The sequence below is a fragment of the Chenopodium quinoa genome, unplaced genomic scaffold, assembly GCF_001683475.1.
Source record: "Chenopodium quinoa cultivar QQ74 unplaced genomic scaffold, ASM168347v1, whole genome shotgun sequence".
NCBI classification, from domain to species: domain Eukaryota; kingdom Viridiplantae; phylum Streptophyta; class Magnoliopsida; order Caryophyllales; family Amaranthaceae; genus Chenopodium; species Chenopodium quinoa.
The window spans coordinates 431938-504026 of record NW_018742817.1 but is presented as its reverse complement, the minus strand read 5'-3'; the positions used below and the strand labels follow the sequence as shown (position 1 = coordinate 504026).

The 72089-nt window shown below is 35.5% G+C and overlaps 2 protein-coding genes, 1 long non-coding RNA gene and 1 other non-coding gene across 4 annotated transcripts; 1 reads left to right on the top strand and 3 right to left on the bottom strand.

The window, feature by feature from the left end:
* Positions 1 to 16760: 16760 nt before the first annotated feature.
* Positions 16761 to 16832, bottom strand: TRNAN-GUU. The gene has a single exon. It is a non-coding gene; the product is annotated as a tRNA-Asn (tRNA).
* A 7715-nt stretch (positions 16833 to 24547) lies between these two features.
* On the bottom strand, positions 24548 to 28137 carry LOC110725902. The gene is made up of 3 exons (XR_002512250.1): positions 27630 to 28137; positions 27485 to 27536; positions 24548 to 25133 (listed from the first exon to the last, which is right to left on the bottom strand). It is a non-coding gene; the product is annotated as an uncharacterized LOC110725902 (long non-coding RNA).
* A 9850-nt stretch (positions 28138 to 37987) lies between these two features.
* LOC110725978 (ankyrin repeat, PH and SEC7 domain containing protein secG-like) lies at positions 37988 to 44326 on the top strand. Its single transcript, XM_021905455.1, has 6 exons — positions 37988 to 38102; positions 42060 to 42575; positions 42692 to 42841; positions 42926 to 43362; positions 43454 to 43501; positions 43589 to 44326. Exons 1-6 carry the CDS (start codon positions 37988 to 37990, stop codon positions 44270 to 44272), a joined length of 1950 nt encoding a protein of 649 aa, XP_021761147.1. The 3' UTR covers positions 44273 to 44326.
* Positions 44327 to 50058: 5732 nt separating this feature from the next.
* Positions 50059 to 53820, bottom strand: LOC110725915 (probable F-box protein At2g36090). The gene is made up of 2 exons (XM_021905380.1): positions 53228 to 53820; positions 50059 to 51320 (listed from the first exon to the last, which is right to left on the bottom strand). Exon 2 carries the CDS (start codon positions 51302 to 51304, stop codon positions 50195 to 50197), a length of 1110 nt encoding a protein of 369 aa, XP_021761072.1. The 5' UTR covers positions 51305 to 51320; positions 53228 to 53820; the 3' UTR covers positions 50059 to 50194.
* Positions 53821 to 72089: the final 18269 nt, after the last annotated feature.

Below are 72089 nucleotides of genomic sequence, written 5' to 3'. Positions count from 1 at the left end.
GGGTCATCTTAAAATTAGTGGCTTGAGCCTGGGTGCAAAAAAGGTTGTGCGTGACATGACAAAGTCCAAGGTTGCACCGTGTAACATCATGGCAACTATTGTAGAGAAATTTCCTGATGATCATCCCAACATTAGACACATTTACAGTTACCAGAATGACTTGAGAACAGAGATGTTTGAAGGCAGAGTAGTTGTTCTGCAATTTCTTCATTTGGCGAGACAGAGTCAATATATTTACTGGGTTATGGCCGATGACCTCGGCGTTCTACAACATGCATTTATGGTGCACCCAATCACGATAAACATACTACACACATACCCACATGTAATCGGTATGAATTCGACATACAAGACCAACCGATACGGTATGCCGTTCTTTGAGATAGTAGACACTGACAAATCAAAATTTCCTCATTAGTTATGTGTTCATACGCAACGAGTGCATGTCAAGCTATCAGTGGGTGTTACTGGAGAGATTAAGGGAGTTGATTGGGTATGATAAAGAACCATCTGTATTTTTGTCAGACCGTGAACTTGGCCTCTATGAAGCATTGAGAGAAGTGTTTTCAGGAACGTCGCATTTACTTTGTTAATGGCATATTAACAAAGATGTGGAGGTTAGGGTGACTGATATGTTCCAAAATAAGAAGATCGGTGCGAGTTTTTAAAGTGACAAATGGACACGTATCATGGATGCTACTATCGAGGCGGATTATGATGTTGATGTAGAGACAAATGGAAACGTATCATGGATGCTACAATCGAGGCGGATTATAATGTTGATGTAGATACAATGAAAACTAGGTGGGAAAGTTTTGTGGCAGTGATTACTTACGTTGAGAGAACATGATAACTTTGTCATAAAATCAAATTTGTGACATTTTGGACAAACCAAGTTCTTCACATTGGTAATACGAGTAATTGTAGAGTTGAGAGCCAACATTCGGCAGTGAAGACGTGGTATGAATCATTGATATGTTCGTTGTTATAATGTTGTAGTTGTTGTCTTTACTCCATTTTAGTAATTTTAATAAAAACTCATAATGGTTTTTTTTATAATCTAAATCGACGGCAGGTTCTTTAGACGCCGTACGGGCTCGAGTACATTGTCATATTGATAATCAGGTCATTGAAATTCGTAATGGTTTGGAGGCATCAAGATCGAAAATTGGTGAGAAGTACAGACAATTGACACTGTCACGTATAAATGGCAAAGCGTCTCAACATTGTTTGTAAATTCTCGATGATGAGGTGTGAAGGATGAGGGAGTTGAGTTACCAAGTGTACACACGGTGCATGTAATCCTCTGGAAATTCCGTTCTTTAAAAAAATACATTTTCTACTCTAAATAAAACTCTTTTAAGGAAATATCCAAAATATTACTGCCACTGTGATAACGACTAAGACTATTTTTCAAAGTCACACAGCGGAAGTCTAAATTAAAATCCAACTTTCAAAATAAAACTTGAGTCCACAACCTTAAAACAAATTAGAAATAAATAAAACACAAGTTGAAACCAATCCAAATATGACCCTTTTTTAAAAAAATGCAACTTAAAATAAACATAACAAAGTTAGTCCATAATTAATAATTCAAAATATAAAACATAAAACTAGGAAAGCATAACAAGTAACTCTCGGTACTCATTCTCATCATGCTCTTCATGCTTCAAGTACCCGTCACTTTCCTTTTATTTCAACCCTCTACTCACCATTGAAATGGGTCATAGTAGGGCCAACCAAAGAAAAACCAAACGGAAACACAAAAGTACGAATCAACAAAAGCTGAGTACAAATGCACCACACTAACATGAATATCATATCATCAATAAAATAATTAAAACATGCTCGACATACAATCACAATTCAACTCACCTTTGACTCATAACTAGAAATATTATTTATTAAATAATAACTTTTGATTATGCATCGAACGAGTTTCCTTCCTTAAAAATAGCTAATTAATAATGGAGCTTCCAATCAGGGAGCTACCCCAATTGGCACCTACTATGCCACACTTGGTGACTGAATTCCAGAGCATAAATAATAAAAGAAAGTACAGCTTCTTGTACCCCTGTAGAAGCTATATGGTTAAATATAAAACCCCATAACTCCCTCCATATGTTCATACTCAAGGTATATACGTTCCAAGAGTTTTGGTGCGTATCCTCTTACACTTTACGTGATTTACCAATTTAACATGTGATGACTCCAACCAATCAATCAAGAATAAACATAACAACATTCAATACATACTTCCAATTCATTCTTGAATTAATTAGTGAGCACATACTATTTATTTTAATTAAGGTTCCTTGCCTAATTTTGTGCACAAAATTGCACAATTACTATCTTGGTGCATAAATTGCACTAATAAACTTTCTTGACTCAATCTCAACTTACTTGAGTGAAAAAATAAATAAACTAACTTTTTGACTCAACACTAATAATAAATGGGTGAGAATTAAATTCATGAATCATGCTCAATAATTATAATTATAGCTCTATTAAACATACATAAGCCATGCTTACTAATTTCATGTTTCCTTGATACTTGAAAATAAAACATACTTCTATGATTCACATATATTCAAATTGTATCATGCTTCCAATATCATGTTCACATGCTTGCATAATAATTCATATTCAAGTAATTAACTTCAATTCCAAGCATATAATCAGCCAAACATACTACTAATTCACCAGTTAAATCATAATTCACAATCCAAATATGATACTACGCATACAAAAATATTCTTGTGCACATACGTACCTTGAATATCACCTAAAATCGGCCACACTCGCTAGAAATCACTTAGCTCGAAACTTCCTATAAATAAAATACATAACTACAATTAATCCGCTATTCTCACACATTTCCAGCAACTATAATACTCTTCAAACCTTACTAATCAACCCCTTTTAATGTCATAAAAGCCATAAAACCTTTTCTTTAAGTGGGTAATTCAAATCCTTTCAAAAAGACTTAGTTTTCATGACTTAAATTAAATTCCATCATACTTATTTAATACAAATCATCTCTTTTAGACTAGGAAATCATATACAAATCATTAAAACCTTTTTCCCTTTTATGGGTAATCAAACCCTAACTCAATTATAAAAGAGTAGTGTGTATAATTAAATTTCAGCATTAAATTGAGGGCTTTAAACTCATTAAAAACATGTTTAAACCATGAATTAATCAATAATAACAACCTTTACACAAAATCCCCAATATATAGGTTTCATAATTTAGGGTTCTTAATTAAATAAAAATTTAAAATTTATATCAATAATTTAACAACATCAAAATTCAAAAATCAATATAGAAATATAATTCAAATCATTCCTTTAAAACAATAAATCAATATAATTAATTTAGGAAGAGAAAGAGTTTTTTTCCCCTATATATATAACAAATCGAAAAAGAGAAAGGAAGAGGAGAGAGGGATGGTCGGTAGTGGTACGGTGGTGGTGCCAGTGGCTGCTGCCGGCGTGAAGGAGGAAAAAGAAGTGGAGAGAAAGTGTGGTGTGGGAAGGAGGAAAAAGAAGAAGAAAGAGAGAGAAAAAAGAAGAAGAAAAAGAGAAGAAAAATAAGGAGAAAAACAAGAAAGAAAATAAAGAAAAAACCTTTGAAATATTTTATGAAATCTGACAATTATAAATTTTGAGTGGGAAAATCTTGAGGCTTTAAGGTATTTATACTCTCTTTTAAACAAAAACTCATAATTAGAATATGGTTAATTTTTTAAATTATCACCCAAAAATGTAACCATTTTCGAACTAACCACCCATTTTATTTTTTATTTTAAATTACCACCCCTTAAATTAAATAAATTTTCATATTACCACGCACCCATTTCAAAAAGCCGGTGGATTTTCCGTCTGTAGGCCCCACCCAACACTTTCTTTGACCTTTTTGACTGATTTTTTCCCCGAATTTTCTTTTTAAAAACACTCTAAACTTTAATTCACATTTCCTTCACCAAATTCTACCAAATTTCAAAGAGAAAAATGTGAATTGAAGTTAGGAGATCATTTTTAAAGAGAAAAATCAGGGAAAAAAATAAGTCAGAAGGGTCAAAATAAGCGTTAGGTTAAGGGGTGGTAATATGAGCATTTATTTAAATTAAGGGGTGGTAATTTAAAATAAAAAATTAAACGGGTGGTTAATTCAATAATGGTTACATTTTTGGGTGGTAATTTAAAAAATTTCCTTAGAATATTGTCATTACTAATTCCTACTCCCCCTCAACTTTTCAGTTGGGGCTAACTTATTGGGCCTTTGAATTATCAATAAGTTGGTCCATTCATTTAAATAAAATTGACCCAATTGAAATATTTTTGTTGCCTCAATTTATGATTCATTTAATTTATACACACTTACAATTTATTTAAATAATAAATTTCTTTTTAAAATGAAACGAATCATTTTAATAACTAAAATTAAAAAAATAATTAATTTATATATATATATAATATAATATAATATAATTAAAATGCGGAGTATTACTCTTTCAAAAAAAAAATTTCGGAGTATTACAGTGCAACATGATCGTGATCTCTCCAAATGGCATATGAAATGTGTTCATATCTGGCTGAGCAGAAATTAACGCCCAGTCGAGATGCTTAAACATAATCCTGGGTAAGTGAGACAGACCACTGCCATCAATCAATTCGATGTGCTCATGTACAAGATGACCTCGCCAAATAACCAATTCTGAACACAACTGTGTCCTACTCAAACAGTGCAAAATATTCCCATATATATGACGCCACATGACCACAAAAATTAAGGATAACAGTCCCATCCTCAAGACCTCCTGGCATCGTCTCCTGCACTAATCATGTCTCTGCTTAGCTACTAGTAGGTTGACTCGCTTGACTACTAATAAATTTCCCATGCTGTCTCTTATATACCATATGATAATCCTGAGAGTTCGACTCTTCGTCTCGATCATCATGACTTGCCGGATCTTTGTCCTCATTGCTCGTCAGCTGTAGGTAGTCCACCTGACGAGTACATAGAGCGGCTCCCTCGTGACTGATGCTCTCCCGACCAACTACTAGGAGATCCATATTGCTGCTCATAATGAAGCGGTGCCCCCGTGATTATTGAACGAAATGACTACCTCCTAATCAACACATTCAAACTTCGTGATATTGCATGATGAGCACCCGAACCCTCAATATATACTAAATACATAAATCAAACAAATATAACTATTTGATTAAAGGTGAACAACAAATATTATTCAAAAAAAATAATTTCAGAACAACACCATCACCAACAACATTAATAATAATAATAATAAAATAATAATAATAATAATAATAATAATAATAATAATAATAATAATAATAATAATACAACATATTTTGCAACATACTAATAACAATAATACAAGACGACATCAACAACAACATTACCTTTAGTAGTAGTAGTAGTAGTAGTAGTAGTAGTAGTATTAATAATAATAATAATAATAATAATAATAATAATAATAATAATAACAATAATAATAATAATAATAATAATAATAATAATAATAATAATAATAATAATAATAATAATAACGTACTCAATACCTTATGGATTGTTTGAGTGGTGCTGCAGTTGCTATTTCAGATGAGTTTGTGGACTCTATTAAGCAGGTGGTTAATCTTTTTCTTGATGGGAAATGTCCTACTGTGTTGGGAGAGTATATTTCTAGTGCTATTCTCACACCGCTTGTAAAGCCTAAAGGTTGTATTCAGCCTATTGTTGTAAGTAACATTTGGAGTCATCTAGTTTCAACGGTTGAGGCTGATTTAATTATAATTGGTCCCCGTCTGGGAAGCTATCTAGGAGGTCTTCAGTTTGTTGTTGGGGTACCGACAGGTGGTGAGGCTATTCTTCATGCTGTTAATCGTTTGGTTGAGGCGCGTGGTGGTGATGTTGGCTCTCTCGCGATGGGTTGAATTCTGTTACTATACTCCAGCTAGGCTGTTTTACGGGGAGCATACCTTATGGTCATGTCAGAGATTGCAACAGGGTGATCCTCTAGGCCCTTTGCTTTTTTGCTTTGGTTCTTCATCTGTTAGTGCGCCCAATCAGGGATTTTTTTACTTATGTTTGCAAGCTTGGTATTTAGCTGACGTCACTATTATTGGTGAAACCTTAGTGGTAAGAAAGGTTCTGGAGTTTTAAGCGTCGTTCGAAGTGTGCCTACGTTAAAAGCATGTGGTGAATATGCTTGGCACTCATAGGAAGTAGGCATTGACATATACGATAGGGACAACGATTAGGGACAAGGAAAGTAGGGAGCCGGCAACAAGTTTTTAAGGAACTTGTAAACCGTTCACGGATCATAAAAGGCAACCACGAATTAAGGGAAAACGAAGGCAACAACGACTGACCCGTGAAGGTTATACCCCATTCGTAATCCATGAGATTACTAACTCCATATGGTTCAAAACCACGAAAGAAGGATCGGGGATGATGGTACGAAGTGAGTCATGGAGTCAATTCGCCCGTATTGGCCTCTACTCGATTCTTATTGTGAAAAGTGATTCCTACGATCTTAAAGGCATACAAACAAAATATTCAATTTTCTCCAAACTATTATTAAGCTAAATTGGTTGAATATTAATGCAACATATAATTCTAAAATAATTGTGATCACTTGATTTAATAACAAGATTAAAAAGGAACCTATACCGGTCGTCCAAATTATCTTATTAGTCGTGATTTTCAATTACATATTCCCTTTAAACATGCAATATGGTGATCATAAACAATAATAAAAGAAGAATTAATATTGGAATAAATTCAACAATAAATTCAACAATATAAAATCGTTAGAAAAATAATAGAAATAAAAGGAGCATAATTCTTACTTTGATTCTGTTTGCTTGCAACTATAAAATAGTAAACGAGTTAGTAACTTCAAGGAAAAATAATAAAGCAATGATAAAAACAAGCGATTGCTGTTGTTCATATGCTTTCTTTTGTTGTTTGGCTATAACAACATCGCTTGATTGAAGTTGATTTGGGGCCAAACCCTCAAACAGTTCTACCTTTCACGCCTTGTGTAGACACCTAAAAATGTCTCCCCAAAACCAAACCCGATGATGAACAACCTTTCACCGCCACTATTGGCCGGGTTCAGTATTTAATCCCGAGAGTGCTTAAAAAATCGTATTTGAATAAATTCGTATTTTTGAATAGTCCATGGATTAGTCTTGATGTTTGGTAAAAGCATAGTTTTAATTTCAGCCCAAACTTATAATTTAATTTCAGCCCAAACTTTTTTTTTATTTTTTTATAATTTATTTTTGGCCTAAACCTTTTATTTATTTTATTTACTTATTTTCTTATATTAGCCCAAATAACAACAAATCAGAAAAAGGCCCGAAATTATCAATCGTCACTTAAAATGCTGAACGAAATTAGGGTTAAAAAATGAATTTAGACGGAAAAGCGGACTGAAAATTCCCGCGCCACGGTAGGAGTCCATCGTGTCACGGGATTCCCTCCCATCTGACGGTGGGATTTCCCGTGACACAGGAAACCTGTTGTGACACGGGAATTTCCGTGTTCTTTCCGCGTAAACCCTTAACACGTTTTCTTCCCCGTTTACTAAATATTTCCCGCGTCACTCAAAAATTGCACCGTGTCACGGGAATGTTTCCCGTCGACGGTGAGACTTCCCATGTCACGGTACAGTTTGCTGTGTCACGGGATACTTTTTTAGGGTTTTCATCATTTTAGGGTTCCGTGTGTTACCTCAGCACATTTTCTCTATAAATACCCCCTCATTTCTGATGTACGGGGCATCAATTAATTCTCTATTTTTTTCTCTTTTCTATGCTCTAGCCTAAACTCTAGCCTACCCTTCTTATTTCAAAATTCCTTCTTCAAGTAATCTAAGGAGTCCATACTTTACTCGTGGTTCTGTCCTTAAGCCAAGGCGTGAAAGGTAGAACTGTTTGAGGGTTTGGCCCCAAATCAAACCTACTTAATTTAATTTAATTTAATTATTGTTTTATTATTATTTCCTTGAAGTTACTAACTCTTTTATTATTTTGTAGTTACAAACAAACAGAATCAAAGTAAGAATTATGTTCCTTTTATTTCTATTATTTTTCTAACGATTTTATATTGTTGGAATTATTGTTAAATTGCTTCCAATATTGATATTATTCTATTATATTTATTGATCACCATATTGCATGTTTAAAGGGAATATGTAATTGAAAATCACGCCTAATAAGATAATTTGGACAACCGGTTTAGGTTCCTTTTAATCTTGTTGTTTAATCAAGTGATCACAATATTTTAGAATAATATTTTGCATTAACATTTAACCAATTTAGCTAAATAATAGTTTGGAGCAAATTGAATATTTTGTTTGTATGGCATTGAGATCGTAGGAATCATTTTTCACTATAAGAATCGAGTAGAGGCCAATACGGGCGAATGTGACTCCATGACTCACTTTGTACTATCATCCCCAATCCTCCTTTCGTGGTTCCGAACCATATGGAGTTAGTAATTTCATGGATTATGAATGGGGTGTAACCTTCACGGGTCAATCGTTGTTGCCTTCGTTGTCCCTTTATTCGTGGTTGCCTTTTATGATCCGTGAATGGTTTACAAGTTCCTTAAAAACTTGTTGGCGGCTCCCTACTTTCCTTGTCCCTAATCGTATATGTCAATTCCCACTTCCTATGAGTGCCAAGCATATTCACAACATGCTTTAACATAGGCGCACTTCGAACGACGCTTACACCTTGGTTTAAGGACGGAACCTCGAGTAAAATATGGACTCCTTGGAGTGCTTGAAGAGGGTGTTTTGAAAGAAGAAGGGTAAGCTTAGTGTTTACGCTAGAGCATAGAAGAGAGAAAAAGAGCGCCCCGTAAAACAGAAATGAGGGGGTATTTATAGGGAAAATGAGTAGAAGGAACACACAAAACCCTAAAAAGATAAAAATCCTAAAAAATAACACCGTGACACGGCAGAGCACGCCACGACACGGTGTCTGGTACCGTCAGACCGGGGAAAATCCCATGACACGGGGGAAAACAGAGTGACACAGGAAATAATTAGGTCACGAGAGATAAAACGCGTGAAGGGTTTACGCGGAAAGGACACGGAGCTGCTCCGTGACACAGCACTGGCACCGTGACACGGGAATGCACATCGTGGCGCGGCATTCAGCCGAGTGAAACTGTGCGTCCATTTTTCCTTCTAAAAACAAATTTGCCCTAATTTCGTTCATCCTTTTTAAGTACCGATTGATAAATTCGGGCCATTTCTGATTTATTATTTATTAATTGGACCAAAATAATAAATAAAATAAATGAAAAAGGTTTGGGCCAAAATAATAAATAAAATAAAAAGGTTTAGGCCAAAATAATAAAATAAACTATGCTTTGACTAAACATCAAGACTGATCCATGGACTATTAAAAAATTGAATCTAACTAACTACGATTTTTTAAGCACTCTCGGGATTAAATACTGAACCCGACCAATAATGGCGGTGAAAGATTGTTCATCATCGGGTTTGGTTTTGGGGAGACATTTTTAGGTGTCTACAGGAGTTGATTTTGCCTGAAGGACCTCGTCTCGGACTCCATGTCAACCACTACTAGAAAACAGCTTAATTCCGACGGAAAAATTCTGTCGGAAACACCATGTTTTCCGTCAGAATTCCGTTTAAAGTGTCGTCATAATAGTGTTTGTCGTAAAATCGACCTTTTCTGACAGAATAATGTGTCCGTCGGAAGCAGTCCGTCGCTATTTCCCTGTTTTCTTGTTGTGAACGTTGAGAAAACAGAAGTCTTCTGGCCCTCAGAGGACCCTCGTATCTGTCTCATTGGTGTCTTTCCTCCATATATGTGCATGGTGTGAAAATGTTGGGTGGTCATGTCAGTTTTGATTTCTCTTTTTGTGGTGAGCTTGTTGCGCAGAGAGTGTCTTTCCCACGTCTAAATGTTTAACACTCGGGCGACGAATTAATTTCTTCCGAATTAATTCGTCGAGTTGGTTCGTATATTTTGCTTGGGTGTGACCCGAAGGGTTCAGTCAAGATTAAGCTGTAATATTAATTATATTAATATTACTGATCGGAAGCGGCCTCCACCCAGGCATTCCGATCACTTGACCTTACTGAATATATTAGCTTTCTAATAATTCTGAACCCGCTATCAGAATAATACACTTGTTCGAAGGACACCATTCATTTCAATCCCCCACTTGTCCTTCCGGACAAGTGTGCATTTAGTGTATAGCCCTTATCCTATGTCTCTTCATGTCTCTTCATGAACTACAGAGTAAGATTACTAGTCATCTCTGTTACGTCCAGAAGTGTTTCTCAAAATCCAAGTTTGACTGTTAATAAGCAGATGATTTCTAAAATCCATCTGAGCACAACCATGCATTTTTCAGTCTCGCTCTTCGAGAGGCCTTGTAAACAACAAGACATGTTCCCTATTGTTAGTAGGGGGACATTTCCAGTCTTGTAATGTAGCTTCTCTTACTAAGAGGACTCACCCGCTCAATATCTGTCTTTATAATCCCCAGTTACGGCAGACGTTTGGCGGATACCAAAGCGGACCAGTACTCAAACAAGAGATCTCCCACTACTCATGGTCAAAGGAAAAGAGTTCCGATAGTAATAATGAGAAAATACTTATGACGATTTTTAAATCTCTTAAATTATTCTCATAGGTCGATCCAGTATGGTTCTAAACCAATACCTGTGCAAATGATTTATATCCTCATAGCACAAGAAACGGTCCTACAAATCATACTACACACTAATCTCTGATGGTCATCAATCGTCCACAAAATATGACCTTGATTAGGGATAATTTTCGATTAAAATATTCAATGTTCACTTAATAGGTGTTTCTTTATCCAAGCCATTGACTTGATACCCTATTTTGAATATTTATTAAAATCGAATGGACTCATTATTTAATTCTAAACCACAATTAAATAGTTTTGTGGAATATTTAGAAATATTTTATTCCACTATGAAACTTCACAATGTTTCATATTATGATAAATGGTTTTTCCCAAATGTTTAAAGAGTAATACTCTTCATAAAACATTCATAGAAATCACACCCATATTTGATATGCTTGATTTCTTTCATGCAATTATGAATGTTGTCGTTCACTTATTGCAAAGGTTTAGTTAAAATTACTTTTCAAACCTTAGCATCTTCATTATCCACCATTTCCATAATAAGATGATAAAATTTTGAGAGTGTTAATGGATTACATGTGATTCAGGATTTATTGTCCAAGCAATGGCTCCCACTCATTTTCATGATTTGAGACCTTCTACTTGACAACCTACAATCATTAATGTTCAACAACGAACCTTTCCATTTAACATCTATCTTATTATTGCCTTTAAGGCAACAATATTCTCAACATATATTTTAGTAGACTCCCCGATGATGCCTTTCTTGGGTTTCACTCCATGCGACTCACAACGATTTGGGATACCCTAATCACTTGTGAGCATGGAAATTTTCCTTAAATTCCCGCACATTATACATGGATGCACATCCATTTTACCATTCTCAAGCCACGACACTTCTTGCCTCGTGCTTATAAATGGATTCCTTGCTAAGGATCTAATCCTTGTTAAGGTTTGTGCTTGCAACATCAAAACTCAAATTATATTTGTTTCCATGCGTCAAGAACTCATCCAACTACTTATCTAAGTTCTTTGGATGTTCTTGACTATAATCTAATGATCTAATACTTAGATTAATGTCGATTGGTATTATATACGTACTTCACATGCTCTAAGCATTTAAGTCATCTGACGATTCCATATCATAGCTTTACATGATGGATTTAATTCTAGAATTATTCTCAATTTTATTCCATCCATGTAACATTTAGCTCATACAGTTACACTGAGTCTTGCCAAATTGTTCGCTATATGATGTGGTTGAAAGTCTTCTACTAGGGTCTTTCTCGTTTGACTTAGTACTTAGCCTAGCTTATACATAGTTCAAACATTTACTTAGCTTCATACATATGGGTCGAAAGCCTTTCAAAGTCCTTTATGTTTAACATGGTAATTTCTTTTACTCATTTAAACATTTAATTAAGTCTATACCATAGAACTTAATTCCCAACATGTACTAAGTATCGTCTTTAGCTCAGTCCATTGTCGAAAATACTTTCAAATCTAAACATTTAGCATTTGATGGTTGTTTCACAATAGAGTTCGTAAACTTCTTGTTGGACCATTACTTTTGCTCCCACTAAACTTCTTATTCATCAGAATTTCTATGTTTCTCCATAAGTCAATCCTCTTATTAACTTTATGAGAAAACACGTTCCAATTCCTTCATGCAATGCTTCCTTTAATCCCATGACGGATTCCATGTGCTTGCTTTTAAATCTAGCATTATTTAGATTTTCAAAACCCTTAGACTATTCCATAGTCACTTCCAAAATCCTATTTTGGGTAGGCGGTTTTTGTATCTATTTTTCCATATTTCATATGTGCAATTTTGCTAGATCAATCACGAAAAGACTTGAGCATTCTGATTGGTGAATGGGATTTTATTAAAATCAACTCCTTGAAATTAATTATATCCTTTACAACCAATCTAGCTATGTATGCATATACATTTACACATTTGTTAGTTTTCTCCTTGAAAACTTATTTGCAATCGATGGGTCTTTCACCTTTCATGCAAATTAACCAAGTTTCAAACATGATTTTCAAACATGGAGTCTATTCCGGATTTTCATGGATTTTAACCATTATTCGGAATTTGGATTTGTCGTAGCTATCTTACAAGACATTATTCCTTTACTATCTAATAGTAAATAGTATGCTTGTAAGTCTTAGGTTTGTTTCTAACTTAATAGAAAATTTATAGGATTCAATCCAAGCCTTTGGTGAATTCTATACCTATACGGGGCATCAAACACTGAGTTTTAAGGCGCTTTCAAAGCCCTTTTATTATGTTGATCTTACTCCAACATCTTTAATGTTTTATGAGTAATGAATTCTCTTTTAAGGCACTTGTAAAGTCCTTTTGAGTATTCTTGATCAAGCATTATCACGAAGTCCTTTAAGGTCTTCCGAGATTCTCAGTTCTAGTTTGTTGCTAAGATCGATGGTCATCGAGTTCATTTTCCTCCCACTTGTCGTTTTGGAAACGTGTTACTTTCCAGAAAGACACTACTTAGAGCAACAAACAATTTTTGTTCTCAATTAGGATGTGGAGGTAATACCCGTAGTCTCACTTGAATGCTTACAAAGAGACATGTATATTGTCTTTGGGTAAAAGTTCGTTGTGAAACAAACAGTTAGCTCCTACTTGAGCTATCTTAGTCTTTATTGAGCCATTCAGCTCCCACTAAGTCACCTAGCTCCCACTGAGCCACTTTGCTCCCACTGAGCTAGTGAACTCCCACTGAGACTAAGAGCCTTAGACATATACTTGAAAAGACTTTTAGAAGTTATTTCTATCCATAACTGAATATGGCGTCCTTTCTTAGCTTCGACACATTGTTTAGTGTAACATTAGTCATTTGTGCAAATCTTTAAGAACTTTATAGGAAGGTTTGTGAACCATCATCGTTCGAGTCATTTTCAAATGACACCGAGGTCTCCGTGAAGACACACCATGTTCTTTGTGGAGTTATTTATGAAAATTTCCATTCATAACTTTGAGATAGTCACGCTTGGCTCAAGCAAACATCGCTCAATCTATCTAGACATTTTGATATCTTGCCAAGTCGATTCTGTACTTCACCGAACTCTTGAGCTACTCAAGTCAAGTTTGTTCACATTTGATGAATATAGCCATATCCTTTCAAATTCTTTGTGAAACGTTGAAGTAATTGAATCCTCTTTAGCCTTCGGAGTCAATTGTCTATACCAAGAACAATAGCTCTCTGCTTTTCGGTTTCAACAAGTAAGACTTTCTTGTCTTAGAACGATTCCAATTCAAGAAACTATCAAGAGCCTATTTAATAGAGCCTTGAGTACGTTCTTGTCGATGTGACATTTCTAAAGATGTTTGGAACGCAAATCAAGCCCATGACTTGAACTTAGTGAGTTTATCATGTTAGAGAAATGTTTGTTTATAATCAAGCATTCTTAACTCAACGCTTGGATAACCATCCCATTCAAATAAATCTCGCAACTATTGCTCATTACTTTGAATGTGAGTCTTTCCGTGTGTAAACGGATCAGTTGCTGATTTTGGAACATAATAACCATTACTTGTTCCAGCCTTTGGCTTAAAAGGTCTTTAAACAAAACATACGACCTTACAACTGATGTAGCTCTTCTTGATTCATTCTAAGCTTATAAGTCAATAACTTAGCTTAACTTCAATAGTTTGAGGTCACTATCATAGTGGAACACTTAAGCAGTATCCGATACTTGTGAAGATAACGAATTGCTAAGTAAATAGCATGAACTCATGAGTTGAAATTAAATCTAATTCCTTTTCTTCGTTCCTTCTTTCCTATATTTCTAATCATACAACATCTCATAATCTTACTTTAAGAATAATTTCTTTAAGTACCTTGACTCTTATACTTTGTTAGGCATAATCAAGCACCTAGTGCGCCGTTAAACAAAGTTTCATCTTTTCCATTAATTCTTACTCGAATTACTACATCAATGAGTCCTACTCAATTGTGATGCGAAAAGATACGTTGGTTGTCAAACATTGACAATCTTGAGTTTGCAACTCAATACCTCATGTTTTATCAAAACTACCTAGTATTTTGAATACATGATGTCCAACCGTCCTTTCAGACTTAATTATAAAAGTCATTCATGAGAATTGTATTTTAGAAATGCTTTTCCTTTCTTTGAGAACTATTCTCAAGGATTTCCTTTACCAATCATGGAAACAATATTATTTGATTTAAAATACTATAAATATAAGTGCTAAGTATAACCATTTATCAAGAACATAATAAGTTTGAAATTTAATAGCATTCATGCAAACTTCAATCTTATTAAACATCTTATTTACGCATAATAATTGTCCCTATTTGGCGAAAATAAGGCGATTCCAAGATCCGAAGAAACAAAGAGTGGTTAAGCATGCTCTGGCTTGTCTTAAACACTCAATCTTCTAGGGTAAGCATTGCCTTTCTTATGGCTCTAAGCCACTCTTGGTTAGACAATCGTCGCATCTAATGCATCTTTGACGATGTATCTCTTTTGCCACGGTATGTGAGGACTCCTCACTCATACCGATGAGTTAAACCAAAACCAACGTGCACACCCGGTGTGCCTTATGCCCCTTGGAGAAGTGATGGAACCTCGCTTTGGCGTAGCCTACCATCACTCTCGTTCGGTTAGTAAGTGTTGTTTTGGAAAGGCAAGTTTGACTCAATATTATTAGGGACCTAGGATTTCTATGTTGGTTGATTTAAGTGAACTTAACTAATCATCGCAACATCAAGAAAACCTAAACATGCATCTAACGAATAATTCACACACATATATATAAGCATAAAATATAAAGCGAAATTATAGATGCATATTGGCAACTAGCATGACCCCTTGGATTCTTCAAATCATCAAAAGGTCTTCATTTGCAATTCAAGGCTTTGTCTTCTAAGATACGCCGTCATCAAGACTTAACCAAACTATGCAAAAACTAGTGTCTACAACTAGGAATAGTCTAAATATTAAAGTACAAAAATACTTAACGGTGCGTAGACCGTATTTAGATTTACAAAAATACATAACGGCACGTAGTCCGTATTTTCTATCTTAGTCGGGTCCCACTAGTTGCCATTTCATAAAACCTGTGAGAGAGAATATATATATATATTTCATTCATCCATTCACTATTTGTGAATGGCCCATGAAATTTACAAATTAAAACAAAGTAAAATGCATTTAAACAACGCGCGCACTAGTAACTAATCTAGGTGGTTAATCCGATTAACACGCCTAATTAAAACTAGTCAAAGTTGTTTAACCGATTATATAATTTACGTCATTAATAATTGAAGCTCCCACTAAATTCCGCATTTCCTTAATTAATCTAATTAATTAAGTCGGTAGCACCCAAACTTGTCAAAATGAAATTTTGCCAATGCCGCTCAAAACCGAGGCCTAGCCTCCCAAAATTTTAATTAAAATAAACAAAATTAATTAAAATAAATAAAACGGCAAAATAAGCAACATCAAGCCTACTACGGCTAGCCACCTCACCGCACCAATCATACACACACGCCAAGACCACGAACACACTGCCACGGCACAGCCGCGCGTGGCTGTTGCAGCCCGCACCTGCTGCCGCGCGTGTGCTGCTGCCGCGCGTGTGGCCGCAAGTAAGGCGGCGCTGCCACCTTGGCAGCCACATATGGGCTGCTATGCAGCCCGGCTCGCCAAGGTGATGCATTGCCTCGTTTTGCGTGCCATGACCTCGGGATTTGATCCCTTTCCGCGAGACAACAATAATTAATTCTAAATATGAACTTTAATGTTCATAATGAAAATTCCAACATCTAAATTTTGTGAATCCTTCCTTCAGTCTTTCAATACGACGGAGATGTCAATCAAATCTTTTTCCTTAATAAGACCCCGCTCCGGTAGCGGTGGCTTGCTGGAAACCCAGAGTCTTTAGTTGATCCAGGATGTGTGACGTATAGGCCATACTTCCCACTTTTGATGTCCCACGATTCTGCTAGTTTAGAAACGAAGTAGAAGGACGGGGGTCGCTAGGTCAGAAAAGCGATAACTCAAAATTCTCCCCAAGTAGGATTTGAACCTACGACCAGTCAGTTAACAGCCGACCGCTCTACCACTGAGCTACTGAGGAACAACGGACTTAAGGAAGCCGACTCTCGTTCTTTGGACTAACCTATGACCGAAATGGGTTCGTCACTTTTTTCACATAAAATTATATCTTCCAACATGAAGATAACCAAATTTCTATCACAAAAATCGAAACTTTATGTTTCCAATCATCTCAAAATGATTAAAACATCAAAGTTTAACACAAAATAACATGGAATTTAGTGGTTTTTAAAGTTTCAATCACTTATCACAAGTAAAGATTGAATCTTAAACACTTAGGAAGCCTCAAAAATAAAACTTTCACACTAAAAGGCAATTAGTTTGCAATTATGTGAAAATAAATCAACCTTTAATCATTAAATACTACCAAGTAAGTGTGCTTTAAGGGGACATAAAAATGCAGAAAATAATGCAAATAATCAACCATATAATCAACTATTTATGCCATTAATTTCAAGGTTATATAAGACTTAAAATTTTTCGTCAAAAACGAAAAACCCCTCGAAAAAGGCATTTCTGGTCAAAATTTGGCTAAAATCACAGGACCCTTGGGGGTAAAAACCTTTCCAGAACACGTTTTCCACCCAAAATTCACTAGTCTTAGGCGAAAATCTGGGTTCTGGGCCAAAATCGACATTAAAACGGGATTAAAATAAATAAAACCGAGCTACTAATCTAATTAGTAACTTAAACCAGAATATTAAGCCAAAATAAACCTTGAAAAACATGATAATAAAAATAAACGAGCGGGGCTCTGATACCACTGTTGGGGTTTGGTGAGTCCGACTCACCGCGGAAACAAACCCCTACCCGAGGAACCACTCGCAATAATTAAAATCATAAAGCATAAATAAATAATCACAAAGAAAAGATAATGAATCTTACCCTCGAAGCGAGCTTCGCCCAAAAACCGGGGCTCTTACTTGAAAGCATACTAGCACGTCAAGCGCCACGCCTCCGATGGTATCCACCCACAAAAAGGCGAACACAACTTTAAGGTCTACTACCTGGGGGTTAGCGAGGTTCGACCAAAACCCGAGTGTTATATGAGTTTAAGAGTTTTCCAAAATTATGGAATTCTCTTTTTAACTCCCACTCAAGCAAAGAATTCTCAAGCCATGCCATGACTACATAAGGAAGTATGCCTTGTGAATTTCACTCATCTTTCAATGTGGAACTTTTCACAAAAAGATCCCACATGGAAAGATTGGTGAATTCAACCCTTAGTTAAATAAACAAAGGAATATGTAACAAGTGTCATATGGTTAGGTGTGGACCACTTTCTCACTTGGTCCCCAAGGCATTTCACATGCAATGTGAACTAACCATGTGTCACCCAACCTTGAGCCCCAAGTTGGGTTCGGTTGGCCCATTTTATTTTGGCCCGTGTCCATGACCCATCAACCCGGGTCCACGACCATTGCCACATGTGTCGCCACCGTGGCGCGCCGCCACCATGGCGCTGCCACGTGGCACGCTTCCAACATGGCACGCTGCCACTTGGTGGCTGCCACTAGGTGGCTGCCAATGTGGCGCTGACAACGTGGCACGCTGCCACTTGGTGGCTGCCAACGTGGCGGCCACGTGTGCTGCCACGTGTGCTGCCACATGGCGTTTTTGCCATGTGTGCTGCCACGTGGCATGCTCCTATTGGGCATGCATTCCTAGCCTTTTGCGTGGCTATGATTTTACTTGTTACTTGATGCATTTTCCCGTCTCGCTAAATCCTAAATTTTGGCTTGACATTTGAGATTCTCAGACGCTCGGTTTCGACGCTCCAAGCTCGAATTTCCGACGTCTAAATTTTTAACACTCGGGCGACGAATTAATTTCTTTCGAATTAATTCGTCGAGTTGGTTCGTATATTTTGCTTGGGTGTGACCCGAATGGTTCAGTCAAGATTAAGCTGTAATATTAATTATATTAATATTACTGATCGGAAGCGGCCTCCACCCAGGCATTCCGATCACTTGACCTTACTGAATATATTAGCTTTCTAATAATTCTGAACCCGCTATCAGAATAATACACTTGTTCGAAGGACACCATTCCTTTCAGCGTCTGCAGTCTTCAGGCTATACTTCGTCGTACTTCTGGTATTGTTGGTCCAAAACCGACCTTTGATGGTGCTCTTAGTCTTTTTAACAGGATTGTGGAGACTGGCCTTATGAGTAACCCTAGTGAGATCACTGCCTCCAAACTCATGAAAAAACTGGTAGATATATATTTCATGAAGGTCATTGCAACTACGGATTCCACTTTCTCCTTATCTCCGCGTCAGATTGCCTTATGGAAGTCCCAACAGGGGGATCACACTTCGGCCTGGTTGCAAATGGTCCCGATATCGGGTTTGGGTCAGACTATGAATGGTAAGACTTATCGTTGTATTCTTTGCTACCGGTTGGGTGTTCTTTTGTTCTCCGTTTCAACTCCGTGTTCTTCTTGCTCAAGGTTTTTTTGATGGGGATATTTATGGGGATCATGCAGTGTCTTGTGCTGGGATGGTGGGTATTAAACATTGGCATAATGTTGTTCGTGACACCCTTGTTGATATTTGTTTTTGGTCTGGGATTTCCGCTAGAAAGGAGGTTAACATTGGGTTAACTAGAGGGAACGACGGGACTCTTCGACCAGCAGATCAGATGTGTTGCTTTATTCCTAGGATAGAGGCCTTGATGTATGTGTTGAATTGATGGGGTATTCACCTTTGACACAATCGGGGTTGTCTAACTTCGTTCCTGGTCGTGTTGTGTCGGCGGCGGCTCAGCGGAAGTAGGACAAGTATGGGGCGCGTTGCATGCAATTGGCTATGGTTTTATTCCTTTTTCCTTTTCTTCGTTGGGAGAATTAGAGAAGGATGTTATTGCGTTGCTGAAGCGGGTTTAGGCATTCGATAAGACTTAAGATATTAGTGCTCATGCAACTGCTCACATCTTCAACAGGATCGGGTTAGCTATAGCTAGAGGGGTGGGGGCCCAGATTGTATCTTGTCTCCCCACCTATTTTTTGTAAATTGATTGACTTTGTAGATTTTTTTGTTATATTTATAATAATAATAATAATAATAATAATAATAATCAATTTTTTACAAAAAATTAATCACGAAAAAAACAAAAATAGAATTTCTGCTTAAGATTTTTCGGATGAACCAAGGAGGATCCGGAAATTTCAAGCGGATCCACCTCAGACATCAGAAAATTTAGACGGATTAACCTAGGACATCCGTAAATTTTAGGCGGATGGGTAGATCTGCCTAAAAAATTTCGAATCCACCTTGGTTCATCCGGAATTTTTAGGTGGATCCTACCTATAGCGATTTTATTTATTTTTTATTTCAAGCCATACCTGCTCGCCTCCGGTGTCGCCACCTTGACCACCGTACGTCACCTAGATTTCTTCTCGCCTCCTTGGATTGGTGGCTGACTGGCTATCGGTGATGGATTTTTTTTTTTAATTTGGGAGATAAACACTACAAGAAAAAGGCCTGTTTCCGACATAAAATTTCCCTCGCTAAAAGTCGAATTTCCGTCGCAAATAGGCTTTACACAGGAATTTCATCGTAATGTTCTGTCGGAAAACCTTTCGTAGGAAAAAGTGGATATTCCGAGGAAAATTCCGTCGGAAAAGTGTTTTACGACCGACTTTCCGAAGTACAATGTTCCATCGTAAAATAATTTGAGTTTCTAGTTATAGGGAATATTTCAAGCACTATCCTAAACTCGAACTCCACTGTGATCATACACTTAAGCATGGTGGCGTCCAAAGGGAAGGAAGCTAGAGCAAAAGAGTCGCGAACAAGTTTTAGGAACTTGTAAACTGTTCACGAGGTGAAGGTTACATCCCTTAACGATCAAGGAGATCGTCAACTCCAATAGGTCTGGAACCATGACTGGAAGTTCGGGGATGAAGGTACAAATCCAACCTAAAAGAGATTGAACTTGCCCTAATAATAGACCTCTACTTTATTCTGATCGTATTCATGTGCGCTTTCTGACTAACATGCAATCAATAGGATTACCTAAACCTGTTTATCTATGTTGGTTGAATATTAATGCACAAATAAACTATTATTGGCGATCACTTGAATTATAATCATATTAAACCTAAACAAGATTATTAATTATCTTATTAAGCGTGATTACAAGTACCAATTCCCTTTAAACATGCATAAAAGGCGTGATCAAACAATAACATTATTATATATCAAGCAGCATAATAATAATCATAAAAATAATAATAATAATAAAAAATAATCATGATCATAAATTATAAAAATTATAATCATAATTAAAATAATAAAATGAATCATAATTAACATAATCATGTTAAAGCAGAATAATAATAGCAAGATCCTAGGCATGATACTAACAAGATTAATAACAAACCCTAGCATGTCACTAAACATTAAAAATCAAAACTTTAACCCTAACTTGATACTAACATGCTATTAAGAAAGAAAATAGGAAGCATTCTTTTAATCATACTTGATATTAGGAATTTTTTGTTATTAACCCTAAACATGATACTAGGAAGATTAAAACGCCCTAACATGACACTAGGAATCATAATAACAACCTAAGCATGATTTCTAAATCATAATATCAATAAATCAATTAAAGCACTTACTTGGATGCCTCATACCTCTTTCTAATAACAAAATACACACGCTAGTAACTTCAAGGAAAATAATAAATCAAATAATTAAATTAAATAATTGAAAGAGAGATTTGGGACCAAACCCTCAGAAATTAAAACCTTTCACGTCTAGGGCGAAGGCAACTTCAAAATTGGCTAGATGTTTCTAGATCTTGTGAATGCGGAATTTTGTATGCAAAAGCTAGAGGGAGAGAGAGAAAAAGCAAGAGAAACTTGAAAACTAGAGAGAATAAGAAAATTAATTGTTGTTGATGATTGAAAACGACGGTTTTAAGAGGCTATTTATAGAGAAAATCAGCCGGATGTGATAAAAAACGAATCAGAGTATCGAAAAGAATAAAACACGATCGCAGCGTCAAACATGCGAGTGGCGCCAAACGCTGGAGTGCAGCGCCACGCGCTAAGTCAAGCGCCAGATGAAAGGAATGGTGTCCTTCGAACAAGTGTATTATTCTGATAGCGGGTTCAGAATTATTAGAAAGCTAATATATTCAGCAAGGTCAAGTGATCGGAATGCCTGGGTGGAGGCCGCTTCCGATCAGAAATATTAATGTATAATTAATATTACAGCTTAATCTTGACTAAACCCTTTGGGTCGCACCCTAGCAAATATACGAACCGACTCGACGAATTAATTCGAAAGAAATTAATTCGTCGCCCGAGTATTAAATAATTAGACGTTGGAAATTTGAGCTTAGAGCGTCGAAACCAAGCGTCAGAAGTCGAGTCAAAATAATAAAAGACAAGACACGAAAATAATAAATCAATAAGACCAAAATTCCCTTAGCATTGGAATGCACCGAGCTAGGGGCATTTGGTATAGCATGGTGGCTAGCATGCGCACCAAGCTAAGTCTAGGCTGGCTGGTGCGTGCTAGCGCACCAATGCTAGCATAGCGTGCTAGCAGCACTGGCCAACGTGCGCAAGGTGTAAGGCACTCAACAAGCAGCCCGCATCATTAATGCGCGACTTTCAGGCCGAGTGCGCAAGCAGCCCGCACAAGTTGTGCTGGGGTTGCTGGCCAGCAGTGCCGAGCAGCCCGCACGCTTGTGCTGGGCCTGCTGGCAGCCGCACATGGCAGCCCACCTTGGGGTGCCTTGGGGCCCAAGTGTGGTGCCATGTGGAGCAATGTAAGGGGAGGCTTGAGGAATGAGGTGGACGGTTTTTGGAGAGGGATTGGGGAGCAAGTTTGGTCCCCCCTTCCTCCAAATAGTCCTCACCTAACATCTCTCATGAGCTTGCCACTTGTTGATTTATTACTAGTTTGATTATTTATTTTATTTTAGCTTTAAAATAAAATGGAAAAATCAAATTCTCCCACATTGATGGGAGAGCTTTTTCACTCTCTTGTTTTCCCCTATAAATACCCAAGTTGGGGTATTGGGAAAATCACTTGAGTAAGAGTTGAAAAAGGCATCACCATTGTGAAAACCTTTGAACTCATTTAATCACTCGGATTTTGGTCGGACCTTGCTAACTCCAAGGTAGCGGACCTAAAAAGTCGGTGTTCTTCCTTTGTGGGTGAATACCATTGGTATTTTCGGAGCTAAAGCTTTCAAGTAAGAGCCCATTAGGTCAGGCGAAGCACTCGTCAAAGGTAAATTACAATTCTATCCTTTTATGTTTATTTGTTATGCTTTATGGTTTTATTAATTGCGAGTGGTTCTTTGGGTTGGGGTCGTTTCCGCAGTAAGTTGGACTTACCAAACCCCAACACCAGACGCCAGGTCTGGCGCCAAACGCTAGGCTTGGTGTTCGGTGCTGCAAAACAGTTTTTGCGGATTTTGTTTTTATCATATTTTTTGATCCAGAATTCCAAATAAGTCATATAATATATCTTTGGAAAGATCTTGACGTCTACATTACAACCCAATTAGAATTAAATTAAAATATTTTGTATATAAAAACATATGTCCGAAATAGTGGAAGGGTGTTATTTTTGGATAGAGTTTCATATCTCATTCATATCTTTTTCGTTATAGCTCGGATTTAATATTACAATATATCATTGGAAAGATAATTTCAAGATATATCAAACCATATAAAATTTGGATACAGATTATGAGGCACGAAAATAAAATCTGAATATATTCCACTTCGTGCAAAACAAGGATTCTAAAAAGGAGTAGTTTTATTCAATTTCAAACTCTTTGAAACATAATTATCAATCCTAACTCCATTAGGATTTAAAAGAACCTTCTAGAGTATTCTAGAAGACTATAATAAATCCTAATAGCTTTAGGAATGATAATTAATAATAGGCCCTCCTCTAGATCATTGGGCCGCATATAAAAACCAAGTCGGGCCGCCCAGTTTAGTATTTTGGCCATAACTTCCTCATTATTCATCGGAATTGGGCTTATAATATATTCTTGGAAAGGTCTTTTCAAGCCCTATCAAACTACACTATTATTGGACCCTTATCTTGGAGAAAACTAAACTGAAATGTACGTTTTTCATAAATAAGGGAAGAAAAGAAATAATTTTAAAAACAGAAAGAAGAGATATTTTAATAAAAACATCCTCATCACTAGACTTTTCACACTTTCGCTTCATTCGATAATCAAATGAAATGAAAGGTATTCATCACTGGGTTTGTTTTTGTGGAGACACATTTGGGTGTCTACACTAGTATAATCCGTCGCAATTTTACGACCGTCGCTGAAGGCACAACAACGACGGAAAAATCCGTCGCAAATATAATATTTTGCAACGGAATTAATTTTCGTCGCTAGTTTCCGATGAAAAATTCTGTCGCAATCTACCGACGGTATTTAATTCCGTCGCAAAATATTAGATTTGCGACGGATTTTTCCGTCGTTGATGTGCTTTTCAGCGACGGATTTTTCTCCCTTTTTCCGTCACATATTTTTTTCCGACAAATTTTATATTCATTTTTTCCATCGCAAAAAATTATTCATTTTAAAAAATTCTGGTTATTTTTTTAGAACGAAAAATCATTAATAACCTATATTCCTTCACCTAATACCTGTGAAAATTAAAATCATAATCGAATTACAGAAATATTAATATATATATTTCCATAAAAGCTATGCTTGTAGAACATATCCAAAAGCTACATAATATATAGTAATTCTACAAAAGCTGAAACATAATCAAATGCTACATAAATTCAAGTTAAGTACATGTCCATACTACATAAACTAAAGCTATGCTATACAATTGTCAGGGTACCCTGGCTTGCTCCTCCACTACCTGGGTTATCCCTGGGGTCTCGACGATGAGGCTGAAAGGTGGAACATGTGTCGCTGTTTACGAATCGACTCATGAAATCATTCCACCTATCCTCGGATCTCCTCTCCGTTTTGGCCAATTCAGCTTGAATTCGGGTTTGCATTTCAACTTCCATTTAACTCCAAATTTCACTCCAAATTTCACTCCAAATTTCACTCCGGATTTCACTACGAAGAGCCTCCACCCTATGCTCCATCTGATCCTGAATATGAGAAACAACGGACAGTAGGTACTGCTATGAAGACCTAGAAACTCGACCCATCCAGTTGCCATAGTACATCTCTGCACTTTGGCCAAGTCCCCTCACCCGACCCTTCTTGTTGCGACCACCCACACTCTCCCAATACAACTCATTAGGACTCTTTTTAATCCCTTGAGTGGTGGCTTCTTCAACATTCTTCTGGTAGTTCTCCTACAAGAAATACATTATACAATAATATATAGTTTAAACAATTTACCAACAACATAAGTTACAAGTAAAGCAAATAAAAATATAAGTACAATTTACCAACAACATAAGTTACAAGTAAAGAAAATAAACATATAAGTAATTATGACTTCAAATCACATAAAAGAAGCCATTTTCTAAGTTTATGGGTCCATATCATCAAAATTAAGCCATTTAAAGCCAAAATGGCTTCTAACATGCCTATTTTCTTCATTTCTTAACTTATGAACTTATTCTTTCTCAAACCATCTCATATTTACATAGTTATAAGTGATTATGACTTGAAATTACATAAAAGAAGCTATTTTCTAAGTTTATGGGCCCATGTCATCAAAATTAAGTCATTTAAAGCCAAAATGGCTTCTAACATGCATATTTTCTTCATTTCTTAACTTATGAACTCATTCTTTCTCAAACCATCTCATATTAACATAGTTATTAGTGAATATGACTTGAAATCACATAAAATAAGCCATTTTCTAAGTTTATGGGTCCATATCATCAAAATTAAGCTATTTAAAGCCAAAATGGCTTCTAACATGCCTATTTTCTTCATTTCTTAACTTATGAACTCATTCTTTCTCAAACCATCTCATAATTACATAGTTATAAGTGATTATGACTTGAAATCACATAAATTGCCTCATTGACCAAAATAGCAAACCCACAACACATCTATGGGGCAAATTATACTCGCACTTAAGACTAGTAATTCGGGCAGCCATCTCTAACACAGACAATGAACTCCTTTCGTATAGTGGTTGTTCGGAAGCCCTTTAACAAATCCAAGAAATGCTTAGCTTGTGCATTAGGCTCCTCCTCTGCCTCTTCTGAATGCCCTTGATCTTCATTATGACCAAAAGCATCGAAAACCATTTCACGATATTCATTTGATGGTCCTTCAGGAACTCCCGGAAACCCTTCCCCAAGAAAAAATCACTCATAGTAATTAGGTACAAAACCCTTGCGGTACAAATGAATTTTAACCGTTTCCGCATTGCAAAGCCGTTTGTTCTTACATTTAAAACATGGACACCTAACTTCATTCGGGTTGCTGCTCTCGGGATGATCTTCCACTTATTTAAGGAATTTATCTACCCCTTTCACAAATTCCAGATTAATAGAATGCCAAACCTTCCTTTCATACATCCAGCTACATTCTATTTGTTTCATGATTACAACTTCTACACAACTCACGAATATGTATATCACATTAGTCACAATGCGTATTGAATATTCAATATCCATCAAAATGTGACGAATATGCAAATAAGATTGTATATGATGTCCAAAGGTCCTTATCACTCCAACCTAACCCATCCTTGGACATTTAATCTCACTAGCGAATGTATGCCAGGTTATTAATTCTATGGAAAATACGGCAGCATTTTCCTTAAGTTTTCCAAGTACACGATAGGCTATTAGATAACCCGTCATATTTACCCAGAGAACATTGTAGAGAAATGACAAGCCAGGATATTCCCTAGAATCAATAACTAGGCATACATTCACCACCTAAGTGAGAATAAACGTCCAAGGACAGTCCCAACCGGGGACTATCCAAGACATACTCCTAATGAGTATGCCTTGAACGTGTATCTAGACAAATGATTATGCAAATGATTCATTCAAAAATATATCAAGTAATTATAACACGCTCATTTGAAAATATACCAAGCAAATTAAATAACACAACCATTATAAAGTAAAGAACACTCATAATTAAATTATAATAATCATTATAAGTAAACCAAATATATCATAATCATAATTAAATTGATATAAACAATTATATATAAACAACGTTAGTATTCATAATTAAATTGATATAAACAATTATTAATCATTACATTAAACATTATATAAAACAAATATTTTTTACTAAATTAACTAATATACATTATATTAAACTAAACAAAACTAACATACATTATATTAAACTAAACAAAACTAACATACATTATAAAATTATAATAAATTAAACTAAACTAACATACATTATTATAATAAACTAAACCAATGTAAACTAACATATCATGCCGTACATTGTTATAATAAAATATCAACCTAAACTAACATATCATGTCATACATTATTATACTAAACCAAACAAAATTAACATGTCATGTCTTACATTATTATAAAAAACCAAACCAAACCAAACTAACATATCAACCATTATTAATTATTATAATAAAGTAAAGCAAATTAAACTAACATAAAATAAATACTTGAATAAACTAACATGTATCTAAGTCACTAACATGCCAAGTATAAACTAAACTAACAATTTTAGAAATTATAATGTCACTAACCTGTAGATCTGCACTTTTTATTGAGATTGAAAGCAAGGAAAAGACACAAATTCTACAAATAATAACAATTAAACCTTATTTAGGGTGTAAAATGTCAATTTTAATTTAAAAAAAATGAAAATAATAAAAATAAAGGAACACTTACCGGCGGCAACACGGCGGGAGGATGAAGGTGGTGGTGGTTCTGGTCGGAGCAAGGAAGGTGGAGGGACCTGAAAAAGGGGGGGGGGTGGTGGTTAGGATTAAAAAAAAACAGAAATAAAAAAAAAAAACAACTCACCGGCGGCCGGCCGACTTTTTGGAATGCCGGCGACGGGAACAACACCGATGGGAACTGCGGCTGCTACACCGGTGGTGGCTGTTCACACCGACCGGTGTTAGTGGTGGCGATTTTAATTTTAAAAAAAAAACAAAAACATAACTTATCGGCCGGGGAGAACAACGGGAGGGCTGCTGACGGTGGATCCGGTGGCGACTGGTGACCCTCAGCTCCGGTGTCGGCGGGAACTTTCTCTCTCTTTCTCCCTTTCTTTCTTTCTTTCTCTCTCTTTCTCCCTTTCTTTCTTTCTCTCTCTCCCCCTTTGTTTTCCTGTTTCTATCGTGAAAAGCAGGGGGGGAGGTTTTGTGTTCTGAAATTTTGCGACAGAAAATGTTTTGTCGGAAAATGTAGTTTCGACAGAATTTTCCGTTGTAAATAAATTTGCTACGGAATATTCCGTCGGAAACTACATTTTCCGACAGAAATGAATTCCGTCGGAAATTCTGCGAGGGAATTTCCGTCGCAAATTAATATTTTCGACCGATTTTTACGACAAACTTAATTCCATAGTTGAATTTAAATTTTGCGAGGGAAAATGTGGTATGTCGGAATAATTTCGTCGGAAAAAAGCCTTTTTCTAGTAGTGAAAATGAGAGAGAAGTATGGAGTAAAATGTGATTTCAGAAAGGAGTGTTGTGAGTGTCGTGGGTATTTATGTATGAGGGGTAAATATGGAAGTTCATATTAAAATTGCGAGTGATTCCTAGTAAAAATGGGAGCGTTGTTTAACAACCCCCGTGGATGAAAAATAAGATAACGCCATGTAAAGATGATGTTAATTATTTTGGGGTTAGTTTGGACGAAAAATTAGATTGAAGGGTGTCAGTCAACAAGTTAATAGTTACTCCGTAATATTTAATAAGCTATAATTATTTGGAATTTATTTTTGTAAATGGTTGCAATTGACAAGCTTAATTAATACTATAATAAAGATTGCAATTGACAAATTTTCCCTTAATTGATAACATAAAATATTCATACATAAACATAAATTATATAGTCAAAGCCAATGTATAATATTAGTGCACATAATGGAATGACAAATGACATTCAAAAACCTTAAACATTAACGAATCACATTTCATTAACAAAATGTTAATTTAGTGACAGTTAATCTAAATTTAGAAATGATCGAAACTTTACTACATAGTCTACATCGATCATTAAACAAACTTCAAATAAATCAATGTTATTTTGTGAAAAATACCCTTGAACGATTTCTTGAAAAAGCTGAAGAAATGAAACGAGGAAAGCAGGGACAATTATCGAACCCCGACTAATTAATCCAACTTCAAGTAAGGATTTTAATTTAGTCCTCGCGTTCCTTTCTTTTCTTGTTGGATGAACCTTTGGTTGCGCTCTCGGTAGTGCCATTTACAACTATTTTGGATCTCTTCCTTACCGGCGAGCATATTCCTGGGTGGATATCAGCAGGACTTATCCTTGAACTAGTTGACCCTGACCCTGACCCTGACCACGATTCTGACCATGACCCTGATCCTCGATCGAGTTGCTTGCTCTTCTCACCGTCTTGTAAGGGCGTTTTTGGGCTAGCAATGTCTGAGGTGTTGCTGATAGTTGACTCAACCTCATCTCTTGGACGCTTGTTCTTATTATGTAGCTTGGACTCCTCTTTTGATGGAGTTGATGTAACATTATCCAATGTAGTCAATTCTACGGATGAAGCATGGAGGATGACTTCAGTTATGGTGGTATCAGCTTGGTTTTTTAGCACGGACAACATCCTTATTAGAGGTGCTACCTCCTTCGATGTTGGTGTCGACTACTTGACGAACAACATTGTTAGAGGTCGTGGCACCTCCTTGGATGCTGGTTGTTTTGTCTTTGCGGCCAAAAATCTTCTTAATCTTTCTTTTCTTTTTTTTGATAAGATTCAAGATGTGAGATTTGAGGTTTTTTTTTTTACCCTTAGTTTTACCAGCACTACGTGCAACACCTAGTTCTGGTTTCAAATTTGATTCCATGCTTAATTACCAAATTGAGATATTTGAGAATGAAAATGAAGGAGGATGAGTGAAGTTCAACACTTAGGTTGTGGATGGTTTAGTGTGTGATTAGCAATAGATTATATAGGGATTGAGTAACGACGACTTTTATAACTCGGCTACAATTGGATCAAGAAATGAGTGAATAGTATACACGTTTTTTATTTTTTTACAAACCATATGTTATCAAACGTTGATTAGCTTGTATTCCGTAGGTCTGTAGTTGACTCTTTTGGTGAGTTGAAATTGAGTTTAGACGGATATGATATACTACCTCCGTTACAGGTTATGTACAACGATTTGACATAAAACAGAGAGAGAAAATGTCTAATCGTTGCACATAACCTGTAACAGAGGTAGTAATTAAAGAATAATGTTATGCGTAGTCCTTAAGCCGATAAATAAAGCATTTAAAATCTTTCTAATTTGGTACTCCCTTCGTTTTTTTATATTTGCATTACTTGCAAGTGCGCGGAGTTTTAGGAGAATGAATTAATAATGTGAGTGGATGTATAATTGATTATGGTAAAAGTAATGTGGGGACGACCATGAAAGTGAAAGTATGTGAGAGAGTAGTAGAGACCATGAGATAGAAAAATGATAAATTAATTTAAGTGGGGTTTAAAGTAATAGAGAGAAATAATAAAATATAGTGTAAAGTTACTGTATATAGAAGTGATGCAAACAAAAAAACACCTATAAAAAGAAAGTGATGCAAATAAAAAAAACGGAGGGAGTATAAATTAAGGAATGCAAGATAAAATTATGTGCCAATCAGTGTAATTAATGTTATATTTTTATTTATTTAATTTATTGATTATTTTAACTTTTTAAATATAGCATTAAAATATTGTAAAAAAGATGATGGGGATTGTAGTAGTTATTTTTTTTTTTTTTTTTTTTTTTTTTGGACACTTATTAGAAACCTTATTTGATCATTCTTCATAAAACATGAGAAACAATCCTAAAGGCTAAGGAGATTTCATACTAAAACTAAATGACAATAGTAAGAATAACTCCCCTACCTTATAAAATGGAACAACCTCTCTTATTTCTCCAACGTGGAACACTCATAATTGGCAATTGGCTGTAATGGATCTCAACACCTCTACTCCCAAGTTCAAACATTGTCTGAACATTGTCCATATTAGTAGAATTGTGGTCAGAGTCTTCTGTGCCATTAGTTGAATATGTAGAAAAAAAAAGTATTGCTATTAGGTTAGATTATTACTCCCTCCGTTATTAAATACTTGCTCAATTTTTTTTTTTTTTATTTCTGACCGTTTTTAAATACTTGCTCTATTTCCTTATTTGAAAAACTTTTACAATATTTAATTCATTTATCTCAACTAGTAAACCAAACATAAATCATATTTTATTAATATCATATTCTCTCCTCCAATTCTCTCAACTACTTTTGCTTTATACAATTTTTTATTCTTCCACGACTCCCACTATCTCTATATTTTATTACTTTTTTTTATTATTTCTCATAAAACTCTGAGCATAAAAAAATAGAGCAAGTATCTAAAAATGGAGGGAGTATGATATAAGCACTTGACTATAATTGATCATATAGTAGTAAATGACTTCATTATTATATATTTATATTCACCATTATTAAAATAAAACAATTTAAGTAAAAGATTATTAGGAGTAATTTTCTTAATTACTATCACATGCTCACATGATCGCACAACCTAGGTACCTAACTACCTAAGGGACCTGACCTCAAGGGCTCAAGGTCTTTTTTAAGTATAGTACATTTATTTTTTTAATGAATAAGGTCTTCTTTAATATTGGTGACAAGGTATATAGTACTACTTATTATCTAAATAAGGTCTTCTTTAATATTGCTCTAGATCGGAGTTATGCTTAAATAATAACATTGCAGGTCAACCATTAGGTATATATTTAACAGAAGATGATGCCGATTTACCGGAGGTTAAGTTGCTTATGCATGGAAGGTGCTTCCAAGACATTAGAATCTATGAAAGCTAATATGAACGTGCAATATGTAATTAGTAATTACACATGATGAAGTCAATTCGAAGTGACTTTATCATGTGTAAAGCTGGTTTTTTTTTTTTTTTTTTTTTTTTTTTTTTTTTTTTTTTTTTTTTTTTTTTTTTTTTTTTTAATGTGAGTTTGGTATGTACGTGATAGCCTATGTTGCACACTTGCACTACAAAGTCGTCTACTATAGATAGGACATGGCACATGAGTGCAAAATATTCAATTCTATCAAATCTTACCATATCTTTTCTAATTAATTAAATTATTAACTGAAGTGAAGAGGTAGTGTTGTTGTTCTCATAATATGTCCAAATTATCCTTACTTTTATTAGTTTTAAACTAATCAACAATATACCATACAAACCTAACATGTGCCATGTATGGATTCATTTCAGAGAAAGAAACACAATTGTAGATTGGATCTATATCTAATGTAAGTCACCTTGTAAATGCTAAAATGTGCACTAATTGCAATAGTAGATTAGTAGCCCTCAAATCCTTTTGATTCATAGTGATAAATTAGGTTTGCCACTCAAAGAGGGCCTCCTGATTAAAACTCATACTTATATTTTTAAACTAATCAACAATATACATACAATACAAACCTAACATGTACCATGTATGGATTCATTTCAGAGATAGAAACACAATTGTAGATTGGATCGATATCTAATGTAAGTCACCTTGTATATACTAAAATGTGCACTAATTGCAATAATAGCCCTCAACTCCTTTAATTTTGATTCATAGTGATAAATTAGGTTTGCCACTCAAAGGAGGGCCTCCTAATTAAAACTCTTACTTATATTTTTAAACTAATCAACAATATACATACAATATAAACCTAACATGTACCATGTATGGATTCATTTCAGAGATAGAAACACAGTTGCGTTGTAGATTGGATTGATATCTAATGTAAGTCACCTTGTAAATACTAAAATGTCACTAATTGCAATAGTAGCTCTCAACTCCTTTTGATTCATAGAGATAAATTAGGTTTGCCGCTCAAAGGAGAGCCGCCTGATTAAAACTCTTATATATACAAAATAATTGATTATCTTTTAACGTAATAGCCATTTTGGGGACTTTGATGGGGTATTTTTTTAAATGGAACATTTATATTAGGAAATTTTGATTTATAACACCACATAAAAGCACAAAATTGGTTTTTAACACTTAAAAAAAATTATTTTAACATACACCACTAAAATTTTAAAAAAATTGGCTTTTAACAACACTTAACTAATTCATGGATGAAATCCTTTAATGGGGCTCACATTGCCTACATGTTAGCATATTATTGGTCCATAGAAATATAAATAATTAAAAAACAAAAACCCTAAAACTAACCTAGCCACCCCACCACACCCACCGTCGGCCCCACCACCACCAGCAACACATCGTCGCCACTGCCTCACCCTGACACCGCCGTTCCTAGCCCCTGCCGCCAGGAACTTCGCCCCCTGCCTTGCCCTCTCCCTAAAACTGGCAGCCCTACCTCCCCAACAACCACCGTTTTTCAAACCCCCTAAAAACAACCATTGAAAATGATCGTTAGAGGTCGAAATCGGCCTATTTAGGGCCAAAGTGGTCTATTTTAACACACTAGTTAAGAACCGTGAAAAGTCAAATAGGGTAAATAATAGTGGACAAAGAGAGTAAAATGCAACATTTGGTTATGGGTAGGGATCGATTGTCAATGGGTAGATCGGTAGAGTAGATAGAGTGTTGTAATACCTAGAGATATATGACACATAATAGATTAATTGTATTTTATAGTAGGATTAATCAAAAAGGTATAGGTATGTAGGTTGGTAAGGTCCTGGATCCATTGTTTTCTTAAGTTATGGCACATTGATCAAAGCAAGAGGTGATAATAAAAAAAAATTAAGGTAAACTGAACGAGTTGGTGTTTAAGGAATGAGATCAAACAAGAGAAAATAACAAGGAGAAGGGAAGAAGAAGTAAGATTTTTTTCTTCTTTTAACAAATTGAGAATTGGAAATCCCCAGTAAAAAAACCAGCACGTTTTTAGCACGTTTTTTGTACAGTTGATCACATCGTATGACCGCTTGTAAAAATAAAGTAACTTTTATAACACTAATAGAGTAACCTATTATACTAATAGGTAATCCTTAGTATACTTAATGAGTAATCTTTAAATAAAAAAGTAACGTCTACAATACTGACATAATAACCCCTATATTATTAATAAAATAACCTTTATAGACCTATCAGGATAAGTCCTACAACATTAATCGATTAATCTAATGGTGATCAGCTAAATGTAAAAGTTAGTGGAAAAAATGGCTAAAAAGGGTAAAATTTGTCCCCAAATAAAAAATCTACAGAATAAATAAGTTTTCTATTAGCCTTAATTAAAAATATAGGTAAAATAATAGGGAACATCAAGGTTGACTAGATCTTATTTGGTATAATAAGTTAAGTTAATAAGCTTATGATATATGACTTTTTGGCTGTGCATAGTTGCACAAATTAAGTCTTTTAGATCTATCTCCTCCTTTCTCTCTGCAAAACCCTAGCCTTCACTGTTGAATTTTGAAGGGGCTTCCATCGATTTTAATCGGTGGAAAGCCCCAATCCTTGTTTCTTTATTGTTTTTTTAGGTTTATAATAATGCTTCCTCCTTTTGGAAGGAACTTTTCTCCCTCGAAAGAAAGGGTTTCCGATCTCTTTCGAAAGACAAGGGTTTTTCGACCTCCTTCGAAAGACAAGGTTTATCTCCTCTCTTCAAAGGAGAAATTTCTTAGTTTTGAATCCATGGTAGCAGGTCTAATGGATTGTCGTGAAATTATTTTGTTGGTGAAAAAGTTATCAAGTTTTCGAATACGAACAGATGAATTAGAAGGAAAACATCCTCATGGCTACAAAGGATCGTTAGATTATCTCTCCAACAAGGCTGTAATTTTCAGCGATATAAGCGGGAGATGCTCCACAGTGCAAGATCTACTCGACGATCGTAGTTTTTATGAAGGAAAATTCTATTTGATTCAATATCTTATGTATTTGTTAACATCGAATCTCTATTGTAGATGTCGTATGACTTTTAATTAATGAAATATTTTTGCTATTCAAAAAAAAAAAAAAAAAATAAGTCTTTTAGATATTATCAATACTTTATTTGTTTTATTAGTTGACATCATTTGACTTTTGCACTATTTATAAACTATACTTTGACTAGCTTTTGTGATTTTATAGCTACGATAAAATATAGTCATATTTTATCTTGTTTGAATCTTCTCAGTGCATAAATATCCACTTTTATAATTTTACAATAACGATAATTAGAGATATTATTCGTTTAAAATACAGTGTTGACAAACGTGATAATAAAAAAAAATACTCCCTCCGTCTCATATTACAATGTTTTTTTTCCTTTTTGGGTAAACCAAAATACAATATCTCTTTTAATTTAAAGGTTGTACTTTTTAACATTATTACTCTCTATTTGATGATTTGTCATCTTTTTTTCCTTTTCTTCTCTATCTATTCAACTATCTCCAACTACTTTTTCGTTCTCTCTATCTTTCTCTAACTCCACATGCATGCACATATATACTTCTAATTATTATTCCATCCGTCCCCAAAAGAACGGCCTTTTGGGTTGATTTCGCGGGTATTAAGAAAGTTAAATAAAAAAAAGTAAGAAGTATATAGGAAAGATAAATTTACATGGGATTTGAAAAAAAAGTAGAGAGAGAAAAAGTAATAAAAGTACATGAAAAAACAAAATTTTATGTGGGAATTTAATTTTGCACATATATTGTTGTAAATTGGTGGGTATTTTAATATAAATGGTTCGATTATTTCTCTCAAAAAAAAAAAAAGATAATGCTATATGTAGCCCTGAAGGTTTTATATAAATATTAAATATACTCTTGAAAATTGTATAAATTATGAATTCATGAGAATAATACGCATAAATCAGTGTTTATATTTCTATGATTTACTAACATTATACGATTTTTAGTGTGTATTTAATGCTTATATGTAGCCCTAAGAGCTATGTATAGCATTTTTCTTTTAATAAAAACTCCGTATAAACTTTCTTAATTCCCGTGTAAAAATTCAAAGAGACATTGTATTATGAGACGGATTAAAGGGGTATCAACTAAAAAAACGGATGTAGTAATTAATAAATAAAGAGTGAAGGGTGGAAAAAGAAAAACCTCAACTCCAAATTAAGTAGTAAGTTTTTAATCTGTAATTTATAAGATGGACCGCTACCCGATATGGTCTGTACCAAGGGATGAAAACAGTATAAAAATCAATAATAACAGTACAGTATAAAATTAATAATACTCCCTCCGTTTTTTTTATATGCATCACTTTTCTTTTATGGGTGTTTTTTTTAATGCATCACTTCCTTATTTATAAACTTTATACTATATTTTATCATTTCTCTCTCTTACTTTAAACTCCACTTAAATTATTTTATCATTTCTCTCTCCTCTATGATCCCCACTTATATAATAAAAATATCTACTCTCCCTTACATTATTTCTCTTTCATGGTCCCCATCTTACTTATATTATAATAAATTATTCATCCACACACAATATTATATTACCCTTCTAAAACTCCGCGCATCACCAAGTGATGCATATAAAAAAACGGAGGGAGTAATAATATAATACAAAAATATGCTCTTTTCTTTTTCCCTATTTCTTCATTGAAAATCTCGTTGGAATAATAACGGTATAGAATATAAATTACTCCTCCGTTTTTAAATCCTTGCTCCATTTTTTTGGACACGCATGCCGATGCTAATCTTTGATCACTAATATCTTTAATTATCAATAAATATAAATTCTAACAATTGAAAATTAATAATTTATTAATCGAGATGATTCCAACAAGTACCCACAAGACTATATTTTTTCTTATGTATAAATTACAAACATTAGTCAAAGTAGGACAAATGAATAGTGCAAAAAATAGAAATGGAGCAAGTATTTAAAAATGGAGGGAGTAATAGTATAAAATTAAGGAAAATTTTTAAATTACCACCCAAAAATGTAACCATTTTTGAACTAACCACCCGTTTAATTTTTTATTTTAAATTACCATCCCTTAAATTAAATAAATGCTCATATTACCACCTATTTCAAAAATCCGGTGGATTTTCCGTCTGTGGACCCGATCTAACGTTTATTTGACCCTTTTGACTGATTTTCCCCCCTAATTTTCTCTTTAAAAACGCTCTCTTAACTTCAATTCACATTTTTCTCTTTGAAATTTGTTAGAATTTGGTGAAAGAAATGTGAATTAAAGTTTAGAGAGCATTTTTAAAGTGAAAAATCGGGGGGGGGGGGAATCAAGCAAAAGGGTCAAACTTTGTGTTAGATGGGGCCTACAGACAGAAAATCCACCGGATTTTGTAAATGGGTGGTAATCTGAGCATTTATTTAATTTAAGGGGTGGTAATTTAAAATAAAAAATTAAACGGGTGGTTAGTTCGAAAATGGGTACATTTTTGGGTGATAATTGAAAAAAGCAGATATTTAATTTAAGGGGTGGTAATATCAATAATAACAGTATATACAAAAGCAAAAAAAGTACTTGGTATGGACCATACCTGGTAGTGGGCTATGTAACTCAATTTACTACCTCCGTTATAGATTATGTGCAACGATTAGACATTTTCTCTCTTTACTTTATGTCAAATCGTTGCACATAACCTGTAATGGAGGAAGTATAAGTCATGAGCTCAGATGTTTACCAGTAAACTAAGTCTTCCTTAATCTCATCGATCTTGTAAATAGTTGGTATTTGGTATCTAATAATACTACAAAAGACTACCTCACAATTTTCACATTTTTTTTTTATTTTTTAAATTTTGACAGGTCACAGTTTTCAGTTTTCACACTTCGTATATTTGAAGTGTTCTTTTCCATCTATATTAAAGTTGACTTGGATTAAATAATACTTTGTACGTTAAAAAAAATAATATTGTTAGTTTAGTAGCCATTAGTCATTAATGAGTATATATAGAAATCAGTGATTAGGAGGGTCGTGAATGATCAAGGCAAAAGCATAATTAATCATCATCATTAGCAACTTAATAAAACAAAATCAGCAACTTAAATTGATCTTCACGTATTTTTCAGTCAAGTAACAAGTGAAGTAAGAAAAATAATGTTGAAAACTCCACAGCCTACTCCTCCAGATTCTTTGAAGCAAGCACATGTAAGCAACGATATCATCGTTTCAATTCCGCCAATCAGTATTCCGTCAGATGATCCACCACAAAGTGAGTAAACCTGTATTTTAATCTAGACTAATTTTGATTAATATTGTTACTTTATTTTTGCTGCTTTGTGCGATTTTACTCCCTCTGCCTCTAATTGTTTCCTCGATTTTTGAGTCAAAGTTCAACAAATTGATTATGGATTCACATTGATTTATAAGCAAAACTATAGTACCTTGATAGATTTGGGGTGTAATGTATATATGAACAGAATAATGATTTATTTTGGTATTTCTATAAAAAAATCTTAATATATAATTATGAAAACACCCTATTAGTCATATTTCAAAAGAATGCTGTAAAATTTTCAAAAAATCTTACTAGTTTTTTTTTTAAATTTTCTCTAACTTTATGTTGCACTTCCATGCAACTTTTTAAAAAAAAAAAAAAAAAAAAAAAAAACAAACCAAATGTAAATATTAAAAAATGGTCCAGGGAGTAACATAATTGTGATTTATGAAACAAAGATGGTAATAAAGTTGATACATTGAAGATTCATAACAATATGAATCTAATAAGATCTAATTTATTTTTCTTAGAATGCATTATTATACATGGTCAGAATTGGTAAACTTTTAACCTTAAGAATAGGAAATTGGTAGAAATAAGGAAAACCGAGGTAGTATATTCTAAAACACTGATCATGATATATGGTGCATATTATTGCTTTCAATTTTTCTATAACATCTCTCCTCATCGTACCGTTGTTGCAAGTCTTGCAACTGATCTAAATTCTCTTATTCCCTTCATTCCTCTTTTTTTGTCTCGTTTGGAATTTAATTATAAGTGGATTTTAACTCTATTGAAAATTGTACATGGGATTTTGTTTGCATTGATTTGGAAAAAGTCAGTAATATATCACAGTTAGACAAAAACAAGTACATAACAATAGTAATTTTGTAAATAATGACATTCTCTGAGTACTACTAAAAGGTAATATAGTAACACTGAACATTTATTATACTCCCTCCGTTACGAGTTACTCGCAACAAAGAGGGAGTTTGCGGACTCCTAGACAAAGTATTAAAAGCATGATTAATGAAAAATAAGGGCATACACTTAAGTATTAATCCAACTTTTAAAAAAAATTAAATAAAAAAAAAACCATGAATTCACGAACAGCCTATCACCACCACCTAGCACCACAAAACCACCCAACACCACCATCTAGCACCACAAAACCACCCAACGCAACCACCTAGTACCACGACACCACCCACCACCATAACCCACAACCTCGAACTCAAACCCAGAACCCCAAAACCCACAACCCCGAACTCAAACCCAGAACCCCAAAACCCAGAACTCCGAACTCAAACTTAGAACCCACAACCCCAAAAACCAGAACCCACAACCCCGAACTCGAACCTAGAACCCAAAACCCACAACCGACTAACCGACGAAATGGATATAAATAACAAATTAATGCCTTCTCTATCGTCAATTTAAGCTTTAATTTGTTAAATTTAACCATGAAAACTCTAGATCTAGAGTTTTCATGGTTAAATTTCACCATAAAACCTTCAAATTTAAGCTTTAGAACAACAAGAAGAGGAGAGAGAGAGAAAACGACTTTTGGCGACAAACAGCAACGGGACATCGACAGTGGTTGCGGTGGAGATCGGGGGAGATGAACAAAGAGAGAGAAATTTCTGGGTAACTAGAGTGGATATTGGTGGTAGTAGTGGCGGTGGTGGTTGCCCATGAAGATGATGATGAATTGAGATGGAAGAGAAATGATTTTGGTAAAAATGGTTAAGTTAATCAATGTTAAGTTTAAGTTAATAAGGTTAAATTAGTAGTTTAATTAGGATGTTTTAAAAAATAAGTAAGGGTAATGTTGTAAAACCACACTAAAAAACTTACCATAAAAGGAAAGAAAAAAGTTTGTTGCGAGTAATATGTACCGGCCATTTATAGTAATTGTTGCGAGTAATTCGTAACGGAGGGAGTATATGTTTTCGTTAGTATAAAAGATACTCTTAGTATTACTTAAAAAAAACATTTCAGTAGTACTACTAGAACTTCCTTTTGTATAAAAGGTTGTTATATTATGCAATTTCGCTTGTGTTTACGTTGATGTATTAGGACTTACTCGCTCGTTTGATTTGTATCAATGTGGTGCAATTTCATATGTAAAATTTTATAAATTTTATATTATATATATATATACAGAGTACTTCCTTTTTTTCTCAATATTTGTATCATACTAGCTTTTTACACTAGTTTTATACTAACTAAAAAAACTGAATTTTAAGGGATCTTTCTTTGGCCGGAATCTGGTCAAAGGACTCTGGCCACAACCCAAATCTGATAAAAGGACCTTTTGATCTTTTTTATAAAAGGACCTTTGCAACAAAAAAGACTTACATAAAAAGACCTACATAAAAAGACCTTTTTGCCAAATTCACCTAACAATAATGTAACCATACAACACTTGCAGAGTTCAATTTCAACATACTTACCTTCGTTTTTTTTAGTTGACACGGATTCCTTTTTCGGAAATTCATTTTTAATTAATACATTTTTGTTTTGGATAAGTTTTACGTATAGCTGTCAATTTCTAACCCGAACTGTCAAATCCGGCTGTTTTGAACCTATCCGAAAAGCAACGGAACCGTTAAAAACCCGTTTTTTGGAAATCGATAACCGACCCAATTTTTTCCAACCCTAAACTGAACTGAACCGAATTTTTTCTAACCGTTAATGATCTCAACAGTTATCAAGCCAAACCTTTACAACCCAAACCGATTACGCCTAAACCCGATAGTAACCCGACCCATTTAAAACCAAAAACCGTTTAAACCCGGAAAAAATCTAATAAAGCTGAACTATTTCAACCTGTAACCCGTTGTGACCGAACTGTTTTAACCTGTACCCGTTGCGACCAAACCGTTTACAATCCGTAATCCGTTGAGACAAAACATTTTACGACTTGTAACCCGTTGAGACCGAACCATTTACAACCGGTAACCTGTTATCACTGACTTTCTGAATCGTTTACAACCCGTAACCCAATGTGTTTAAATGATCTGATCTGTTTCAACCCACTACTTTATAAACCCGCTTTATTCTTGACTTAACTAGGTTATAACATGACCTGTTTCGACTTATTATCTGATTAACCTGACTTGATAATGATCCGACTCGATTTTAATACAATATGATTTTAACTGAAACCCGCTTCAAATTGGGTAATTTGTTTTTAAACCGACCAAGTTCAATCCAAATCGTGACTTGAACCGATGATGATCGAACCCGATTTCACTCAATCTGTTTTGAATCATAGCCTATTTTCAAACCTACCCGGTTTAATTCAAATTGATTATGACCCAAACCGATTACAACACGACCCGATTAGGACCCAAAATGTTTTGAACCGAAACCCACTTATAAATGGCTAAACCTGTTTTCAAACCTACCCGATTCAACCCAAACTGATTATGACCCGAACTGATTACAACCTGACCAGAATAAAACTACAATAAAAAAAAAAACGTAATTTTCAAAACTGACCCAAACCGATCCGCTATCATTTTAACCTGTTATAAAACTGACCCGTTATAACCCAAAATTGATAAACCTAACCCAAACCTGAACCGTTTACCCAAATTGACACCCTTACTATTATAGTTTGCATTTATTGGTGTACCCCACTTGATTTATCTTTCTCTCTTATTCCCTCTCCTCTCCTCTCCTCTCCTCTCCTCTCCTCTCCGTAATATGTGTGCCTAAATTGAAGGTGATAATTAAATAGAATCGAATCAGGTTTGGATTGGGTCACTGTCATATATTTGGGTTATGATAAACTAGGTGCATCACTAACATCAGAACATGTACCTTATTTACACTTTAGCCAGAAAGAACTATATGAATGGAATTTTCATCTTGAATAATTATTGCATGAGGAAAATTTGTTGAACTATGTTCACTGACATTAACTCTTTCTGCTCTTGCTAGGCCAAAAAGAGGAGGAAAAATTAACAAAACAAGATTTGTTGAAGTATGTAGTGCCTCTCTATCAAGCTGCTCTGGATGGTGACTGGGACAAGGCGGAAATCGTTTTCAAAGTAGATAACAAATGGATGACTGCCAAAATTACAAAACATGGAGACACAATCCTTCACATTGCAGCAGCAGCCATGCACCTTGATTTTGTTAAAAAACTGGCAAGTCGTATGCATAAAAACAATGTTCCTCTAGATTCAAAAAACGTACATGGCAATACCGCCTTTTGCAATGCTGCATCATCTGGAAATGTTGAGATTGCACAAGTGATGGTAGGATTTGATAAAGAGCTACCAAATATTAGAAGTTCTGGAGCAAAAAAATTGACCCCTCTTCATATGGCGATTCTTTTAGGAAAAAGAGATATGGTGAATTACCTTAACAATGACAGTGTAACAGATCCCAAAAAGCTGACAGACGAGGATCGCATTGAGCTGCTTACCAGTGCCATAGAGGCTGGTTTGTATGGTATACGAATATGACCATTATTTAGATTCTCTTTGCATCTTGTTCACTACTTAGTACATAGATAGCACATATTGTTATGTGTATTACTTGCTGAAATGTGTTTATTTTATTTGTAGATATCGCGCTTGATTTCATACAGAAGTATCCATGTTTAGCACTCCAGAGGAATTCAAAGGATGAGACTGTGCTGCACACCCTTGCTGCTCAAAGGCCTCTAAAGAACAGCACTCATAAGCAGAACATATGGGGTAAACTTCTGAGACGATGTCTGTTGTTTTCCTCTTTTTACCTGGTAGGTTGATCAATCGCCAATCCTCCTGTTCCATTTTTCATTCATGTCATTTGTTCAGGCAAGAACACCCGCAACAAGGAAAATGAGCAGGACCTCAAAAATAATGCACTTGAAGTGACTCGGAAAGCCTGGCAGAAAGTCGTTGAAAAAGAAGATATCTCAGAACATATTAATACACCATGGCGACTATTGTTTGTGGCGGCCAAAAGGGGGAATGTTGATTTCCTAAGAACACTAATTTATATATATCCTGATATAATATGGAAAGTGGATGAGAAAGGAAGAAGTATATTTCATATTGCTGTTCAATATCGACATGAGGAGATCTTCAAGCTCATACACGAGTTTGGAACTATAAAAGATCTCATTGCTACATACATGGATGATCATGGAAATAATATGCTGCATTTAGCTGCTAAGTTGCCACCTCCCGATAGACTCAACTGCATCTCAGGTGCGGCTTTACAAATGCAACGAGAGCTACTATGGTTTGAGGTTATTGCTCTTACTACACTCTTTTCCTTTGCATTTTTATTAATTTCAACATGTTGTTCTGGCTAATATTAACATCACCAATGTCTGATAGGCTGTCAGGAAAGTTGTCCAACCCCAATATGCACTGGCTAACAATCATGCAAACCTCCAAAATGATGAGGATAGGACCAAATCCCTTAAGTCCATCCAAAATGATAAGAAAAATTCGGAATACAGAAATCAGGAGGATGATATTACATATGAAGATGATGATATAAGTGATTTCGGAATGACACCCCAAGCTTTATTTACTAAACAGCATGAGGACCTACGGTCACGTGGAGAAGCATGGATGAAGAAAACAGCAGAATCATGTACTCTGGTGGCAACACTCATTACAACAGTGATTTTTACAGCGGCTTTCACCTTACCCGGTGGTAATGATCAAAATAATGGATCTCCAATCTTGTTAAATCAAGTATGTTTCAAGATCTTTGCAATATTCAACGCAGTTGCATTGTTTGCTTCCTCTACTTCCATCTTCATTTTTCTGTCAATCCTGACATCGCGATATGCAGAAAAAGACTTTCTTGTGGCACTGCCACGAAAACTCATGGCTGGCCTAACATCTTTATTTTTCTCCATAGTATTTATGATGGCTGCTTTCACTGCTACATTCTTCATCACCTTTCTACGCAATCCGATATGGATTCCAGCACCTATACCTGTACTAGCAGCTATCCCAGTTGTGCTATTTCTTTACCAGCAATCTTCTCTTTTGTGGGATATATATAGTTCAAAAAATAAATCATGGACTTTGATTCAGCCAAGTGACAAACGCACGCTTTTCTGGAGTAGTAAAAGCCCGAAAATAATGAGCAACAAGGAGGAGAAAACAAGTTATAGAAGACTGCATAATAAGTTGGAGTAGATTCATAATGATGCATATTTGTCTGGTATATAATTTTTCTTTAGGATGTCTGTTGATAAGTATTAGGTGACTCGTACTTCGTTGCTTTGTCCGCCCGATCGGGCGGACATTACCCGGTCTGACCGGGCGGAAGAAGAAGAGGTGCCTGGCAAATTCGTTGAAGAAGCTGCTCTCGCGCGCCCGACCGGGCGAGCTTTCGCCCGACCGGGCGAGCCTTCGCCCGACCGGGCGATCTGGGTTTTTTCAGCGATTACGAATTTAATATTTATCATATTGTGATATTGTAACCTAAGTATATCTTAATTAGGAATCACTACTATATAAACTTCCTATTATCATTATTAGGGTAACGGAGAGAGAAACACAAGAGAGAGAATACTTTGAGTGATTAAGTTCTTCATTGTAATCTTTGTAATCTTTGCCAGTTTATAGTGAAATCATTCGATCTCGGTGCCCGTGGACGTAGCTATCACATCGATAGTGAACCACGTAAATTCTTGGTGTTGTTCTTATTGTTTGCATTGAATTTCTTTATTGTTTTCTTGTTTGTTTTCGACCTTTGCTTCCGCTGTCGCACAACAATTGGTATCAGAGCTCAGGTTCAATCCTTGGAGAGTTTCTTGAAGATAACAATGGCAGGAGATTCAACAATAAGAATTGAGAAGTTTACCGGGAAAAATAGTTTCGGGCTATGGCAAATTAAGATGAAGGCTCTGTTAAAACAACAGCAGATATGGCGTCCGTTGGCTCCAAAGAGTACTACTTCGGAGTCAGAAGATGGACCGACTGACCCGCAGTTAGAAGTTATGGAAGAGAAGGCACACTCTACCATATTACTTAGTCTTGATGATCAAATCATCACGGAGGTGGCTGATCAGGAAACGGCGGCTGGATTGTGGCTGAAGCTGGAGTCATTGTATATGACTAAGTCGTTGACCAACAAATTATTACTGAAACAGCGGTTGTTTAGCCTCCGGATGCAGTCAGGTACTTCCTTACGGGAACATCTAGAAAAACTTAACTCTATTTTGCTTGATTTACGTAATTTAGATGTTAAAATTGATGATGAGGATGCTGCGTTGATTTTACTTGTATCTCTACCGTCTAGCTTTGAGAATTTTGTAGAGTCTTTTGTTGTTGGTAAGGATTCTATAACCTTAGAAGAAGTGAAGGCAGCACTTCATACTAGGGAACTCAGAATGAAAGCTACGAGTGATAATGGGGATAATGGTAGTGGGTTGTTTGTTAAGTCCGGAAAGTCTAAAAAGAATAAGGGGTTTAACAAGGGGAACAATGCTGGGTCGGGTGCTGGAAACGGCAAGGATGGATCTAGTAAAACTACTACTAAAACATGTTATTACTGTAAAGAACCGGGTCACTTTAGGAATAATTGTCCGGTGAGGAAAAACAAGTCCCAGGCTGCTGTAGTTGAAGAGAAACCGAATGAGAGCTATAATTCAGAGGAAGATTTAGCATTAGTCAGTTCTGCTAGGTCTGATGATTTATCTGATAACTGGGTTCTAGATTCGGGGTGTTCGTTCCATATGTGTCCACGTCGAGATTGGTTTGATACATATGAACCTCGCAATGGGGGTATGGTTATAGTCGGTAACAATGCTCCATGTAAGGTCACAGGTATTGGTTCCATGAGGTTGAGGACTGTTGATGGGCGGAGGTTAACTTTGACTAATGTACGGCATGTTCCTGCTTTAGGAAAGAATCTGATTTCATTGGGTACCCTGGATGACTTGGGGTACAATGGTGTGTTTTCAGATGGGGAGTTGTGTATTTTCAGAGGTTCTGAGTTGGTACTTAAGGGTATCAAAAGGAACACCCTCTATGTTTTTGAGGGTGTTACACTGCCTAGTTCTGCGGTTTGCGCATCTGTATCTCACCAGGAGATGACTAAGATTTGGCACATGAGGCTTGGTCATATGGGGGAGAAGGGGATGCAGCTATTGTCCAAGAGGGGTCTTCTATCCGGGGTCAAGGTTGCCAACCTTGAATTTTGTGAGCATTGTGTGTTTGGTAAGAAACACAGGTCAAAGTTCAGCAAGGGTGCTCACATTACTGATGCAGTGCTCGATTACATCCATTCAGATTGCTGGGGTCCATCTAGAGTTGAAGGTATGGGAGGTTACCACTATTTTGTGTCATTTGTTGATGACAAGTCCCGATACACATGGCTTAGGTTGCTTAAGTCAAAGGATGAGGCCTTCAAAGTTTTCAAGCAATGGAAAGCTTTGGTGGAAAATCGACAAGGAAGGAAGATCAAGAAGCTACGAACGGACAATGGGCTAGAGTTTTGCAAAGACGAGTTTAATCAGTTCTGTGCAGATGAGGGTATAGGTCGGCATCATACTGTCAGGAAGACACCACAGCAGAACGGTGTAGCAGAACGGGTTAATCAGACACTGCTAGAGAGAGTTCGATGCATGCTCTCTAATGCAGGGCTTGGGAGGAGGTACTGGAGTGAAGCTGTGTTAACAGCTTGTTATGTCATTAATAGGGGTCCTCATTCTGGAATTGATTCCAAAATTCCGTTTGAGATCTGGAGTGGTAAGTTGCCTAATTTTTCGAATTTGAAGATTTTTGGTTGTGTTGCTTATTATCATGTTATTGAGGGTAAGCTGGATCCACGAGCCAAGAAGGGGTGTTTTGTTGGGTACGGGGATGGTGTGAAGGGGTTTAGAATTTTTTCACCTTCGGAGGGTCGGGTCATTCTTAGTAGGGATGTTACTTTCGATGAAAACACCATGTATTCAATTAAAAATGCAGAGATTTCAGATTTGAGAAGGGAAGGAGACAATTTATTACAGACAGATGGGGTACTTGAGGTACATCAGTCTACCATTGCTGATTTACCTCGGGTACAATATATTGATGATGATGCTGATGTTCCAGTGCCGGGTACTCCTGAACCTGAGATTACTCCTACTCATTCTAACTCTGGGGATGAGGTGGAGCAATCTAATCAGGGGTCATCTAGTCAACCTGACACCATTCTTGAGATGCCTAAACGAGTTATCAAGAAGCCTGTTAGATTGATTGAAGAGATGGAGGGAAGAAATTGTTGTGTTGATGCGATGACAGGTTATGCATTGAGTGTAGCTGATGATGTAGAGTCATTTGAACCTGCCACATATAAACAAGCAATTAGTTGTAGTGAGTCTGCGCAATGGCTTGCCGCAATGGGTGAAGAGATGCAGTCTCTTTACAAGAACAGAGTGTGGGAACTGGTAAAGGTACCGGAAGGGAGGAAGCTTGTGGGTTGTAAATGGATTTACAAGAAGAAAGAAGGGTTGTCGGAAACTGAGCAAATACGTTTTAAGGCTAGGCTAGTTGCTAAGGGGTTCAGTCAGGTAGAAGGGGTTGATTTTGTTGAGATATTCTCACCTGTGGTTCGACATACTTCTATCCGTGTGTTATTGTCAATTGTAGCACATTTTGATCTTGAGCTGGAGCAGTTGGATGTTAAAACGGCTTTCCTTCATGGCGATTTGGAGGAGGAGATTCTGATGAAGCAGCCCGAAGGATTCGAAGTTCCTGGAAAGGAACACTATGCCTGCAGATTGCTAAAGTCATTGTATGGACTTAAGCAATCCCCCCGACAGTGGTACAAAAGGTTTGATTCTTTTATGGTTTCACAAGGTTTTGACAGGAATTCATATGATTGCTGTGTGTATCATAGTAAGCTGGATAATGGTTCCATGATTTATCTTTTGTTATATGTTGATGACATGTTGGTTGCCACAAAGAATAAATCTGATATTGCTAGATTAAAGGAGATGCTTAACTCGGAGTTTGACATGAAAGACTTGGGTGCAGCTAGGAAGATTTTGGGTATGGAGATCTACAGGGATCGGGCTAGAGGTAAGCTTTTCTTGACTCAGAAAAGCTACATTGAAAAGATTTTGTCTCGTTTTGGGATGGAAAAATCGAAGCCTATAAGTACGCCAACTACTGTTAGTTGTAAGTTGTCTTTGTCTATGTCACCTCAATCAGAGGAGGAGTTGTCTTATATGTCTAGAGTTCCATATGCAAACGCGGTTGGTTGTTTGATGTATGCTATGGTCTGTACTAGGCCGGATATTGCGCATGCCGTTAGTGTTGTAAGCAGGTTTATGGCTCGACCTGGGAGGGAACACTGGCAAGGGGTGAAAAGGATTTTTCGCTACCTGAGAGGGACAACTGATATTGGTCTTGTGTACGGGAATGGTAGGGAATGCTTGGTCACTGGGTACAGTGATTCTGATTATGCAGCTGATGTGGATACCAGGAGGTCTGTGACTGGTTATGTGTTCACTTTGGGTGGTTCTGTGGTTAGTTGGAAGTCTACATTGCAGTCATCAGTTACGTTGTCAACTACTGAAGCTGAGTATATGGCTTTAACTTCTGCAGCTAAGGAGTCTATTTGGCTCAAAGGCCTAGTAGGTGAACTGGGTATTGCACAGGATTTTGCTACAGTGTATTGTGATAGTCTAAGTGCGATTTGCTTAGCTAAAGATCAAGTACACCATGATCGGACGAAGCACATTGATGTCAGGTATCATTTCTTACGTACTGACAAGAGGATTAAGGTGAAGAAGATTGGGACTGCTGACAACCCGGCTGATTTCTTCACTAAGCCTGTTCCGTTTAGCAAGTTTAAACATTGCTTAGACTTGTTAAATATTGATTACTACGTGATGTAGTAGGCCCTGAGGGGCGAAGTTGGGGAGCTCCTGGTGTAGGTGTGTTGGCCTTAAGGTGGAGCTTGCCCGGGGCTTGTGATGCAGGTGGAGCATTATGAGTTGTTATACTTGGAGACGAGTATGTGATGGGTCTTGGTTGAAGACTTATCGGGATGTATGGCTTATGCATGAGTCTTGCATCGGGTTTGGCTTGAGATGTTTTTCACTATGTCTTGATGGGGTCGTTTGCTGACTACGAGTTCTCGTCAAGGTGGAGATTGTTGATAAGTATTAGGTGACTCGTACTTCGTTGCTTTGTCCGCCCGATCGGGCGGACATTACCCGGTCTGACCGGGCGGAAGAAGAAGAGGTGCCTGGCAAATTCGTTGAAGAAGCTGCTCTCGCGCGCCCGACCGGGCGAGCTTTCGCCCGACCGGGCGAGCCTTCGCCCGACCGGGCGATCTGGGTTTTTTCAGCGATTACGAATTTAATATTTATCATATTGTGATATTGTAACCTAAGTATATCTTAATTAGGAATCACTACTATATAAACTTCCTATTATCATTATTAGGGTAACGGAGAGAGAAACACAAGAGAGAGAATACTTTGAGTGATTAAGTTCTTCATTGTAATCTTTGTAATCTTTGCCAGTTTATAGTGAAATCATTCGATCTCGGTGCCCGTGGACGTAGCTATCACATCGATAGTGAACCACGTAAATTCTTGGTGTTGTTCTTATTGTTTGCATTGAATTTCTTTATTGTTTTCTTGTTTGTTTTCGACCTTTGCTTCCGCTGTCGCACAACAATGTCGAATATTTCAACTTCGTTATCAATAAGAAAGTTGACTATTAATATACTCTTACCTGTTCAAATAGAGGACATATATTTACTTTTCTAGAAAAAATTCTCTTGCTTCTAACACTAGCACTTGGCTGGTCCGGTAAAGACGCCCAAAGGCTGGAGTGCAGCGCGCGTCCAACAGACTACTAGATGGCTAGGTGTACCTAGAAAAACAGGTACACCCAGGACATATTTATTAGAATTTGAAGAACATACTAGAATCTGGATAGTTGATACTATCAGGCAAGGACAGAGGAAAAAAACACAGTTGCACAATAAAACGATTGGTTCAATTATTTATTTTTCAGAAATAGTTAAGGATTATATAAAATATATTCAGTACCATTCCTAATATAACAGTACTTACACAAAGGGGTAGCCAACTAACTACTTTACAGACGATTTCACAGGATGCATAACCAGAACGTAACAACTGCTACAACGCCACTTAAGATGCACATCTTATCAATTCGACTTTCATTTCGCATCTTCTCCTCCTTTATTTCACTTCGAACTCGGGAATACAAATTACAAGACTCAAGGACTTCACTATAGTTCCTGCTCTTCCTGCAGCTCAATGCCTTATTCAGCACCATCAGACTGTTTCTTCCGTTAACATGAAAACCTTCCATGTCTTCCAACTGCATGCTTACTTGGGTCAGCTCAAGGTTTACACAACCACTAGCAGTATCATTAACCATTCTAAATTTCACTAGAAGGATGCATTCTACAACTTGACAGGGGAGGATATCTTCAGCAGGGAGAACAGACCCAAACCGTACTAGGAAATCCTTATCACTAGGCCAATGCCTCTGAACTCCTAGGGGGATAAAACTCGATACATTGGCTGCTTGCTTAACCTTTGTATTTACAATGATCCAACTAAGTCTTAACCTATCTTGGAGCTCCATCCAGAGCTTTCCTTCTTTTCTTTCATTATCTACAGATTCAATTAAGGGCAAACCATCTTCACCTGTAATGATAACTTTCCCTATGTTGTCATTGACATCTGAATTGCCAAGGTCGATGTGGAATGGTGCATTATAGAACCAACGGCCAAGAGCATCCGATTCAGAAATTCCCCAAAGGACTTTTGAGAAAATTGGCTTGTCCTTGTATCTTATATCAACAAGTGAAACAAAATCAGATGGTGTGAGGCTCTCATATTCTTCAAAATCTTCATAAAAGTCTGCTTCTGGCCATTCTTCAGGGTATTCCAGAAAGGAATCTAATGGAAGCAAAGCCAAGTCTTTATTAACAATGAGAGGGTAAGAGTCTGCATAGAACTTTCTAAACCCACCCATAGATCTAATCAAGGTTCTCACATCATCCCGCTTAATTGAAGGCCACAGGGAATTGCAAACATTTTCCCATATTCTCTCCTCTTTTGAGATAGAGGAAAATGATGCACAGGTGCATGCTGCAGTGGCCAAAGTTGCCCCATCAAGGCGCCTTAATATATCATAAAAAATGTCACTGCTTAATGGACAAATTCTTTCAGCTTGAACAGACATTTTAATGCCCTACCATCTACAATATTGACAAAACAGACAAAAAAGAAACACAAAATGAGAAAAGGATTGACATGTTTTTACTGTGCTGCTTTTAAAAATATCTTCAAAAACTATATGCAACCATATAGCAATAAAAAAATACAGAATACCTTCAGGTACCGTGATTCACCAGAAATGACTACTCGTAATACATAATACCTTCAGGTAGCATAAGGAAACACATAATTTTGAAGTTTTACTCCCTTCATTATGCTGAAGGAAATCCTCTGTAATGAACCTTTATGGTTATTTAGAATTTACTTAAACAGTTGCCAGAATTAGTAACATAGAGTGAAAATGAAGGGTCCTTAAAACAATGCAAGACAGACAAGCAAAAGCACCACAAATTCTGAATATCCTATTTTTAATATCAACCATTACGGTATTATTTATTTATTTGAATGCCACTTATTACATTATTGATCAGCATAATATCATTTAAAAGCAACCTATACACCTAGCACGCCAACTGAAGGATTTCACATATTTGACAGTTTTTACGCCACAGTAGTGCTAAATATGGTGTATACCTTGCTATCAGAGAGCGCTTAGATGAAAGAATCACTATTCTGAACAATACACATGGAACAGATACAAGTAACCAATTAAAGAAAGATAAATTAAAGTTCAGCCAAGCTACATCAAACTGATGAGTGAATTGGATGTTACAAACCCAGTAGTTGATCCTTTTATTTTGCTATCATGTATTATTTTCAATCATACGAAGAATTGTTTAAGTAAATTACTTAAGCACCTTATTCACAGTTTTGCATCTGAAATTTTCTGAAAATCAGTTCATGTCTCTCCAGTTTCTTGGCTGTCATGAAAGTCAGTTCATGTCTCTCCAGTTTCCAGTTTCTTTTGTTTGCTAAAAAAAGAGTGTTAATAAAGCATAAACACATTTCAGATGATGCCAACTGAATTGTGGCCTATGTTGGGAATGGAAAGGATAAAATTACGAAGTTGCAGAATGCTAGAGCCTACAACCCAATAATTGATGACACCACTAACAACATATATGGAGAAGCCATGATCAACTGTCCTAACTTCTCTCAATGCTACCAAAAACATATAACAAATTAACAACAGCTGCTTACAAAAGCAACATAACAAGGCATAAATAACCCGAAATTTTGTTTGTTTCGACTGCCATACCTTAATGTGTCTGAAATTGTCCAGACACTTCAAATGGGTACAAATACTTGGGTATGATTTTTGAAAAATAAGTTCAATACCTTACTAGAACCTAGGAAATACAGTCTTTTGCATACTACAAACTGAAATTCATATATCACCCACCATTAATCCTGTATTACTCATTTCATAATCAAGGCAAACAAGAAATACAATTCTGAATCAATTGCTTATCAAAAATTGGATTAAAGAAAAAGGTAATCATCAACTTAGTTAAAAAGTTTTCAACCTTTTCATCCAATAATTTCACAACTTACCCAAAACACACCTAAACACAAATGGGTAACTTTGAAATTACATACATTCTCTCAAATATCATCCATGAACCTAAATTGGCATATATTCCCCAGCAAACAACAGTACGGGATAACAGTTATTGTAAAACACAAAAGGTGGAACAAAAATCATCCAACTAAAGACCAAAGCGGTTAAACGACCACGCGAGATAAATTATTGGTTCATGCAGCCGACCCCATCAAATTTGTTATTGAAAACACCATAAAAACACAATCCCTGAAGCAAATACATCATTTTTAAGAAGCACATTCATGTACGAAACACCCAACTATAAAAATGTCAAATACCCATTTCACATGATTAAATATCTCAGAAATCAGAATAATTATAATAGAACAAAGGAATTACATTATCAAAGATGATAAAATTGGAGAAAAAGAAGAACAAACATACCTACTTATAATTGGCCAGAATTCTGAAATAATTGGTGAAGTATTATTGGAAATGTTGCCCAAGTTAAGATTCACGAAGAACTCTTCAAACTTAGAACAATGAGCTTTTGATGGGTATTTTCAGAAAATTCAAAATATGAGGTGGATTTGGATTGAGATCACCAAAATTGTAGCAAGGTAATTTTGTTCTATGATATTTATGTTTACATTTTATGGTTCAAAAAATAATTAATGAGAGACAACATTGAATACATATTATTGGAATGAACTAGTGCAGTGAGATAAAGAGAGTGATTATAGAAATGTAGTTTGGTGGAAGTCAATTCAAAACTATAATTATCAATGTGGTATTCGACGTATAAGCAACTTAGATTATTATAGAGTAGATTTTTTTGGATTTGGAATTGGCACCATGTTTAGGTAGCAAGTAATGGCCATTAATTATAGAGCCGACACATAAAGAAAATACAAACTAGAAGGTTATGTAGTTGTACTATTTCAAATCAAGGGATATAATTGGAGGAAATTTTTTAATAAGAAAAAAGAGGGAGATTTGTCTAATTGTAAAAAAAAATTAAAAGAAAAACCAATTATAAATGATTAAAATGACATAAAATTATATTTTACCGCTGATAAGTAGCATTATAAATTATATATTCCGACCGATAAATTTATTGATATGTTACAAAAATGGGATTAAAATGACATAAATTATATTTAGGCTGATTAAGGAGTGTTATAATTGGGCTAATTGTCGGAAAATGATTGGAGGTATTGAGGTAGTAAACGTGCAAATTAAACACTTCTAGCCTTCTAGGGTAGTAATTAACAACACTAATACTTTTAAGGTAGTAATTAACAACTTTTTTACAATAGTATTTGACAAGGTGCCATTTTTTTTAATTTATTTTTATTTTTATTTTTTATTTTATTTTATTTTTTGTAGCAATAATTAACAATTTTTCTAAAATAGAATATGTGAATCGGGTGGTATTGTTGTAAATTTTTGAAAAAGATTGACTAAATTTGATACCATTATATTTATGAAAATATGTTGATTTCTTTTAAATTTTATGAAGACTAATAGAAAAAACAACATTATCAATTTATATTTTCTCTGTGTCGGCTCTCTAATGAATTAATTTTAATTTCAATGAAAATATAGCAACGTATGAATCAATTTAAGTAATAATGCAGTATCAAGATTAAGAGGTTATTGAAATTCTATAACAACTATTAAGATAATTCTTTGGACAATAGCTTTAGGAATCTTGATAGATCTTGATATTAATCAAAGTGACCTCATATCTTAGATTTATGTTATTAATTTGAGCGTGTGCAATCCAACCTAGTCAAATTCTGTTGTTTGATTTGGCAATGACTCGAGAATTATGTTGCATTCAAATCGAAATAGGTTTAACAACATCACCGTTGAATTTGTTTATCATGATCATAGGTTATGTAAAATGGAGTCATGTGAGTTATTTTTACAAAAAACTGTTGCGTTACAAAAAAAGTAAAAACAGATTCTGACCTTTAAATGCAGATATCTCTCAAACTATAAGAGATTTTGAGGTGATTTAAGTTGGAGGTGATAGCTTGTTTCAAAATCTTTTCAACGTTATGTCATATGCCCAATTCCGATAAGAAACAAGAAAATTATGACCGTTTTACGAAGTGACGATGCTAGAAATTTGATGACGAAACTCAACCGGGCACATCCGTGCCTGATCGGAAATTTCAGTTTTTTTGGTCCACTTTAAGCTTAATGTTTTGTGGAAAATTTACTAAAACCATATTTCTTCTATAACGGCTATTTGATATACTTGGGAACAATTTAGAGTTTTATTAGGGTTTCCTGTGTTATAAAAGGACCATTTAGTTGATCAATTAGAACACACCTTTGAAAGCCATTGAAATCAGGACTCCTTGTATTATTCTCTCGTGCTTTCTCCATTATAGTGAAGAAGCTCTCGAATCCACCTGTGAATATAGGTCTAACTTGACCGAACCACGTAAATCCTTGTGTTCTTTGTTTATCTTCTTTATTACTTTTCTCGTTCTTATTTTTCATTGACCTATTCCAAATTAATCAAATACAATTACACCCCTATTTCCTACACAACGTGTCTTGTGTGCGGCAAGCCACATCGTGTGACTGCTTGTAAAAGAACAAAGTACTCCAAAAACACTAACCAAGAACTCCTATAACGATGATCGAGTAGTCCCTGTAACACTAACAAATTAACCTCGACCATGTAACCCTTATAACAGTAACGAAGTAACTCTAAGAATGGTTAGCCGGTTACATGTAAGAATTTGTGTTTCTAACACGGATTGTAAAAAATAATTAAATAAAGACAGAGCCACATTGTGTGGTGTCATGCAGGAAGACCGAAAAAAGGGAAGCATACCCGTGTGCCGGTGGTTCGGTTAGCCCAGCCCTTACCATAAAGCAAACACCAAATTTCTCACTTCTTTCCTTATTATACAAGAGATTAGATACTAAGAATAGAATAAATGGATAGATCATTAAATGTCCACGTTTTAATTCTTATGCAAAGATATGGCTGACATTACACTCAGAAAACAAAATCATCTTGGATCGCCACCTAACACCTTATTCAATTCGTAGGTCCTAATTCCTAAACAATTCATACTTTTGAGTTTTGATAGCATAATTCATGGAACTATTTCAGTATTTCTACCAAGTACTACTTTTGTTTTCCAGAAATAAGATACAGAGTACAAGGAAATTGTGCACGTCTTATTACAAGACCTCAAGGCCATATTTTATCTAGTAGGTAAAACAAGATTTTCAATTCAGAAAAGGGTTGATATCTTGATCTGACGATGTGAAGTTGAGTAATGCAAAAGAAAATGCAAATAATTAATACTTCTCCATTTAAAGCTTATGGGCTCATTGTTTTTGGTGTTTAGAGAGTCACAAGAACGAGGGTAAAAATCGATCACATATCTCTTGGAACCGAGAGGGGAGCTCTAACCACTTGAGCTTTTCGGCTCACTGTAAATGCACTACCTTCGCATTTTATTACTTGCTCCATTTTTTGGGACACGTATACGATGCAAATCTTTGATTAGTAATATTTTTAATTCAAAATAAGTATAAGTTGTAACGATTGAAAATTCTTAATCTGCTCATTGAGACAATTTCAACAAGTACCTATAAGATCATATGTTTTCTTATGTCTAAATCACTAACATTAATCAAAATAGGTCAATTAAATAGTGCATATATAAAGTTCAAATGAAGCAAGTAATAAATACGGAGGGAGTGCTTTTTTTTTTTAATTCACTATCAATTCGTATAGAAATAGTCTATAACAAGAAAAAAAATAGATGAGTTAATCAATCAATCAATCAATAACTATATACTAAAAGACACACCAGCAATGACACGTGTCATCTCTTGGTGTGTCCTTAGTTTTTTTTTTAAAAAAATAAATAAATTATATTTAAGTAACAAATCTTTACATATATATTATAATAATAATTACTTATAGAGTATAATAGAAGATTTGATGTATGATGTATCCTTCCAAAAAAAAGTACTAACAATTATAACTTAAGCAAAAAAATAAAAAAATAAATAAAAACTTAACATAATTTGTGAAATATGAAGGTTCTTTTTTGGGAAAATATATAATATTAACATAATTTGTGATATATAAAGCTTTTTATATTTTGGGAAGGTATATATTAATTATGTACTACGTTTATTAGAATATCATTTTTTTTGTTTCAGGAAACAACAAGATCATATATTTTTTTTCCCCTTAAAAAATCATATTTTTTTCTTGAATTTATTTATTTTAAAAATTATGTAATAGAAGCTACAAATTTTTACAATGAAATGCAAATATAAAATCAACAAATGATATTTTTGTTATTTCCTTGGATAATTTATGATCTAAATTTTAATCAATTTATAATCTATAATTACCTATGGACACTTCAATAATACTGCCAAGTTCGACACATGTTGATTATTCTTAGTGTTTTTTTTTTTAATTTTATTTATTCAGCATTCAACTGATATGATAAAAAAGATAACATATTAAAATTACAATGTTAATTTGAATAATAGAAATTACCGTGCATGGTACGGGACCTAACCTAGTAGTAAAGTAAAAGAGAAAGAGAGTAAAAAATAAGTGGATGTATGTAAAACAAAAATGCAATAAGAGGAAAAAATACAAGTTTATCTTCATGATAAATAAAAAAAAAAAATTAAGTGTTTATCTAATGACATTTGTGTAAATAAATCAACAACTTTTCTTAAATGTGGATCCCGTTGATTTATTTACAAAAATGTCATGTTGATTGGAATATTTTGTTGATTTATTTATGAAAATGCCATTAGATAAAAGATTTTTGTTTATCATGAAGATAAACTAGGACTCCCTCCAATAAGAGGGTGTGTGAAATTAAGTACTCCTAGGTAGTAAGTATTGTGAATTTAAAAAAACAAAAAAAAGAGATTAGAATCCAAGAAAGTATTTGTACCATTTGAAACACTTATAATTTTATACAGTAGTATTTTCTTTCAATTCTTTTATGATTTTCTTATTTCTATTATTTTCTAATTTCCACTAGGTATTTCCGTATTGATAAGATGATAAAAATATTACACTTTCTAACAACTTAGAAAATAAATAAATAAATAAATAATTAAAAGTATACAAGCCAATAATCATAATCTATAAAAACAAACGTGTGTGGGCCAAACTCTATCTTAAGTTTAATTCTCAAAAAGAACTTATAATACATAAATAAATAATGTCCATGCTTGCAAAGTTGCAATTATGTACTTAGATTTTGCGGGTAGGCATCAATGGGGCTATAGTAGATTTGGATAGGGTAACTAAATCATTATAATATCACTTCATTTAAGTCTTTGATTGACCCCTTATTAGTATGAATCATAAGATGTTGATGTCACTTAAATTTTAGTAGAAAATGTATTAAAACTTGTTGAAGTTATCAACTTGATGCAACTATTGTTATCTATGCCTCCTATCCTAATCATTGCATGGATTAATGAATTGACCACCAAGCGGTTTCGAGCTGAGATAATTTGTTCATGTCTTTTACTAATTACTCTAGTAATTTGTATAAATTTTTATTAATATTTGCTCCACTAATCATAGTTTCGCTTTATGATAAATTTCATTTTTAGTGCCGATCATCCTATAAAGGAAAAGTATTGTGTAGAACGAATTCATGTGAGTCCGGTCATACAAACAGAAAAAAAAATTCTTAGATAATAATGGTCAGATATTAAGTTATAAATATCATATATTGTTAAGCCCATAAGAAAACCCACATGTGAGTGGTGTGTTGTCCCACATTGGTTTAGTTTATAAGTAAGAGTTTGTATTGGGAAGTGTATCCCACATTGAAGAAATACGGCTACTTCACCAAATGTCATCGAGCACTTTAAAAAATCACCAAATTCCATCGGACTTTTCAGAATTCACCAAATGCCACAGAGTTTTAAAAATATTCACCGAGTGCCATTAATGGCTAACGATAGTTAACTTCGTTAGTTATTAAGGCTAATTATGCCACGTGGTGGCTTATAATTGGTTCATTTTATTATTATTTTATTTATCAAAAAAATTATAATAATAAAAAAAAAATTAAACCCCAGCCACTCTTCCCACCGCACCATCACCCCTACGCCAGCCCAACCCCTTACCCCCACCCCCCACCGGCGACCAACATCCTCTTCGGTGTCGGCAGCCACCCTCCCCCCTGACCATATGCCCCCTACCATTTCCATCCACTCCCCCCCTAAACAACCATCCTCGACACCCTAATAAAACCCCAAAATTGAAATCTCCAAAATCGAAACCTAAAATTTAGTTTTCGATTTTGGGGTTTAAGCAAGGTGGTTCAGGGGATGGAGATTTCAGGGGGTTCGTCAGAGCAGGGAGGGATGGAGTGAAGGGGGTTAAAAATTTAGGGAAATCGATATATGGGGTTTAAGGTGTCGAAACCCTAGATGTCGATTTTTGGGGGTTTAATTTAGGGTTCCGGCATGGTGGTTGAAAGGGTGGAGCTCGAAGGGGATGAACTGATTTGGGTTCTCCGGCGTGGGGAGGGGGGCTTTGGTCGTCAGCGGTGGGGAGGGGAGGGATTTTCGAGGGAGAAAGAGAGTTTGCGAAGGGTTGCTGGGTTTGTTGCGTTGTCGGTGTGGGCTGGCTAGGCTGGGTCACTGCCGTGGCTGTTCAAGGCTGGGTCGCTGCCGATGTGGGGATTGGTTGGAGGCGGGGATATGATGGTGGCAGTGATAGACGGTGGTCAGGCTGGGTAGGTCATGGTGGGTGTTTTTTTTTTTTAATTTTTTTTATTAAGTAATTAATTTACTAATTTAATAAGCAACCAATCATAAGCCACCACGTGGCATAATTAGCCTTAATGACTAACGGAGTTAAATGCCATTATTCATTAATGGCCCCGGTGAATTTTTTTTAAAACTCGATGGCATTTGGTGAATTATGAAAAGTCCGATGGCATTTGGTGAATTTTTAGTGCTCAGTGGCATTTGGTGAAATAACCTGAAGAAATAAGAAAGTTGTGTCCACTTTATAAGGCCAAGGGGCTACTTCCCTCATTGTCATATGGTTTTGAGGTGGAACCTCCTTGGTTGTATAAAGTGGATAGTTGTGTCGGGTGTGGCACAGGCCCGTTTATCAGATATTCCTACTTTACAAAAAGTAGAAAATGACTTTTGTGAATAGTGCACGGACCATTTTACTCTTTAAATTGTTTGTTTACCTTCTTACCCCCATTTATTATTTTACCAAATGTCACTGAGTACTTTAAAATTTCACCAAATACCATTGGGTTTTTCAAAATTCACCAAATGCCACTAACAAACAGTATATTGTCATGGTGTGCCATTAAAGAGCTCTAGAAGTTAGCTATCTGTTCATGCAATTCTTAATTCACAAAATACCACCGACTACTTTTGATTTTTCATGAAATTCCATTACTTATATAAATTATTACACAATATACCTCAGACCTAATGAGTTATAACGGATAGTTAGTTTCACCTTTTTTGATTTTTTTAAGGGTAAACTAGCCGTTATACCTAATTTGTTGTATAAATTTGATACTTAGAATACACATAGTAAGTAGCCCTCTATTTGCATAATCATGAGTATTGCCCATTAAAAAAACTCTTTTGTAACGAATTTAATTGTGCCCACCACAAATGAGGTTTTTTCTACTAGTGCACCAACAAAAAATTCTCAATTCTGTTTTTAAATTAGGTGTACTGATGTTGTGTGTAATGGTTGTGATCCTAATGTTGAAGAGAACTATTGTAATTACAATTAAATTGAATAAAGTGGAAAATTGAACATTCATTTAAGCATAATTGCTTATTGTTTAAATCATGTGCTAGAAAAATTATTTTCCAGTTTGCATCAAAATGCCCAAAATATAACAAAGAAAGAAAACAAAATTAACGAAAAATTCTTTGAGGCGTGAACGGGATCACTTTCCCAAAAGTATAATTTCGACCCTATACTACAATCGAGTATCACGGAAATTTAATCAGGAGATACAACAAAGGCCAATTGCAAACAAGTAGGATGATTACAAAACAATGTAAATACGACTATTTCACCAAATGCCACTGAGCACTTTAATAATTCACCACATGCCATCAAGGTTTTCAAAATTCACCAAATGCCACCGAGTTTTTAAAAAATTCACCGAGTGCCATTAATGACTAACGGCCGTTAACTCCGTTAATCATTAGGGTTTAATCATGACACATGTCATGATGTGATTGATTCTTTTTTAAAAAAATAACATTGTTTCTCGATTTTCGTGACGAACATTGTTCGGGTAAAGTTTTGAGGGTTATTTTGATCCTTTATGCCTTTATGGGTTCAATTTAAGCTCAATTGGCAAAAAATAACAAAAATGCCATGTTTTGTATGTCGAAAAATATCTCAATTATCATATCATTAGTTTTTAACCATGAAAAATGATCAGATAAGATTTAGGTAGTCATTTTGATCCTTTATGGTTCCAAATTAAGCTTGGAATTGGTAAAATAAATAAATAAATACATGCTTTATTTTGGTCCTTTACATTTTTTTTATTTATTTTTTTATTCCGAGCTTAATTTGGACCCATAAAGGATCAAAATGACCTCCTAAATCTTACCCGATAATTTTTCATAGTTAAAAACTAATGATACGCTAATCGAGATATTTTTCGACATACAAAACGGGGCATTTTTTTTTTTTTTTTTTTGCCAATTCTCAGCTTAATTTGAACCTATAAAGGGTCAAAATAACCCCCAAAACTTTACCCGAACAATTTTCATCACGAAAATCGAGAAACAATGTTAATTTTTTTTAAAAAGAACCAATCATATCATGACATGTGTCATGATTAAACCCTAATGACTCACGTAGTTAACGGCCATTATTCAATAGACATTAATGGCACTCGGGAATTTTTTTAAAAACTCAGTGGCATTTGGTGAATTTTTTAAAAACTCGGTGACATTTGATGAATTTTGAAAACCTTGATGGCATTTGGTGAATTATTAAAGTGCTCAGTGGCATTTAGTGAAATAGCAAGTGTAAATAACCTTTGCGATTTGTGATGATAATAATTGAAGAAACCTTTGCAACCAAGAGAATGAAAAATGGAGAAGTTACTGTTTTATCTTTCATTCTTTAACTTCCATCATATTAATATATATAGTATATAATTATAGAGCAAAACCCATCAACTTAACCGTCAAAATCAAGCAGTGTTAAACCCAAAAATTAGACCTCATAAAAAATAGCCCGATCGGCCCGATATTGGGCGGGTTTTGGGCAGCATTTTCTTGCCCGAAATCGGGCCTGGCTAGAATTTTTTATTTTTTTGGTTGGGCTTGGAAATGCTTTTTTATGCTATTTAAGTTCCTTTTTTTTTGGCCTGGTCTGATAATGGCCCGAAAAGCCGCACGGCTTGGCCATTTTGGGCGGGTTTGGGCATGAAAATTTTGGCCCGAGCTTGGCCCAACCCGGCCCGAGAAATGAGCAGATTTTTTATGCATTGGTGATAGGGATAAGATAGGTCATTAAGCTACTACCCTAATCAAATTAATCATTTATAATACCTAAACTTACACCAAACTAGTTAGTGGCAAGTAAAGGGTCAAACCACTAGGGAAGCACACTAATTCAACATCAATAATCACTAATGCGAGAGTAAAAAGGGGATTGTTTTTTTTTTTTTTTTGGTTTTGTTGAGTAAGAACACTAAAACTACAAATAAACAAGAAAATAATGATTTAAATCATCAGAAAAAGACGCTAGGGATACGGGGGTGTCAAATATGATTAGAAAGAGGGGAATAATAATGATTATCATGAAACACAAGCCAAAGAACACAAGATTCTATCTAAACAATTCATTCTCATGCAATAGTCTAGGCAAATCAATGAAAGAGGTATATACTAATAAGGATCATTCTCATGCATCATATTAGTTACAATCAAATCAAGAGAATAAAGAAACACAATCCATAAAAACTCCACTTTAATAACTCATTCTCATGAAATCATTAAAATAGAGATGATCTTAATCTAGTGCAAATCACTTTCATGCATTTAAACTAGAAAACGTCAAATAGAATGCAACAATAATCTCAAGCTATCAAAAATCATGTCTTTAATCAATTTATGGCACAATCCAGAAAAAACATAACAAAGTTGAATACTTGGAAGAAAATTGAGCAATAATGTACTTTCTCTCTCTAACAATTATCTAACTTAACCCTAAGAGAGAGAAGCTATCCTAAAACTAGAGAAAAAGATCTAATAATATACAGTCGTCCCCTACAAAAACAAGCCTCGAATATAAATAGATACGCGCAAAAACGCTGAACAGGGCTCGTTTTGCGCCCGCGCACGGTATTTGTGCGCCCGCGCAAGGAATCTGTGCGCCCACGCAACGGAGTGTGCGCCTGCGCTCCCGCGCCTTTGTGGGTTGGGGCATGCTGGCTGAGTTGTGCGCCCGCGCGTCTTGGGTGTGCGCCCGCGCACAGGTCGCACACAACCCGCGCAAATCTCTCTGAAATTTAGATCCTTTTGTGCGGGTTCTGACAAGGTTGCGCGCCCGCGCACTACAATTGCGCTCTCTCGTGCACATTTTGTGCTCCCTTGCACCTTGCTTCTTTGATTCTACTCTCGTGCTTACTTGTCCTCTTCTTTGCAATCCTAGACATCAAATACCTAAGCACAAGCACCAAGGGAAGCAATAAAGTAAAGGCAACGGTGAAAACACGCAATAATGGGAAGCATTTAAGCATGTACGCGATTTCATCCAAAAAACATCGAGACATGTATGAACGCATTATTTGAACAAAACAACTACAAAAAACCTCAAGACAAGCTAAAACAAAGCATAAACACTCCCCTAAGCGTGACATAAATGTCCCTCATCAACTACTTCCAAAGAGTGACATAAATGTCACTCATCATATTTTGTTTTACTATTATATAACAAGAACTAAAAACTTAAAATATAAACATAGAAAATAAGAGAATTTAAATAAATTAAGAAAATAAGCTAAAAACTATTAAAAACTACTGAAATACATAAAATAAAGATCAAATAAAGAAAATAAGAAAAAGAGAGAAATGAAGCGTAAAACTAGGGAAATTATTAGAAACTAAACCGGAAAATAAGCATAAAAGTACCCTAAAAGTGACATAAAAGTCACTTATCAATTTCCCCAAGCTAAAATGTTGCTTGTCCTCGAGCAAATTAACACGAAACACGAGAGAAAGGGAGAATGATTTATTCAAGCAAGAAAAACTAAAAAGAGAAACAATATACACTAACTCACTTTCGTAGGAATCACGGTCAATTTTAGTAACTAAAGACAAGCCCTTTAAACCCCTAGATCGCCCTAGAGGACGAGTGTGCTCTCGTGAGGGTTTCCTATGAGCTCAACCCACAACTCTAGACAAAAACCAAGGCAAAACAAAAAAAGAGAAGAAAAGCAAACACAAAAAACAAACACAACAATGACCAACATATCATGGCAAGGTTCACTACTAGAAATAGGCTAAATTCCGACGGAAAAATTCCGTCGGAAGAGGTAGTCGGAAAGGTAGTTGTAGGAAAAATGAACTTTTCCGACGAAAATTCCGTCGCAAACACTATTTCGACGGATTTCAGGGTGGAATTTTCCACCGGAAAAATATTTTCAAGTACTGCAACAATCCGTCGGAAAAACATTTAGGGTACTTTTATGCTTATTTTCCGGTTTAGTTTCTAATAATTTCCCTAGTTTTACGCTTCATTTCTCTCTTTTCTTATTTTCTTTATTTGATCTTTATTTTATGTATTTCAGTAGTTTTTAATAGTTTTTAGCTTATTTTCTTAATTTATTTAAATTCTCTTATTTTCTATGTTTATATTTTAAGTTTTTAGTTCTTGTTCCGACGAATTCAATTCCGTCGAAAATTTTCGACGGAATTTCCGTCGGAAATTTCTTTTCTGAAACTTAAAAAAAATACGCCGCGCCACCACCGGCACGGCGTATCACCACCTCCAACCACCAAAAAACCCAACATCAGACACCGCCACAACCACCAACCCCTAACTTGTATCAGCAGTCCAGAACCACCCCACCACCCACAACCACCAGATCTACCACCCCACCCACAACCACCAGATCTACCACCCCACCCACAACCACCAGATCTACCACCAAACCCGGAAAAATTAACAAAAAACAAACAAAAAAAATTAAAATGAAAAATTAAAACCTGAAAAAAATGAAAACAAAACAAAAAATGAAAACACAACGAAAAAAAATTAACAAAAAAAAATTAAAATCCCAACACCCTAAACCCGAACTTCAACAGCCCACCCAAACCAAACCCCCCAACCTAAGCAAACCACCCACCAGTGGTCACCGAAAACCACCGTCACCACCAAAAATTAACAAAAAAAAATTAAAATCCTTAAGAATTACAACCAAAACCCGAACTCCAACAACAACCACCTTCATTCCACCACCATAAATTGTAAAAAAAAATCCAATAAAACAACAAAATAAAATCAAAATTGAAAAAAGAGTTACATACCTTAATTCGACCACAAATAACCTTGAATTTGGGTTTAAGAGGCCAAATTCGACAATAAAAACTCTAGATCTAGAGTTTTCATGGTCGAATTTGACCCGAAAACCTTTGTTTTAAGCATGAAAAAAGAGAAAAAGGGCGAAAAAGATGAAAATTGTTGTTGATGTTGATGCGTGTTGTTGATGTCATTATTGCTGGTGTTGTTGATGTCGTTATTGCTGGTGTTGTTGTTGATGTCGGTGGTGGTTAGAGATTTGAGGTGGTCGAAAGAGAGGAATTAAAAGTAAAGTAGAGGAGAGATAGAAGAAGGAGAACGAGAGATAAAGAAGGAGAATGAGCAGGAGATTTAGAGAAAGAAGGAGTGAGAATGGAGAACATAAGAGAAGGAGAGGAGAAAGAAGAGGAAAGACAAAGAGAAGGAGATAGTGGGAGAAGAGGTGGAAATAAAACATAAGTGTTAGGGTTTCTAGGTTTTTTTTTTTAATTTTATTCCGACGGAAAATTCGGTCGGAAAAAGTAATTTCCGACGAAATATCCGTCGAAAAGCACATATATTTCGAGGGATTTTTATTCCGTCGGAAATTTCCGACGGATTTATAGAATTTGTCGGAAATATCCGACGGAATAAAAATCCGTCGGAAATTTCGATTTTTTCGACGAAATAATGGGTCCGTCAGAAGCAGTTCGTCGCTATTTCCCTATTTTCTAGTAGTGGTTTAGGAAAACCAATCAAGCTCAAAGGCAGAAAATACTCCATTTGGACTAAAAAAGAAGAGACATGCACCAAATAATACTCACCTTACTCAATTCAATGAGGGAAAACACGTTCTAAGATGCTCATGGTTGAAAGAGACAAACCTAAGCTAAGCATAGAGAACTAGAGAATTCATTCTCCACCCTAGCCCCATCCAAGACAGTCCACGTTCTCTCCACTAGCTTCAAATCACCCCCTAGTTAGCTCCTCATGATTCCACGAAGGAACCGGAAAAAAGATTTAATTAGTGGAATTAGTGGGTCATCCCGACATCTCAACTATGCATACTCTCTCCATAGGGTTGAAATCTATCTCCCTCCACCGGAATTTGACCTCACCCCTCTAAAGTCTTAGGGTCTTAACTAGGGTTATAAAGTAAGGTGTAGACAACCATTTGTGTCTCCCAAAAAACCAAACCTGGTGATGAGTACCTTTCACGTCGAATCATAATCGAATGAAGCGAAAGTGTGGAAAGTCTAGTGTTGCGGATAGTTTTTAATTTCTTTTCTCTTCTCTCTGTTTTTGAAAACTTATTTTAAGAAAACATCCAATCCAGTTTAGTTGGTCCATGATATGGGTCCAATAGTAGTGTAATTGGATGGGGCTTGACGAGAGCTTTCCAACGATATATTATAAGCCCAATTCCGATGAATATTGACGAAGTTATGGCCAATTACTAAACTGGGCCCGGTTTGAGCCTGATGTGCGGCCCAATGATCAAGGGGAGGGCCTAATATGATTTATCATACCCAATGCAATTAGGAATGATTTTAGTCTTCTAGATTCTTCTAGAAGGTTCTTTCCATTCCTAATTCAATTAGCATTGATAAATTGACTTTTGTTGACTTTTCAGAGTTTTAATTAAAATCAAAAAGCATTTTCAAGGAAAAGATACGATTTTATCCTCCAATACGACACATTTATCTGATTTTCGAAAATGCGTCAAAAACAGGACTGGCGCCTGACGCCAGGCATTTGCGCCTGGCACTAGGCCTGGCGCCTGGCGCCAGCTATTGGCGCCTGGCGCTACTGTTGGCGCCTGGCGCTACTGTTGGCGCCTGGCGCCAATTAGCTGGTTCTGGCGCCAGCTCTGTTTTAGGTGCGCCAGATGCTCTGTTTTGTAATTTTATCTTTTTGGCTGATTTCTCAATAAATAATGACGTAAAAACTCCGTTTTCATTCACCTACAATCAATTTTCATTCATTAATTATCTCTCATTCTCTTCTATAATCAATTCATCTTTCTTTCTTTCTCTAAAACTTGATTTTTACATACAAAATTCCGCATTCACAAGATCTAGAAACACCTAGCCATATTCGAAGTTGCCTTCGCCCTAGACGTGAAAGGTTTAATTTATGAGGGTTTGGTCCCAAATCTCTATTTCAATTATTTAATTTAATTTTTTGTTTATTATTTTCCTTGAAGTTACTAACGTGTGTATTTTGTTATTAGAAAGAGGTACGAGGCATCAAAGTAAGTACTTTAATGGTTTTTATTGATGCTATGATGTAGAAATCATGTTTATATTGTTATTATGATATTCCTAGTATCATGTCTAGGGTAATTTTAATATTAAATATGATTGTTACGATGCTTCCTACGTTCTTCCTAATATTTATGATTAATAGTATCATGTTAGGGCTAAAGCTTTGATTTTTATTGCTTAGTGACATGCTAGGGTTTGTTATTAATCTTGTTAGTATCATTCCTAGGATCTTGCTATTATTATGCTTTAACATGATTTATGATTATTATTATTATTGTGATTGTGATTATTATGATCATGATCATGATATAATTATTATTATTGTTATTCTGATTATTATGTTGCTTGATTATATTTATTGCTTGATCACGCCTTTTATGCATGTTTAAAGGGAATTTGGTACTTGTAATCACGCTTAATAAGATAATTAATAATCTTGTTTGGGTTAATTATGATTATAATTTCAAGTGATCGCCAATAATAGATTTATTTGTGCATTAATATTCAACCAACATAGATAAACAGGTTTAGGGTAAACTTATTGATTACATGTTAGTCAGAAAGCGCACATGAATACGATCAGAATAAAGTAGAGGCCTATTATTAGGGCAGGTTCAATCTCTTTTAGGTTAGATTTGTACCTTCATCCCCGAACCCTTATTTGGTTCTAGACCTTATGGAGTTGACGATCTCTTGGATCGTTAAGGGGTGTAACCTTCACCATGTGAACGGTTTACAAGTTCCTAAAACTTGTTAGCAACTCTTTTTCTCTATGTTCTTCCCTTTTGGACGCCACCGTACTTTAGTGTATGATCACAGTGGGGTTCAAGCTAAGGGGATTAACGCTTGAAATTATTCCCTACATAAGGAAAAGGGTTAAGGCGGGTAAAAATTTGAAAATTTTGGTGACATTTCCTAAGTGAAGCAAAAGGGTGATCAAACCTCAAAAACAAACTCAAGAAATCACCAAACATCAAACAAAAATACCAATAATGCCATCTCCCCCAAGCTTACTCAACACCAACATGCTATAAAAACGAAAACGAAGTAACGTTCCCCCCCAAGCTTGAACGAAGCATTGTCCTCAATGCTTAACTTAGGGAAGAAAACGAAACCTACATTTTCTTTTCATTTTTTTTTCTTTTTTTTTTCTTTTTTTTTTTTAAGAAACTCTTATTTAATGTCCTTGCCTTTTTTAAACTAAGGACGACTTTTTCTGGGGTGCATTTTCTTTATTACACACAGTATATACAATTTACTTTCTTGCTTGGTACAAAGAGCATAATACTTTCTCATTTTCATTACAACACAAAACAAACTCTCAAACCCAAATGCTGCACAAACTAAGGGTTAGGGAAACAAAAGGTCATAAGGCTTGTTATGTGGCTCATAATCAAGAAAGGAAATAGGCTCAAAGGGTTTTCAAGAGGAGCAAATGCAAAATAAAAACAAAATATGTAACAAAACTAAAAGAAGATAAAGAAAAATGAGAAAAGGGTGCCCTTTTCCTCCCCTAGAGACGCTTGGTCACAATCTTGGGAGTTAGAGGACAACACAAGGATTAAGATATTCATATTCAAGGATCCTAAACACCGCTCAACAAAATTGATGAAGGCTTGAACAATCTAAACCTCACAAGGGATGGGAAGTAAGAAAATACTAACTAAAGAGCTTCATATCCACTATAGAGAGAAACACCATCTTACCACTATCCCGTGAACTAAGGGTTCAAACGTCCTCTATAGTTCTTAACCTTGCTACCTTAGCTTAAAATTTTTCTATCTCAATCACAAGCACTCTCAAACCGTGTAGGCCATCATCAATTAGGAAGAAAAACATTCTTTGGCACATTATCAACGCAATCAATTCCAAATGCACGAGCGAATCCCAAAACAAATTCATTTCATCTTGCCATAGTCATGTTTGCCACAAGAAAAAGGAAAACAAAACAAAAGAAAGAGGAAGAAATCAAAAAGGTTCACAAACGAGGCATATAATCCAAATAAGTCCCAATCGTCAAACAATTGATCGTTCGATAACAAAATCAACGATCCTAGGTTCCACAGAACCAATGCAAAAAACCTCGAACCATTCAAATTCTTCTTAAACTAATCCTAAACTAAGAAATCAAAGAAAGAGTGAAAGAGTAAAAATAAGAAAGGTCTCATCGGGAGGTTGGCTTAAAAGAATTAAGGAGCATAAAATAGAGTTCACCAAATATCACTCACTCCAAATTTCCAAAACGCAACATACAAGGCAAGACAAGACACAAAAGAAAACATTAAAAGAGAACAAAGAAATAAAACAAAAAGAAAAAGAAAGAATGGGGAGAAAAAGGGTTAGAAATCCTCCGGGTTGCCTCCCGGGAAGCGCTTGTTTATGGTCTCTAGCTTGACCCTTCACCTCATTCAAGGTGGATTATTGAACATCACCCTCATCATCTTGAGGATTGAATCATAGATGCCCCCAAGCTTGAGAACTAGCACTCCTTGAGGTCTCACATCACCACAAGGAAAAGGAGGGAATGAATCAAGAGCCAATGGTGGCTCATCTTTTCTCTTTCTCTTCTTCTTGTTGATTCTTCTTCTTCTTTCACTCTTCTTTCTTTTCCTTCTAAAAGGGGGATCGAGGTTGGAATCCTCAATATTAGGAAGGGCAACCTCAACTTCCTCAAGAGAGCCTTCAAACCAAGCGAGAACTTCAAGGAAGTCATCATACCTCATTGTCACCTTATCATCACGTGGAGGTAAGCTCTCATTAGCCATCACATCATCGACCACATCAACTCCACATACGCTCACCGCCATAGGGCTCTTCAAAACGACATTCTTAACTAGACTACAAGGAAAGGGAACCAGACCTTCAAACTTGTTTGGTTCACTTAAATCAAATGGCTCCTCATTTTATTCTTGAACCTTCTTCTCAACCACATCATCTACAACCTTGTCGTCCTTGCAACTTTTGGGTTTATAAGTATGTGAAGGGTTAGTAGATGATTGTAAGGGGAGTTTTGTGGTTAAATGGAGAGAAGAAATTTTGGCTAGTTGGGAATCAACAATTTTATTGTTAGATTTGATCTCTTAGAATTGTTGAGTGAGAATTTGACGTTGTTGAAGAATTTGGGTTTGTGTGTGGTCGGATGGGGATTTTTCTTCAAACGCTTGAGGACATAGGTCATGATTTTGATCTTGAGAGTTCTCTAATTAGTTGGAAAGGTAGGAAAAGTTTTGGTTTGGTGGATTGAAGAGAGGTCCATCTTGGGGGTAGGAGTTTTCTTGCCTTGGAGTTTATTGAAGTTGTTGAGATTGAGTTTGGGTTATAAAATCTTTTTCCCTCAAAGTCAAAACTTCACCGTGCTTGAGATTGAACTCTCTACAACAAGATGCATCATGATCCGTCCCACCACAACGAGCACATGAGAAAGCAATGATTTGTGAAAGTTTTGAACACAAACCAACACTTGAGTTTAACTTGAAAAGACCTTCATTCAAGAGCTCAATTATGTGCATAAGTTGGCCGACTTTCTCCAACTCATAAAGATCTCCTTGCTTCCCTTGGGACCTTATTTGGCCTCTCCAAGAATAGCTAGTAGCTACTTCTTTAATTGTTGCTTCAACTTGGCTTTGAGGGATCTTAATCAATTGGCCACCGTCACCCGCATCTAGATTGGTCCTTGACACTGGCTCCAAGCCATCATAGAAGAATCTCATGAGCAAATTATGGTTGAATTCATGATGAGGACATGCTTTAACCAAATCATCAAACCTTTCCCATGCTTCCCTAAGAGGTTCATTCGGTTGTTGCTCAAAGGAAGCTATCTTCCTCTTCATTTTTGAGATTTGCTCATCGAAAATGAACCTCTTGAGAAAGGCCTTCACAACTTCCTTCCATGTGGTGAGAGAGTTGGGCTTCAAAAGCTGGAGCCATTTCTTTGCTCTTCCGGTGAGATATTGCCAAAAGAGATGCATACAAATGTAATCTTGGCCCACTTCATTGTAACTCAAGGAATCGGTCCAAATGCTCAATGGGGTCTTCACTTGTATCTCCGGAAAATTGCTCAATTTGCACCATCCTAGCATATTTTGGATGGATTGTGAAGTTAGTCTCGGTGGTCGGGAGAAGTATACCACTCGTGAACTTATAGATTTCCGGATTTCCAAACTCCCTAAAACGAAGGTCATCCTCTTGTCTTGCTATATCTCTCTTTAAATACAACAAAGCTAAGCACACGATTAGCAATGACAAGTAGGATTAAACAAGCAAAATAAAAGAAAGAAAGAAAATAAAAATACTCTAACAATAGCAAAAATAAATGTTAAACAGGTCGCTTCCCCGGCAACGACGCCAAAATTTGATAGGGATAAGATAGGTCGTTAAGCTAATACCTTAATCAAATTAATCATTTATAATACCTAAACTTACACCAAACTAGTTAGTGGCAAGTAAAGGGTCGAACCACTATGGAAGCACACTAATTCAA

Excerpts from the sequence above, each read along its gene's own strand:
- LOC110725978 (XM_021905455.1), top strand. The coding sequence starts at position 37,988 with ATGTTGAAAACTCCACAGCCTACTCCTCCAGATTCTTTGAAGCAAGCA. Across the intron at positions 42,842-42,925 it reads GGGTAAACTTCTGAGACGAT|GCAAGAACACCCGCAACAAG; the intron begins GTCTGTTGTTTT and ends TCATTTGTTCAG. Across the intron at positions 43,363-43,453 it reads GAGAGCTACTATGGTTTGAG|GCTGTCAGGAAAGTTGTCCA; the intron begins GTTATTGCTCTT and ends AATGTCTGATAG.
- LOC110725915 (XM_021905380.1), bottom strand. The coding sequence starts at position 51,304 with ATGTCTGTTCAAGCTGAAAGAATTTGTCCATTAAGCAGTGACATTTTT.